At 39.9% G+C, this 59,153-nt stretch overlaps 2 protein-coding genes and 2 non-coding genes across 4 annotated transcripts; 1 reads left to right on the top strand and 3 right to left on the bottom strand.

Annotated features, from left to right (window-relative positions):
• Positions 1-26,557: 26,557 nt before the first annotated feature.
• Positions 26,558-27,678, bottom strand: LOC101299910. Its single transcript, XR_183890.1, has 2 exons — positions 26,776-27,678; positions 26,558-26,677 (listed from the first exon to the last, which is right to left on the bottom strand). It is a non-coding gene; the product is annotated as an uncharacterized LOC101299910 (transcript).
• Positions 27,679-28,655: 977 nt separating this feature from the next.
• On the bottom strand, positions 28,656-30,255 carry LOC101299718. The gene is made up of 5 exons (XR_183889.1): positions 29,612-30,255; positions 29,352-29,472; positions 29,219-29,265; positions 28,901-28,975; positions 28,656-28,730 (listed from the first exon to the last, which is right to left on the bottom strand). It is a non-coding gene; the product is annotated as an uncharacterized LOC101299718 (transcript).
• Positions 30,256-40,622: 10,367 nt separating this feature from the next.
• Positions 40,623-45,795, bottom strand: LOC101299248. Its single transcript, XM_004289704.1, has 13 exons — positions 45,722-45,795; positions 45,472-45,607; positions 45,310-45,396; positions 44,571-44,704; positions 43,565-43,623; positions 43,432-43,486; positions 43,298-43,327; positions 42,883-42,922; positions 42,392-42,432; positions 42,215-42,319; positions 41,735-41,782; positions 41,360-41,441; positions 40,623-40,884 (listed from the first exon to the last, which is right to left on the bottom strand). The coding sequence occupies exons 2-12, from the start codon at positions 45,518-45,520 to the stop codon at positions 41,364-41,366; spliced, it is 726 nt and encodes a 241-aa protein (XP_004289752.1). The 5' UTR covers positions 45,521-45,607; positions 45,722-45,795; the 3' UTR covers positions 40,623-40,884; positions 41,360-41,363.
• Positions 45,796-45,806: 11 nt separating this feature from the next.
• On the top strand, positions 45,807-49,954 carry LOC101298486. The gene is made up of 7 exons (XM_004292044.1): positions 45,807-45,928; positions 46,454-46,540; positions 46,901-46,998; positions 47,841-47,891; positions 48,051-48,128; positions 49,185-49,300; positions 49,429-49,954. The coding sequence occupies exons 4-7, from the start codon at positions 47,883-47,885 to the stop codon at positions 49,952-49,954; spliced, it is 729 nt and encodes a 242-aa protein (XP_004292092.1). The 5' UTR covers positions 45,807-45,928; positions 46,454-46,540; positions 46,901-46,998; positions 47,841-47,882.
• Positions 49,955-59,153: the final 9,199 nt, after the last annotated feature.

Below are 59,153 nucleotides of genomic sequence, written 5' to 3'. Positions count from 1 at the left end.
TTTAATCAAAATAGTCCTTAAAGTCACGATTTTTCATCCAAATAGTTCTTATGGTTTTATTTTAATCTGAATAGTCCTTAAAGTCATGATTTTTCATCCAAATAGTCCTTATGACCTTTAACTGAGAAAATTGTCGGAATAACTATTTGGATAAAAAATCATGACTTTAAAGACTATTTAGATTAAAATAAAACCATAAGGACTATTTAGATAAAAAAATTATGACTTTAAGGACTATTCAGATTAAAATTAAATAAAACCACAAGAACTAAACAGATGTTGACTTCAAACCACAAGGACTAAACGAATTTCAATTCTATAAATATAAATAATGATCAAATCATAAAGTATAAGTTTCATTTCGAAAAATGTCTGTCGGCCTAGAATACTCAAACCTGATGACCGATCACTATGCCAACTACACCCTTACCAAAACTGATGTCATAACGGGCAAGGAGTAGTGAGAGTGTCCATTTACGCCATACCGCCTAGGAGCGACGCCACACCACAAAGGAATGTTAGATGACTTCCGGTCCACATAGCCCCTCCGGAGGTTTAGGGGATCGAAACCCAAAGAAGCCGTTATGCCTCGCTCACTCTCAAGTCATCACAAAATATCGAAAACATTGAAAACAAGCATGGCAATAGAAATATCAAATCTTCATAATGAACCAATCACAGCCATGCGATCATTTTTCATATATAATATACAAAAAACCACTAGCCAAGAAAAGTTTAGAATCCCCTACCTGGTATTCTGGAGTTCGAATTTTTACTCCACAATGCTAGGCAAACACCACCACCACTTACCATCTCGGGTAGCTAAAAGTATGTCCGACAAATCCATGTTAATATTCATGTTGGCTACAAACATTATTCTCAATCATAATATCATAAGCCCTTTTTGTAATATCCCACATCGGCCAAACGGAGAGGGGTTATGTGCTGTATATGTACATGCCCACCTCCAATCTAACACGAGGCTTTTTGGTGGCTCAGCGGCTTCGGAGGGGATGGGTACTCCGAGGTTAAGCATGTTGATGCTAGAGCAATCCCAGGATGGGTGACCTACTGGGAAGCTGCTCTTGAGCTGCCGGAAACAAAACCGTGAGGGCCGGTGGGCCCAAAGCGGACAATATCGTGTTACGGCGGAATGGGTCCTGGGATGTGACACTTTTTGACTCCAAACGAGTGAGTGGATGTTTCTGCCTCCAAACGATTTGATAACATTATTATAATTTAAAGCCCTTTTTGTAACTTCACTTTTTCTTTCTCAAATCCATCTATCAACTCTATGTTGATTAGCAAGTGCATAAAAGCTCACTCTTACTTAAGCCGAATTCATTATCATTCCCTAAGCCATTTAAGGTTCACAACATAACCAACTCTGTTACTTAGATCAAATTGGAACTTAACCCAATTCATAACGTGATCACAAACTCACAATAGAAACCTTATAATCTAAATAGAGAAATTTTATTAACACATCCAAAATGTTAGTTACACATCGCTTTTTTATACAAATTAGATAAGACTTTGTAGGTACATAAAATTACCAAAAGAGACATTTATATCAAAAGTAAAGAAACCTAGTTAAAAAAATAATATCCCGCTTAATACTATTATTCTCGTCTACGAGAACAACGTATATGAAGATACCAAGCCCTAATCAGAAATAGCTAGCAAGGCGACAACCATAGTTTCAAGTAAAAACTAAGAATTAAATTCAGTTTACCCCCATGAAGTTTGGGAGTAACTTCATGTTAATCCCTATACTTTCAATTTCATCAGTTTACCCCTCAAACTTTTGAATTTTCCTCAAGCGTGACCAAATGTCCTATATCCTGTCCAAATCGGACGTTAACTGCTGATAATTTTAACCTTAACTGTGAGGCCAGTATCTAGAATTTGGGCAAATCGGACCTTATATGTCCAAATCAAACTTTATATGTCCAAATCGAACCTTAACTGCTGATAATTAAAGGTCAATTCAAACGGAATATGAGAATTTGGGCACGGCAGACAGAAATTGAAGAGTTCAAGGGGTAAACTGATGAAAATAAAAGTGTAGGGACTAACATGAAGTCACCCCCAAATCATAAGGGAGTAAACTGAATTTAATTCAAAAACTAAAGACAACGTAATAGATTTCAGTGATATTTCTCAACCCCTAAGCGAGGTATGACTTCTTTATTTTTGATTAAAATTGATCTACCAGAAAATTTAGATTATAGGGTCTATTGTTTGATTAGACAGTACAAATTGAAGTTGGAAAAATTTATTTTTTACTGTTCACATATGCTAGATCGTTCAAAAGCATTTACGTTTGAACACAAAACTAGAACTTGGGGTGCTATATATAATTATATATATACTCTTCTAGTTTGCTTGCCATTGATCTCAAGCAAAATCGGTGCCATGGTGACGCAAGAGATCTCACTAATGTGAATTTTCTTTTAATAAATTGAGTAGCAAATCTAGAAAATATGTGTATTTGGTGAATGAGTTGTGTGTTTAGTGAATAAGTTGTGTATTTTAAATGGAGAAATTTTTCTGTCCACCCGGAGGACCATGTCATTATGCCATTTGGTTCTCCTTACCAATGATATTTCGACACATAAGCTTCGATTTAGTTTAATTAACATTAGACTGTTTAATTATATTATCAAAAGACCTTTTTGGGTCTCTTAAATTTGCAGCAATCTTCCTCGTCCTCGATAATGCCTAGTATCTCATCTCCTTCTGCAACTTTATTTCAAGCAAGCATTCCCAAATCAAAATTATTGATACTTCTAATTGTTCTTTTGATTGGGTCGTGTCATTAGTAACTGGGCAATTCATAAAGGTTCCTAAACGTAGTTGGAGGTTTTGAGTTTTAAAAATTGTTCATAAATTCATAGAGATTGTTTACTGAGATTTCTGGGTTGAGACTTGAGAGGAAGAGAAAAGAGAAAAATCTATGAAATTCGAATCTCATAGAATTTAAGGTACTAGAGAGCTATTCATTGCAATTCATCAATAAAATTTTGACTAGATCTATACGTGTTTGTCGAACCTTGAAAATAAGAATCTTTATACCAACAAAATCTCTGCAGTTGATATGTTTTTCATTCTCCGATCCCATCCCCATCACTCCCACCCAAACCTATGGACATCAAGGTTCTTCTTCATAAAGAGGTCTTTATATATACTCTAGTCCTCCAATGAAATTGAACTCCACATCAATCTGGTTAGGGTTTATGATAGATAGAAAAAGAAGAGCAGAGATGAGGAGATTTTTGACCTTATGGAGATTAAGAAGATGGAGGACCAGTAAGGTCTTTTGATAACATAATTAAACAATTTAATTTTAATTAAACTAAATAAAAGCTTATGTTTCAAATTACCATTGGTAAGGAGGACCAAATTGGCATGGTGACATGGTTCTCCGGGTGGACAGAAAAATTTCTCTTTTAGATGAGGGTATTGTAAGAAATTTGGTATGTGTATCTAGTAAAATATTAAAATAATAAAGTTAATAGGTGGTGTATTAAGTATAATATGTGTATCTAGTAATTAGAGATGTGTTAATAAAATTTCTCATCTAAATATATCGCATATACATATGGCTGCTGGCCTCAACATTCATAATTCACATGCGTCCAAATGAAATTGTAAAACAATATTATAGGGAGTTTTGGTTAGAAAATTGAAGGATAAGAAAACTTGTATGCTAACGACTATAATAGGTGTTTATCGTCGGTATCGTTCCAATTTGATTCGGGAATGGGCATTTTGGTCAATGTGAATGAGTTTCAGCATCTGGGTTTATGTGGTTTATTGTGTTTTGGAATTCTGGGTTGTGTTTGTCGTTAATTTTTGGGTGATTTAATAGAGGGGTTTGTATTTGCCTTGTATAGTTGGTAATTTATATGGTAATTAACATATGTGCGCGCGCGTTTGATGTAATGGGATTTCAGATCCTTTGTTTGGACTGCAATTTCATACCTGTTCAAAGATACAGTAAAGTTGTCACCTTCGTCTTCCCAGATTGTGTTTTCGATAGCTTTCTTCCCGTGGAGCATTAAACCATTATATGGTAATGGATCTTCTTGTTAAACCTAGTGTGCAATTGTATTCTTAAGCATAGATCATGTTTTGGACAGTGAAGGTGATTATGAAGAAGCACCAAAGGCATTTACAGATGGCCACAGGTATGGTTTTTCTAGTGGACTTCTTTATTCGAATTTGAAGGATTGTGCAGAATTTCCCAATTTGGAGCAGGTATGTTTTTATTCACCCTGGATTCTCTAATAAGGTGCTGCATTCGTGCTCAGCCAAATTATCCTCCTAGATGTTTGTACTTTGATATTGTAAATACAGCCCTCCAAATATCATGAATATGGAGAACACTACATAGCTCTAGTTTGCCATTTTATGTGTCTGGACCATGTATCTGGACCATGTATCATAGTATCTGACTTATCGACTGTATATACAATAAAACAATACAGTAAATAGACACACAACTATTTATACAATCCAACAATACAGAAAATAGACACACACACATACGTATTTGTATATGTATGCTCACATAAAAGTAGATTATGGCCTTTGTGGTATGTTAACATGTTGAAAAGATGTTAACAGTAAAAGGGTATCATTTAAATTTAAATTAGTTGATGTCTGATGAAATCCCCTAGTAAGTTCATGTAAATTATCATGTAAATATAGTAATATAATGAAATAAAATAAAATAATTGTTTATTTAACAGAATTTGATGTCTTACAATTATCTTGTGTTTAAGCCCAGTGGATATTTTGGTCCAGACTCGAAATAAGTCTTGGATAACATTTGGGCCAGCACCTGTGACCCTTTTTAAATATGAAGCCCATGTAGGGTGGCGAGCTGTAGAGCTTGCGAGGTAGATTTTGACAAGGACTCCGATACCTCGCGAGATCCTCGTTTCAGTTCCCGTAGGAGTCTACAGTGCTTGGCGAGGCGGGGCAGTGTTAGAAGCCTAGGCGGAGTCTGCTATGGACACGTGTCATGTGGATAGCGCGGTTCGTGGGCAAGCCGTATCCTTGTGTAATGCTAATTGTTGAGTCCGAATGGGTTTGTGATTTATCTCTATCAGCTAGTCGCGGGATGCTATATAAAGGAGCTCGGGGATCATTCAACACACACAATCAAATCATACAAAACTTACAAACTCTCGAGCTTCTCGAAACCCTAGATTCTAAAGCACCCTTCGCTTTGGTCTACAGAGCCTGTTCGGACTCGCCCTTTCTTCCTGATTATTGCTCTGCTCGCTCTAACAGTGAGTATCGATTCATAGGTGAACAAGAGGTTTGCTCGTAATCCATTGTCCGCGAGGTGGCACTGAGAACCCTTTCGCTTGAATAGAAGTCCAGCACAGCACACTCATCCCGCGCCCATGCAGTGGCACACCCCGTAACCTTGTTTTTTTACTTTTGACGTCACCGGAGCTACGACTCTACCCCTGCTGAGACGCGTGGCCAAAACATTGGCACGCCCAGTGGGACCGGGAGTATAATATTCTTGTCACCATTGGGAAGTCAGGCGGATCCCCGTACGGGAAACCCTCGATTTCTTGTCTCAAACACAAGTCACCACGTTATCAACCTCAAAACAGCGCGGTCCGTCGCTTGCTCACCAAGGATCAAGTCCTAGCTCAGTTCGGAAATCCAGATTTCAGCGAACCAACGATGGTAGGACCGACACCCACCAACAATTCTAGCCCTAGCACGCTCAGTGAGGACCAAATCCGCCAGATGGATGCTCACCTAGTAGCTATGGTTGAGAGCCTGAAGGCTCATACCGACCAGGCAACCCGCCAACTGAAGGAGGAGTTCGACTCCCTCAACTTGAAAGTTGACACTACTCAGCAAGGCATCGCCGACCTCACCGAGCGAGTCAAGAAGGATAGAACCCTCTGGGAGACTAACCAAGAGAACCTCGCCATGCTCACCGAGGATTTTAGCCACCATGCAAGCCAATACACAGAGAACAAGGCCTTGGTCGGGAGATCCCTTCAACGGATCCAAAAGGAGCTGTTTGATAACACAGAGGCTCTGAAGCTTGCCCACGCAACCGTGGATGAGCAAACTCACCGCTTGGACGAACACGATACCAAGCTGCAGCAACAGCAGAATGCATCTTTCTTTGGAAGTAAGAATGGCCTGGAAAAGCTAGAAGACTTCAAACAACAACATGATAATCTAAGCTTGAGGGTCTTGCAAGTGGAAGATTGGATGCGGTCTCAAGCACCGAAGAATCTTGCCCTGAACTTAGCTAGTGCAACTGAGGGCTCAAGGTACATTCCACCTAATGAACGCCCTACGGGAAATCCGAAGGTCGGGGCCCAGAAAACTCCTCAGTTTTCATTGGAGGCCAGTTCGTCAAAAACGCCACCTCCTCTACCTCCTCCACACAGCCCTGGAGCCACGCTGAGGGGCGATGGTAGCTCTCCGTATCAGGGAACCGGGACACCAGATGACCCAGTTATAGCTTATTCCAGTCCAGCCCCTAAGAACATTGGGCAGGCTCCTAGTGACACGACCCGCCCCAAATTTCACCCTGAAACCCAAAGTAAGTCGTGCGGGGACCACCTCCAAGGAAAGTTTACCGAAAATTCGGCATAACCTCCCTTGAAAATGGATAACCCTTCCTAAAACCTGCAAACACTTCTGAAAATTTAAATCCAACCTTAAACTCCTGGAGCCTTTGTGCTCCCCAAATCACAACATCTCCCAATTATTTACTAACTTTAAAAGAATAATCTCACAACCAACCATCACAGTTCAGAGCAATTCTAATTGAGAGGAAATGAACTAGAAATTTAGAAATAAGCGGAAGCTAAACTATTGACTATGCCTCTTCTCCATGTACGCCCGACCTCAACTATGCTAACCTGCAAACTGGGCATTTTTAAAACGAAGAGCCCAGGGGAAAACATTTGAAAACCGATAGAGTGAGTGGAATTTTGTTTTAAATAAAATGCATGCTATAGTTCATGGATGAACAATAAATGTTGCGGATTATTTTGACGTCATTTTTATTTGACGATTTTTTTATTTCTCTTGGAGAGTTACCGAAAATGGAATTTTCGGTGGATATGAATATGTGTTTATGAGAGAGTATGTATATAAATGCTAGCTAGCCCTATGTGTCTGTCCACCTTAATGGCGTAGCATATAGCCGCATTATGGTGGTGGCTCAGCGGCTTCGGAGGGGATGGGTACTCTGAGGTTAAGCATGTTGATGCTAGAGCAATCCCATGATGGGTGACCTACTGGGAAGCTGCTCCTGAGCTGCCGGAAACAAAACCGTGAGGGCCGGTGGGCCCAAAGCGGACAATATCGTGTTACGGCAGAATGGGTCCTGGGATGTGACACCTAGCTTCTCTGCATGGCACAACCACGACTAGGGGGCAGATTCCACACCAGTAACGGCAGCCGATTGGCGCCAGCTCATCTCGAGCATAGTCAAGGAGCAAACCGGAAAGGGCGACGCTAACTTACACTATCGCGACCCCTACCCAGAAAGTGTGGCGCAATACCCTTTCCCCTAAAGGTTTAAGAATATCGTCTTTACAACTTTCTCTGGGGAGACAAGAGAGGATGCCGCAACGCATATGGCCCGCTTCAAGGTCCAATGCGGCTAATATGGGAATAATGACATTCTTTGGGACTTCTCTGTCCGGAGCCGCTTTCACTTGGTACTCCAGATTGAAGCCTGGGTCAATTACAGACTGGCCCACTATGGAAAGGCTTTTCCGGGAAACATACGGTACCATCCAGCTAGCAAAGCATGGAGTCTAGAGTCGCATTCCTTCAACGTTTCAAGATCCAGCAAGCCAAGTGTGATTACTTGCTCCTTGAGCAGGAAGCCATCAAATTGGCTATTAGAGGCCTAGAATACCGCCAGAGGTTGAAGCACCACGGAGAGCGCTTTAGTTCCATGGGTGACCTGATTAATAAGGTCGGAAGCTATGAGCTAATTTTGAACGAGATGGATGAAAGAGCAAACGCTTCCAAAGGAACCTACATGCCAGGGAAAAATAAGACAGTGGGGGCACTAAGCTTGCAGGCCCCTACTTATGATCCATATTATCAAAGATCTAAGGAAACTCATGCAGGTCAGGATCATGAGGATATTGGCGCTGTAGAATTGACTGGCAAGCCATTGGCTAATAAGTTGAAAAATCTGAAGATAACACGCGAGCCAATCACCATCCAGTCCTTCGTATGGACCAAACCAGAGTACGAGTCGTACACCTATGATGCTTAGAATGCCTATCTAGTCTTTAATGACTTGATCGAGGCGAAGTATGTGCGCTTGGATCACAAGATCCCGCCTAAGGAGGAGCTGAAGGACAAGAAATACTGTGCCTTCCATAATGTCTACAACCATGACACCAAAGATTGTGTCAAGCTTCGAGACCAGCTGCAGACATGGTTGAACTCTGGCGAGCTAAAACTCAAGACGCCAGGTAGCACAGCTTCGCTAGTGGATGTTGACCCTTTTTCGCCTGTAGTTGGCATGGTCGAGGTGAATAGGGCCGATCAGGCGAAAGATGAAGATCGACGTCCAACACCTAAAAGAGGCCGTGAGGAGGGTGATAACAACAGTCGCCGGCCGCATCGTCAATATACCTACAACGTTAACCTCGCTCACGAGGTCTTAGACGATCTCATCGACGACGGGTCAATCACGGTGGCCAGTTCCTTACCTTTGATACACGCATTTTATGTTTTATTCTTAATGTGTTTCCAACCTTATTTAGCTTCGTTAATTCCTTAATAATGCCATTTCTAGCTTGTTTCTGTTTTATAGGTCGAAAGAGGCAGTTTTACACAAAAGAAGGCTAAAGAGTAAGAATTGAGAGAAATCCTAATCGAAGGAGGATTCCTGGTGCAGCAAGGAGTCTCATTAAGTCGCAAAATCTGAGGATAAGTCATTTAGGAAACTTTCCTGTTTTGAAAAGGGAAACTTGCCTATTTCATTTTAAGAAACTTTCTTATTTTGATTTAGGAAACTTACTACTTTTGAATCTTTCCTATTCTGACTTTCCTAAAATATTTAGGAAACTTTCTTTTCTAATGAGACAGGGAAACCATTTGAAGTCAGGAAACCTAATCCAACTTGGAATAGGAATCTGTGAATGTATATAAAAGGAGGAGGACAAATTCTGCAGCAATCAAGGGATTTATAAATCAGAAATTAAGGGATTCTTTTCTTAATTTCTTCATTTAAGTTCTGTCCATCCTACCTTATTTATCTGATTTTATTTCCCTTGCAGGAACCCTAATTGCGCACAAATAAAGGAAGGGAATTTTCGTCAAAACCCTAATTGATAGCAGAAAAAGGAAACTTCTTAATTGCTGGGATTTCCTTTGGAATGTAAGAGACATACCTGGTCTTTATTCAAGCTCCATTCGAGATATTATTCTACAAGGAAGGTTCTGTGCAATATTCAAGGCCTTTGGATCAAGAATTAATCAAGGGCTGAAAGGGCAGCTAGGGTTCAGCCAGACCAGTATATAAAGGAGCAGAGGAGCAACGTTTTGATGATCACTTCCTACACTCCAGAAATTCAGAAAAGTTCTTTTAGTATCTCTCTCTGCCGTGAGTCCCTAGAAGAAGAAGAAGAGAAGCCCTTGCTGCCTCGGACGTTCCAGGGAGTACTGAAGCCCTAGCATAGCCTTGCACGACCTCAAGTTCTTGATCGGCCAATTAGTCCATTGAAAAGTGTAAATCTATGTCTAGTACTTTCTGACCATCTTATTCTGATTTTAGTTTTCGTTTTAGAACTATGTGTTTTATTTTCCGAATTAGATGGAATCTTTGTTAAGGACTAAGTGATTTTCAGTTAATAATAATTATGATTTCAATGTTCTGATGACGTTACGTGATTGAGTTGTTTGCCTTAGAAATTCGTTGAAAGCATGTTTGTGTTTGATATACCTATGTTAGAATGCATGCTAACTAATGCTATGATTTGTACTAAGCCTCGTAGGTAAGTATAGATCACCAGTAGTGGAGGCCATATCCTGTATGGTTGGGAACATGTTTTGCATGTGAATAGTTAAGCGTCGTACGTAAACTCTTTTGCATGTTAGGGTTCGTTCTTTTACTTAATGATTTGCATGTTTGTAGACAGATACTTATAGTATTGATAGCAGCAGCACATAAAATGTTCCAAGTTCAAACGTTCTAGATTGGAGGACTATTTAGAAGAACCGATTAAATGCATGACCTCGCAAGCTTGTATTTAGAACCCTTTTGCGTTTCTCTTTGGTGATAACTCGATTATGTGATTAAAGTTCATTGGATTATGATTATGTTTTCTGGAATCTGGTTTCGAGAGTGTGGAAGTCGATCACTTGTAAATATATTCTGTTTTTTGTTTTCATAGGAATGTTAGAACAAACTCTTATAATCCCCCTTTGAAATCATGTAAATGTAATTGCTGTTTATATTCTATGAATAACTCTTAAAGTACATTCTAATCTGTTTAGTTTTGTAAACGCAGGAGCACCTTAAAGTCCCTGGATTGATCGAACCTTATTTACCAATACTAAAATTGTCAAAACAGGGTTCATAATTGTCGCACGCCCGGAAATGAGCAAGTCAACCTTACATAGAATACAAGGAGGGTCGCATTCACTGCAAGTTTCACAACAGCTGGGCACATCGAACTCTCCAATGCCAATAGCTCAGGGACCAAGTCCAAGATTAGCTCGACCTTAGATACATTCGCTTTGAGAGTAGGGGCGACTTCATGATCGCAGCTGCTGACATCACCTGTCCTCGGGTTGGTCAACAGAAAATAACGTTGGACTTGTCCCCAAATGCAGGTCAATGGGAACCGCCAGGCCGAAACCACAAACGGCCGACGAACAACTACATTGTCCCGACTAACCAACGGGGAAATACAGACGACCCAGCCTGGCAGTTGGTCGCTAAACTTGAGCTAGATCGCCCTTCTCGAAAAGACAAGGGGAAAGCAATTATGAAGGACGATGGACCATCCCCCGCCGAAAAATACCAACCCATGAGTCCCCGGACCAAGATAGAGCTGGAGCAGAGGATAGAACGCCTCGAGGAGTTCATCTATATGCATTGGACAGAAAAAGCGCCCTCATCCCCGGCCACCAGCGAAATGGACGCCTCTGACTCTAGCAGCGATCGTCCAGAAAGAGAAGCCTCAAGCCCTCGGGGGTGTATCTTGACCGACCAATATATTCCCCTGATGTCCAAGTCAGCCATCAAGGACGGCGTATGGTACACGCAGCGAGGGGGCAGGGCAGTTACCATCAGCAAGTCCAGAAAGCGAAAACTCCAGAAGAGGTACAGTAGCATCATGCGAGCTTTACAAGCAGTCGACGAGGGCATTGTACGCCCTACATAGCTCGCACAGACGCCTGAACGGATGTGGAGAGAGGCGGAAGGTTTGCGCGCGTTCCTTTAGATGCCACAGGTCACGCCCCCTAGGGTATGCGAACAGTTCGTGGACGAGCCTGCACCTTGAGCCAACGTCTTCTGTCGACTTGAAGTTCCACCAAGGCAGGATCCACAACCTTCTAGGCACAGGCCGTCACCCACGCTAGAACCTAAGAGGAGAAGAGATCCACAACCTTCCAGGCGTAGGCCGTCACCAGCGCCAGAACCTGAAAGGAGAAGGGAACCACCTCCTGGGCCGAGGCGTCGTTTGTTTACGACCCCAGAACCAGAGCCAAGGCGAGAGCCACCTCAGCCACCACAGCGCCGGGACGCTCAACAACCAGACCCTGAACCCAAAAGGGAATCACCACAATCAAGTCAGCCTCGGACACAATCTACCCCGGAGCCAGCACATCAAATGGTCCCCCGTGTATCCGCACTACAACGGTTGACAAAGGAGAGCAACGACAAAGCCCCTTTAGCAACAGATAAACAACCAGCCGCGGCCCAGCAGCCTTCAACTAAGGCAGTATGGCACCCACGGCAGGCAGAGAATAGCGCACCACCGGTTGCCGAAAGTACGTCTTCCAACCCTAACCTCGCCCAGCAAATGGCCTAACGTTTCCGAGAAAACTCGCTAGAAGATGAGGCACATTCCGAGCCCCAAATTAACCTAGATGGAGACCACGACGACGACCAAGGTGAGTCATTCACCTGCAACATGATAGAGGTCTCAGGCTGGGACCATGACAACGGGATCAACCACGAAGCAGATGCCTTGGCGATACTCGAAGGGGAGCACGAGGTCATTGACACCCTACTGATCCCCGTTCGCGAACAATTGTCCTTTCAGGTTGGGATGGTGTTCTTCATATCAAAGAGATACGCCTTGCCGCCAAAGACAACTTGCAGTACTGAAGATATCTCGATCAGCAGCGAGAGCATCAGCGACATATCTTTGCCTTGCAGCAAAGAAATGGGTCCAACCCCGGTACAGGACGAGAGCGCTCCATAAGTGGAAATCACGAGCAGCATCAAGCATAAGCAGACTCTGACCTTTACAACTCCAACCTTAGACATGGCCACTCACATGCGGCCACTGTACATCACGGGCGAAATCGAGGGTAAGATGATCAACAAAGTCATGGTCGACACCGGGGCCGCGGTCAACGTTGTCACAACTCGTACCATGGGACTCTTAGACATCCCACGCTCGATGATCCAAACAACGTCCCTAACAGTCAAGAACTTCATTGGGCATGTGTCCAGGACCCTAGGCCTGTTATTTCTCCCAGTCAAGGTCGGGCAGGCATCGCGGGTTTACACTTTCTTTGTAGCCGAATGCTCTTCCTCGTACAGCATGATTCTCGGCTGGGATTGGATCCATCAAAGTTTTTGCGTCCCTTCCTCCATGCATCAAGAACTCATGATTTGGGACACTAAGAACCGTGAGGCAGTCATTATCAAGTAGACCTGTAAATGGACCGGATCTTAATCCGGACCCGCTCCGGATCCGTGGTTTTTAAACAGGTTTGGATCGAAAATTAGACTCGTTGATCCGTTAAGGACCCGGATCCGTTTACCCGTTTATTAAACGGATCGGATACGGATCGAGGTTGATCCGATCCGTTAAGGACTCGGATCCGTTTAAAAATAATTAAATAATATTTTTATAAATATAATATTATTGATAAATATTAAATAATATAATAATTATTTGGATAACCTAAACGTCTAAATTGCGTCTAAAGTATGATCATTTGGTGAAGTTGAAGGTTACGATGCCTATGTTTTTTTTTATGCTCTTTGCTAAATACATTGGAGGTTTAGTATTTTGAATATATTAGTTTATTGTTAAGAAGTATTTTGGCCATGTAATTCAACTTTTGATGTAAACATTTATTTTGTTATAATATTTCATTAGTGTTTTATGAAAATTTATGATAAAATTAAGAAATTATTATTTAAAATTTGAAAATATTTATAATCATAAACGGATCGAATTAACGGGTCGGGTATCCGTTAACCCGCCGGATCCGGATTTGGATCTAGCTATCAAAGATCCGGCGGGTAACGGGTCGGATCCGGATCCAAAATTTCTATTACGGATCCGGATCCGGATCTAGGTAGATCCGGTCCAGATCCGATCCATTTACAGGTCTATTATCAAGGCCGACCCGCGTCCATTTTCCATCTCCGCCGACATCAACGACGCCCGATATTATAACACTGACCTGGGCCCGTTGGACGTTCAAGGCATTGACTACAAAGGCCGCCCATACGGGGTAACGACCTTTAATTTAATGCAATGGGGGCTCACCCAAGCGAAGGACGATTTGCAACGTCCTCACACCATCGTGGATCCCTCAACACATCCTGAAATAGTGCCTTCTCAGCGAAGGCACGCGAGGCTGGCGTGTCCTTATGTGAAAGACTCCTTTCGTACTGGGTGGAACGCGTAGCCTACAACAAGGTCGCGACCATGGAATATGTCGACGAAGTAGTGGATTATACCGATACCAAGGAGGAAGTCATTCAGCTAGCTCCCTCCGCCTTAGCCGATACCCCACCTCAAGTCCGCGACCCCATTTCACAAGTTGATGTAGGGACTGCCGAAAAGCCCTTACTTATTTCCCTTAGTGTTAAGCTGGCGGAGAAAGAAAGGGAAGACCTTCTTGCCTTGTTACACGAGTACAGGGACTGCTTCGCCGAAAAGTACGAGGACATGTCGGGCTTGTCCCCGGATTTGGTCTGCCACCGGTTGCCAACTTACCCAGACCGCCGTCCAGTCCGCCAAGACGGCCGGTTCATGCGAACTGAAACCCAGATCATAGTCAAGGAAGAAATTGAAAACATATACCGATCGGGAATCATTCGCGTTGCAAAATATAACGAGTGGCTATCTAATGTTGTTCCCTTGCATAAGAAAAATGGTAAAATGTGCGTATGTGTTGATTACCACGACCTCAACAACGCAACACCTAAGGATATATACCCCATGCCCGTGGCTGACTTACTCATAGACGCAGCCACAGGGCATGAAGTGCTATCCTTCATGGACGGAACGGCCGGATACCACCATATTCCCGTCGCTGAGGAAGATCGCCATAAGACAGCCTTCCACTGCCCCGGTTTTGCTGGCGCGTTCGAATACGTCGTCATGCCTTTCGGACTTAAGAACGTGGGAGCAACATACCAGCGCGCTATGAACCTCATCTTTCATGACCTCTTAGGGAAGCTGATTGAAGTCTATATCGACGACGTGGTGGTCAAAACCAAGAAACGGGCAACCCATGTTGAAGACCTGCGACAGAAGATGAACCCCGTTAAGTGTGTGTTCTTTGCCGAAGCTGGCGACTTCCTCGGGTTTTTAGTACATCAAAGGGGCATTGAAATCACAAAAGACAAGGCTCAAGTGGCCATAACCGCCTCGCCCCCTACAACCAAAAAGGAACTTCAACAGTTGCTCGGGCGAATCAACTTTCTCCATCGCTTCATATCCAACGCGGCCCTACTCAAGCTCCAGGGGGCAACCGAGTTCGTCTGTGAACCACAACATCAACAGGCCTTTGATCGAATCAAGGACTACCTTACGAACCCACCAGTTTTGATCCCACCTCGCGAAGCACTCTACTTAAACCTTACATCGCCGCGGCCGAGTTGTCCATCGGCGGACTCTTGGCACAAGACGACGAAAACGGGGTGGAACACGCTGTCTATTATCTCAGCAGGGTGTTAACCGACTGCGAGACGTGATACTCCCCTATGGAAAAGTTGTGTCTCGCTCTGTTCTTTGCAGGTTGCAAGCTGCGCCATTACATGCTTGCCTTTACCACGGTGGTGATCGCTCAGTCCGATTTAGTCAAGTATATGCTCTCCCGCCCTATCCTAAGGGGCCGCATTAGCAAGTGGATATTAGCCTTGTCTGAATTCTCATTGCAATATGTTCCGTAAAAGGACAAGCTATAGCAGACTTCCTAGCTCATCACCCACCATCAGCACTCACGGCGTTTCGCGAGTTGGAATTCACTGCTGTCACGCTCGCTCTGTGGACCTTATACTTTGATGGATCACGGACTGATACCGCGGCCGGGGCCGGAATAGCCATTGAAAATCCTGCCGGGGACCGTTTCTCCTATTCGTTCCAGCTAGATTTTAAATGCACCAATAACCAAGTTGAATACGAAGCGCTTATAATAGAACTGGAAATTTTGTTGGACTTATTGGTTGTCAACCAGTTGGTGGAGAAGTTCAAGTGTTTAAGCATGTCCATTGAGCCATACTTACGCAAGGCATTCGAGGTATTGGACCAATTTGACGACGTCTACATCGAGCACATTCCACGCGAGTACAATTTCGCTGCCAATGAGCTCGCTCAAGTCGCGTCCGGCCTCAGCTTGTGAGATGGCATGCGCGAACGATTGCTCAAAGTCGAGCAACGTACTCTTCCCTCTTTCATCGCTAGGGGGCAATACTAGGCCGATACCCCCGAGTCGCGGCCTTAAACCCTATTGATGAGGATTGGCGGCTACTTTCATCACCTACCTCCAGAACCCCAATGACGCCACTCACTCCAGACAGATACGTTTCCTCGCTTTAAACTTTGTTCTACGCAACGGCGAGCTCCGTCGGTGTGGGGAAGACGAAAACGATTTTCGCTACGTGTATGGGAATGAAGCTAAGCGTCTCATGCACGAAGTACATTGTGGGGTTTGTGGCTCACATCAGGCAGGGCCAAAGATGCGCTGGTTGATTCGCTGCCATGGATACTATTGGTCCACCATTCTAAAAGATTGCATCGCTTTTTCCAAAGGTTGTCAAGATTGCCAAGCTCACGGACCAGTGCAACACATTCGATTCACAACATTCCATTACAGCCTATTATTAAGTCGTGGCCTGGTTGTGGTTGGGCAATCGATTTCGTTGGCATCATCCACCCGCATTCCTCTGAGCAGCATAAGTTCATTATAGTGGCCACCGATTTGTTTACCAAATGGGTCGAAGCGGAGCCGCTCAAGGTCGTCTTTGCAACCTCGGTTTGCAATTTTATTTTTCGCAACATCATTTCCCGCTTTGGTATTCCAGAGTGCATTGTTACGGATCGGGGGGCAGCTTTCATGGCAGATTCTGTGGTCAAATACCTCAACGACTATGACATCAAACTCCTGCATTCCACGCCAAACTATGCGCAATCTGAGGCAAGCAATAAGGTCATACTTGGCATTTTGCGGAAGATGTTAGAGTTAAACCCGTGCGTCTGGCATGAAGAACTTTACTACACACCCTGGGCTTACCGCACTTCGAAGCGCGGCCCGACGGATACTATCATGTATGCTCTTATGTATGGTCATGACGCCGTGCTTCCCCTCGAGATTAATATTGCGTCGCTCCGCGTCTAGGAACATCACCAACTTCTTGGTGAAGACTACGTACAGGCCATGTGGCAGGAGCTTGAGGATCTTGACGAACACCGCATCACTGCCTTCAATAATCTCGTCCTCGAGAAGCAGCGCATCACTCGGTCGTATGACAAAGTCACTAGAGGTCGGAGTTATGCCGAAGGCCAAAAGGTGTGGCGCACCGTGCTTCCACTCGGGGAAAAAACCGACTGCCGGGGCAAGTGGTCCGCTCGGTGGGAAGGGCCCTTTATCATTCATCACATATTTCCCAAAGGGGCATACCACCTGCGCGACCTCGACGGCGCCATTCATCGTAATCCTATCAATGGTCGTTTCCTCAAGCGCCATATCGCTAGAATTTAGGAACGGGAGGATCCTCCACCTCCTCCAGAGCCCGCCCACAGTCAATAGTGCTACGCGCCATCGCGTTAGCGCTCCACCACCTACCACTAAGGGGCAACTTGAGATGGAAGAATGAAGATTAATTCAAGACTAGTGTAACGTACTAGCCTAGAAAGGCCAGTGCTAGATTGGGGTCTACACCTGAGGCCTTAATTAGTTACAACTTTTTGATTAGTTTTTTATTTCTTATTAGCTCATTCCGTGTAAACATGCAAAGTCTAACCAAAGACAAGTACAAGATTGGGGCCTATTCCAGAGGCCCTAAAAATAAAATCATTCATTTTTTTTCCAATCATTCATTCTTTTTTGATATTCTGATACAGGTTTCATAAGAGTCGTCACATTGGTGAAACAGTGCATGAAACAAGATTCGATTACGCCTACACTCTAAACATAAATTCTGAGGACGTTAGAAACCCCAAACCTACATATATAGTAGGAATGAAGAAGAGGCCACCGCCGCATCCTTCCGTCAAAGCTCGTACAAGTCCTTCTTCTTCAAGTCAACACAAGCCTGGACATCGGCCCGGACCTAAGACAAGGTGTTAGAAAGCTGGATGTCCAATGGATCAGGGTCCCTCACGCTACCAGCCAAGCTTTGAAGGTGCTTCGAGAACACTGGTCGGGGCGTGGAGCATGAGCGGGCGAAGGGCCTTAGAAACCTCACGCGTGGATAGAACAACAGGCGCAAGGTAGAAGCTACCCAGACCATTTGTTCTACCAAACAGAGACTCGGCCTAAGAGCAGATTTTGACACTTCTCTTGGCCTAAGAGCAGATTTTAACACTCAGTAGGAACGCGCAAGGAGGATAGAGAGTGGAGTTTTTGCTTTGATCAAAGACAAAAGGATGAACAGAGAGGAAGAAAAATCCATGGCAAGAGGGCAAAGCGCTTGATTGATGCTTCAAGGCAGCCAAGAGGTTCTCTTTTATAGGCAACAGAGGCCGATTTCTCTTTGACAAATGTCTTGCATGGAGCGATTTGCTCCGAGATATGAGCCTTGGATATAAGGTCGGACGCGTTGTTCCATGATGACTGCCCGCGTTCCAAGCAGGCAGTTACATTGGAAACCTCCACCAAATCTCGGAAGAAGATTTTTTCCTGAAAAAGTAGTTTTTAAACAAGGAAGACTCGACAAGCGCGGGAAAGAATTGATTGCAGTAAATAGTATAATATTATTAGTGATTATAAAGGTTCATACAGGGGGGCAAAACATTAACTGGGTCTAAACCCGCCTAGGGGCTCTATACAATTCTAAGAGAAGGCCTTCTAAGGCCAACTCCTCAACATCCACCTGGGCTTGGGCTTCGTCCGCAGCAGTAGTGGCCAAAGCTTCTTGGGTCTCTTCCGCGGCCTGCACGCGGGCTTCTGCACCTTTAGCTTGCGTAAGGTTCTGGCGCGCTTAAGCAAGTTGAGAGCTTGCAGCTCCGCTATCTGAGCCTCCAAGGCCTCCACTTGCCGGGTATAGAAAGCGCATGGATTCTCTGAAGATGTCAGGAACATCAATGTCTTCAAGTTTAGCCAAAAGGGCTGCCATCTGGTTGTCTAAGGCCTGGCGAACTCTCTCCTGAGCAGTCGACTGAGCACCCACATCCTGAACTCAACGGGCTTGCACCTTGACAACATCAATAAGCTCCAGGGCATGATCTAAGGCAGGAGTGCTGCTGGCTAAGTGGCGAGCCAAGGCACCATGAGCTTCACGAGCGCATTGCACCAAGTCAAAAACGTTCATATGTGGGCCTTGGCTCATCAGCCCATGAAGGAAGCCCCGAGCTGAGCGAATAGGCTCTGGATCAACAGGCGGGGTGACCCGGGCCTGGAGACGAGCAGTCCGAGTAGCTAAAGAAGAAGCCGCCTCGCCAGGTGGCCTTACCGGGGCCGGAGTGGTTGGCTCGATTTCTTCAGCTGGTTCAATCTCTGGAACAAGCGGCGGGACCTCTGATCCTGTTGGAACTACCTGTTCATTGGCTACATGGGCTATCAGGTCCGATTGCGACGGGGGAGACATGATTATCTCCTCTGGCGGGGCCACCTGAGAAGCAGTAAGGTCACGAGGCGGGGCCTCTTGGCTTGATTCTCCATCCCGGACTGGAGCAGACACCGGAAGGAGGTTGGCGTCATCCGACGTGTTGTTTGGCCAAGGAGGCTGTGCTTCAATTTCCTCGAGGACCGTAGTTTGTTCCTCAGCCATGGCCAAGATGGGTTCCAGAATAAGGACTTCCACCGTGCTAGTATCTCCTTCGACATTGTCAAGTCAGGGATGGACATGGCGGTTTCGGACCTGATGGGCAAAGTTAGTAAACCTTTGCTAACTTAAGGAAAACAATTTTAAGGAGAAGATCGCTTACCAGGCCGTACTCTTCTTGGAAGCGTTGGTCTTCCATTTCCTCTTCTTCATCCTCGGCAGGACGTTTCCACAAGCTTTCGCCGCCTGTTGACTGAATGGTCAGGGGGACAACCTCGTTGTCTAAATCCATCGCGGGTTCCTCTTGAGCAGGTGCTTTCCCTTTGTCTCCTGCAGCCTCAGGCCTCTTGGAAGATCTTCGGCGAGGTGCAGCCTGTGAAAAGAAGATAAGTGAATTAAGAGGAAGTACTTAATTGAAGCAGTGAAGGCGGTATGGAAATCGCGTAGTTAGCGGCTTACCTCGGGTGCGGGATCGCGTTCTCGGATGACGATCCTGGTCGAGCGGCGAGTAGCAGGAACTGTTGGGAGCGTAGGCCCAGGCCCTGTCACGGCCCTCTGAGGGTTCTCTGCATGGTCGCACTGAGTATCGAGGATGGTGCGGTCCAACTCGCCCAAAGTGTCGTACAGAGGGGAAAAGATGGCGGCAAAGACAGCGTCATTCGGATACCTCTAATGGTTATCTGACAGGGATCACCACTAGGAGAGATAGGTAGGGTCGGCGCCCAGTGAAGGCTCAATCTCGAGTAAGTCGGGAGTGAGAGGGAAGATGTTTTGCAGCGGGGTGACTCGGTTTGTCTCGCCAATCTTGCACCAGGAGGTGTAATTGTTCGCCGAGTGAAAGAGTGGATAAGGACCCCTTGAAAGAAACCCAGCTGCCTGGCGAAATGATTAGGTGCGTACAACTCGAAACCTTGTTCATCCTCGGCAAGTTGAAGGTCGCTGCAGTTGGTTGCCCTCATAAAGGTTGTCTTGGTATCGGAGTCAGAATCAGAGCGAGGGAAGAAGCCGTCCAACAAGACGTCAGGGTGTCACCGGCGAATCATCATATCTATGGTGGGGGTGGTTCAAGCTGGTTGTACAGGATGGAGAGACTGGCGAAGAAGGTCAAGGGAGTCCGATTCGCGGAGTTCCTGCACACGGCAAGCCTGAGTAGTTGGTTCTCGGGTAGAAAGTCAAGCGGGGCGCGCCTAAGAGCGGGAAGTACAGCTGCATCCACAAATCCAAAATCCATAAGGGGCCAGCGGAAAGATTGAAGGGCCTTAGGGATAGTGTGTGGAAGGTCTGATAGAGTGCACCTAGTACAGGCTGCCTAAGCCCGACTTCGATCTCGTTGTAGAGCGCTTCGGTTAGTTTCGTCCATTTGCCTGTGGGCTTATGGGCGCTGCCACATAAAATGAATTTATCAAGCCAATACTCAAGGAAAGCGATACCTCCTTCGTGTTGTTATGCATGGCAGATGTAGTAATTCCTTCATACTGAATACGAGCCTTTCAAAGCGCGGCGAGCCCCCAGGTTGCAGGAATGTGTGAACTCAGTCGATGCGAAATCGCCCGGCGCATATGGCTTGGCGTGGATTGGCAGTCCTGTGATGGCAAGGATGTCTAGCAGGGAGACGTTCATTTGCCCGAAGGGGAAGTCGAAGGTGTTGGTGGCACTGTTCCATAGGCATGCTGCTGCAGCGATGGGTGCTCGGTCGGCATGAGGGGGTAGCGAGAAACTCAAGGCAATGGCTTCGCCAATGCCGGCTGCTTCCCAGATAGTTTGATCGGTCCTGGAGGCGAGCTGCATACAATGCCCGGTCCTCCGCGGTGGTGGTGGGCCATTCTCTGACCCGGATGTTTATATGGGAGCGAGCTTGCTGAAACCAGGAGGCGAAATTTCCCGGTTCACGACGTTGGGCAAGGATTGGCCGGCGCACAGAGTCAGCATAGTGGTTCAAATCGACGGCGGACAGAGGCTGTGAGGGAGTCGAGCCAAGCAGGGCTTCCCCTGTCTCCAGGAAGTAGATAGGCGTCCCTTGTGGAGGGTTAGTTGCGAAACGGCGAGCGAGGTCGGTAGACCAAGAGATCACCGCCGTAATGTTGAGGTTTGGGTCTCTAACGGCTGGTTTGGGAACCATTTTTCTGGGTTAAGTGAATACGGCGGTAAGGTTTGTTGGTGGCAGAAGGAAGGAAAAGGATTGGTTGGAAAGCGATGGTGAGATGTGGTGACCCGCGTTGGGGTTTATAAAAGAGATGGACCGTAACGTCTTTTCAATCAGTAGTTGTAATGAAGAGACGTGATGACAACCGAAGCATCAGCGCGTTTCGAAATTTCAAATGGTCATAATGATGAAGGGAGGCGACGACGCCGAAACGTCAGCACCTTTCGAATTTCAAATTCCCGTAACATACTACTCATTAAGGCCTTTTCGCTTATCCGTTGCGAAAGGGGCTAAGCTCAAGGCCTAGCCTAGGGGGCAATGTTTGAGCCCAGTGGATATTTTGGTCCGAGACTCGAAATAAATCTTGGATAACATTTGGGCCAGCACATGTGGCGGTTTTTAAATATGAAGCCCATGTAGGGTGGCGAGCTGTAGAGCTCACGAGGTAGATTTTGACAAGGACTCTGATACCTCGCGAGATCCTCGTTTCAGTTCGCGTAGAAGTCTACAGTGCTTGTGGAGGCGGGGCAGTGTTAGAAGCCTAGGTGGAGTCTACTATGGACGCGTGTCATGTGGATAGCACGGTTCACGGGCAAGCCGTATCCTTGTGTAATGCTAATTGTTGAGTCCGAATGGGTTTGTGATTTATCTCTATTAGCTAGTCGCAGGATGCTATATAAAGGAGCTCAGGGACCATTCAACACACACAATCAAATCATACAAAACTTACAAACTCTCGAGCTTCTCAAAACCCTAGATTCTAAAGCACCCTTCGCTTTGGTCTATAGAGCCCGTTCGGACTCGCCCTTTCTTCCTGATTATTGTTTTGCTCGCTCTAACAGTGAGTATCGATTCACAGGTGAACAAGAGGTTTGCTCGTAATCCCTGGTCCACGAGGTGGCACCGGGAGCCCTTTCACTTGAATAGAAGTCCAGCACAGCGCACTCATCCCGCGCCAGCGCGGTGGCACGCCCCGCAACCTTGTTTTTTACTTTTGACGTCACCAGAGTTATGACTCTACCCCTGCTGAGACGCGTGGCCAAAACATCTTGATCAGGGCTTCATTTGCCGGAGATCTCCAGTCAATATCATGGCTGGCAATGGCTTTCTGCGGCATATGTGGGAGTTTGACATGAAAATGTACATTATCCAACTTTCATATTCACAATTTTTCTTCTCTTTTCTCTTAAAAACCTTCTATGCTGTTAAAAATAACAGGATATTTCCTCTACGGAAGTTCCACTTTTATGGTGAGCCATAATGAGATGATCTATTAGCCCCAAAAAATAAAGTTGTGAATTATCTCATAGAAATATCAAATTGCCAAGTGGTCTAGGAATAGTCCTTAGATTGGCTGGTCCCAATGGACAACGATTTCATAGAATTATTTTGACTAATTTAACAGAGCTCCAAGCCAGTATAGTTTTGCCTGTACATAACTTAATATTTTTTGTTATGTAAATATGTAATCATTCTTAATCTTGGTCTCAATTTTGATTTTCCTTGTTTTGCAGACCAACAGCTTGGTTTTTCCTGACATACGTCTCCATTCTAAACCTCTCAACTGCGATGTTTTACTATTTCAAATCACATCGACATGTATCTAAATAAAATGTGATTCGGAAGAAGTATATTAGAATGCCAATTTGGTTCTCATCTAATTTGTCCTTGAATGTCTACATAAGTATCAGGTTTGAGCCTAGACTTTGAAGCAAAAAGGTACCAAAATTCCAAGGTGTGCAAAAACAATTGAAACAGGAATACATACATTTTTCTTAGTTGCACCCTATTTCAGATTTGTTACATCCCTTATCTAATCGGTCAACCTTAATTTAACTTTATTTTTAATTCCCCCATCGATTCGGATTTGTCATGCACCCTCTAGTGATTAGGCTCCGTTTAGGAGTGTTAAAGTTGACCGCTTTTGATGGGGCCAAACGTTACCAAAAGTTTCTGATTTTTCAAACCTATCTGTATTTCACTCTTCCTATCACATCCTATTTCACAATATTTTTCAAATATTTTGCTTTTGTTATATAGTTGGTTCATAAAGATGTACGCTTGTATATAATTTACTAAACAAGTTATACCGCTTTAGTAGGCACGTGGCGATCCGATGTCATAAATATGAGAAAATAAAAATTTCACTGTTTGATGTAATCATGGTAATGAAATTGGTCTGAAGAAAAAAAATCCGCCTTGTTTTGTTACGTCCCGCATCGAAGCGGTCAATCTTAAATTCAACCTAATGTTTAACACGAAACACGGTTGACCGGCATCATGTGAGACCCTGTATTTCCCTCTTTTTGTACTTGAAGCTCGCATATATGTGATTTAAGAGCCCATTAAAAAAATTTGTTAAATTGACCCGCATAATTAAGGTTGACTGCTTTTACCGAGGCTTAAACATTACCAGAAGTTTGTGATTTTTTAAACCTAGCTGTTTTTAACTATTCCTATCATATCCTATTTCACAATATTTTTGAAAATTTTGCTTAAAATTTTACTTCCTCTATATAGTTGGTTCATAATGATATACACTTGCATATAACCTACCTAATCATGTTATACCACTTTAGTATGCATGTGGCGATCTGAAGTCATAAATATGTGAAATTTAAAATTACATCGTCTGATGTAGTCATGATAATTAAATAAGTCTACTAAAAATAATCCACTGTGTTTCAGATTTGTTACATCCCTCATCGAATCAGTCAATCTTAATTCAATATCATTTTAACACGAAACGCAGTTGACCGGCATCGTGCGACACCCTATTATTTTCCCTTTTTGAACATGAAGCTCGTATATATGCTATTTAGGAACCCATGTAAAATGTCTTTTAAACCAACCCTCCGGTAGTTAGGCCCTCTTAAAGAGCGCTTAAACGTAATTAGGGTTGACCTTTTTTAACGAAGCTCAAACATTCCTGAAAGTTAATGATTTTTTTGAACCTAGCCATATTTAAATATTCCTACCATATCCTATTTCACAAAATTTTCAAAAATTTTGCTTCCACGATACAATTAGTGCACGTTTGGTACCCAGTACTGGGTTAGATCTCCTTAATTCTTAAGACTGTCCTGGACTAATGTGGACTCCCTTAAATTGTACTAATATTGGGCCACGTTTGGTGTTGCATGGGATTAGCAAAAAAAGTTCTAAATTAGAGATGTCTCATATTTGGTGATGCATTGGACTGGACTACTCTAAACATAACAATCTAAACAATCTTGGTCATCTAACAATAAAAATCTAACATCTAATAATCTTGTTCATTGAAATTTTGACATGACACATTCTCTAAATGCCACAGTTGCAACAGCAAGATCAACAACAGATTTCTTCCATCCATAACTAAAAGTAAAAAAATTGAATCAACCAACAATTCACCACAAACAAATAAGTGTATGAACAGACTTGCATGCCTTAGTTAACATTGATATCAGTAACATTTAGTCAGAATCAACATATTAAGAACCAAACAGTTAGTATTCCAATGTTTGTTTTGATAAACAAGCATAAGACAGGGAACAATTCATCACAATCAAATTGAACAATTCACCACAATAAAACTGAATCAACAATAAACTGATCAAACTGATTATCAAAGAGAGAAAGGAAGAAATAGATAGACATACCTGCTGACGAATCCGAGAAGAAGATGGCGGCCAGCTTGGCCTTAGAGGTGTCGACGGCTCGGGTCAGAGAGGAGGTTGTGGACGAAGCGGATGCGGATCTGGGAGATGAAGAAGAAGTTGTGGAGGAGGCGATAGAGAGGTTAGTGAGGTCTTAGCTAAGGTTCCCTTTTCGGAGTACCCATGCTAACACTGGCTAAGGAGGAGAAATCAGAAAACAAGTCCAAGTTAAACCCATTAATATTAATACTGAGAGAGACCAAACATGGGATTAGCCTTGTTTCACTCCTTATTTAACACTGGCTTAAGTAATACCGGGTACCAAACGTACCCTTAGTTCACAAAGATATACACTTACATATAAACCTACTAAACAAAAAAACTTTGTATCATGTTTATATTTCACTTTGGTGATTACATCCTACAGCTGTGTTCCATACACATATCCAACTCAGGAAGAAAAAGATAGTGTTTTTCCATAGCAGGCAGAAAAGCATGATCAATGATTATCACAAGGAAATGGTAACTGTCTATGCATGAGATAATTATAGAAGTATTAGACTCACATTCCAAGCAAATTATACATACACCTGATAAATTCGATATACATTCATATTATTGATAAAATCTTGCAAATAGTTCTAGCACATCAATTGTTAACTTTTCATCTATTTACAAAATGTGGAGAGATGTATAGCACCAAAAGTCTTGTGGTGTGAATCTGGACAAAGCCCCAGAACCAAAAAAAAAAAAAAAGAATCTGCACAAAGCCACCAAATAAGGCGTTGGCGAATGTGGATCATATCCTAATCCACATTCAATTTGTCATTCTTGTAGCGGATGCTAGAGTGTTAACCTGTTGAATCTGCATAAAGCCAACAAACAAATTCATCCATCATCAGCAAAACCCTTTCCATTTCTAATTTAAACATCCATCAATGAGTCTGACCAATAGCTAGCTACCAATAGTGTTATCAAACGTGTAGGCTCTGAGTAACACCTCCTCTGACATGGATCTTGTAATCCCTCATTCCAAAGAAAGAATGAAGCAAACCTCACCTCTAGTCAATTCTGCAAGCGTCTTGCTAACCATAGTTCTTAGCTCCGCATCAACCATATTACTCCGAGCATAACCAAAAATAGTTAAGTGCTGCAACAATCAAAGATCACATATTTATCATCAAACCAATTGATCCAAACCTCAAAATCAAAAACAAACAGGAGAAAGAAAAAACAATTTCACACACTTAGGGAGGCGACACAAACCCAGAAAAACATCCCTCTGTACTTGCAACAAGTATATGATGACAGATGACAGTTTACACGATTATTGAATGTAGTGAAGCAGCCACTAGGCTCCTGATTGTATTAGCAATGCACATAAGGATCAAACAGAAAAACAGTCTACAACCATGAGGTAACCTTAGCTCCAAAATCTAAACAGCATGCTGCTATTTTCTGTACAGAAAAAAAAATTAAGTAATTAGCCGATCATTTTGACTGGAAATGTATTAAAGAAAACATGTACATGCTTTAAGCTTGACTGCTGGACATACCAAGTTGATCCAGCTTGTCAGCAAGTTTTGCTCTTTCCCACAATCCTATGTCATCTAGAATCACAACAAAGTAGTAAAGCATATCATGGTAGGCTTGGTAGCATCGTTTCCACTAAAGTATGATGGCACACAGTACATACAAAACACTAGCAAACACAACCAAGAGCAAAGATTTATAGCTTATCACTGATTACATCTACAAATCTAGACATTCTACAAAAACCCAGGAGAACATAATGTTCTACCTCCCATGTGAACTTACTCATCATTCACATATTATGCCGAATAGAGGATTATAGAGCCCAAATAAAATCAATAGCTTCATAAAATGATCACCTAATTATAATATCACAATTCTCTAGTCTCTGATTATCAACACTTAAACCTCCACCAAATATTGCCTTAGCTTCACATTGTCAAAATGTCAAATTTGACACTAAGCTTAAGATCGATAAACCCAATTTCCAGTTACTCCCCACCACCCAATTCAACCACCTCTGAATCCTTCGTCAATTACCATCTAATCATTTTTACTATAAATTAACAAGTAAATAATCTGAGCAATCAAACTTGAAGAAGAAAGACTGTAAGCAACTGGATCATGGGCTTTCCGAGAATCGGAACCAGAGGTTTTACCGACCGTGGCTGCCACCCCAGCCGTTCCATGACCGACTCATACTCTCAGACCCAGATGACCCCCTTCATAGTTCAGCAGATACCACCGTCCTCCTGATATTATTTGATGTCCTCTGATCTGTCTTCGCCGATTCTACCTCTCTCTCCAAATCATTTATGTTTTTGCCTCAAAAAGATACACGATTTGGTCTTAATTTAGGATCCAGAACTGCCGATCTTCTTCAACACACCTCTCTACTGTTCACTAGGTAGCTTATCCGCACTCCGCGGCTGAGAGAGAGAGAGAGAGGCAGTAGCGTAAACTAGAAATTTGCCCGCGCTTTGCTGCGGGTATAGGAAGGTCAATGTACAAATCATGCACGAAGGTCCTTTGAACTTAAGGATACCTGCATAAAAGTGATACACCTTCTCTAAGATCAGCAACTTGAAGATGTGTAGACAAAATAATCATCTATTAATAAGTCACACTAAGAGTAGATTAGTCAGCAACAACACAATAGATGCAGGGGAAAAAAACACAGCACAAATGTTGATATAAAATCACCAATTTAATGGAAGAAATGATAACCCTTACCAAAATGCAAAAGACAGCAACCCAAATAACAAAAACCAAAACAGACCTACAAATTCATAAATTCAGGGCAGAAAACTATGAACAAATTCATTTCAAATGAATTAAAGAGAAGCCATGAAAGTAGCATTTTATCTAGGCTGGATACACGAATAACGCTAAGAGTGAAAAAGTTTTTACATCAACAACTCTAGGCAACTTCAAGATGACCTCCTCCTCCTTATTAGTCCTCCACTATATTCAGTGTAGTTTCCAAGCTCATTAGCAGAGCTAATATGTCCAACCTGATCAAAGAATATACTTTGAGTGTGGGCAATCAATGCCAAGAAAAATCAAAGGATCATAAGTATAGTAGCAGGTTCAAATCCAGTGAAATTTATGAATCTTAATTGAACACACCATGTTTGTTTATAACTCTTGCACCTCCTCCAGCAACCATAGTCCAGATTCTTCACTTAGGGTTCAGAACTGTAAATTTCAAAGATGCACATGTCTGTAAGCAATTGACAAATGAAGCTAATTAAAGTGGGATACTAAACAGATATTATCTAATTAATGAGTGGTATTTCCCTATGAACATGGGGTTATAACATTGAAAGAAACTAAAATTGCATACAACCCAAATCCTGCATGAAAACAATCATTGATGAGGTAAGGCATCTGTTTGTACTTTCTCATCTAGTCCATGAATAAGCTTCTGCATTGGACTCATAACTCTTTCGGCATTGGAAATTTAATATTATCCCACCTGAAACAATAATAGCATGTAAGGTGGTGTTGAAAACGGTACGCAAAACAGAAGAAACATTAGATAGTATCATATGGCTTTTGTCAACTAACTGAGCAGCGAGGGTAATAACAACATATATTATATGCACTTAGTGAAGTTCTTGAAAGCACCATTGTCATCCAGCTCACCTCTCATATCCAAAGGATATGGCTTTCCATCAACCAATGCAAAAGAATACATCTCCAGAATAGCGAAGTTGAGATCTGAAACATACGAATTGTTTATAAAGTTGTTCTTGCAAATGTATCATCAAATGAAACCAACAAATACTTTCAACACCCTTAAAATAGAGCCAAAAGAAAAGTACTTGACCTCAATCTCACTTTTAATCAGCAGCCAAGAATATAATCTGTTAGTGAAATTTGGAGAAAAATGAACATGAACTCATCCCACCAAGAATGAGTAACAAAATTACTTGATTGTTCACGGATACAACAATGCAATACCTTTTTTTTTGTGAGGAACAAAGATCGCAATCCAGGCAAAATAGAGTCTGGCCAAAAAACAAAACTGTTATCAGATCAACAACACACAACAAATTCATTAATTAGATCATGTTAGGAGTTACAAAGAACATACCCACAGCAGATGCTACCGACGGAACCGTCAACATGCAAACCAACACCGAAGCAATCCGACGAACACAAAACTTGTGATAATAGAATGAACCTAGAACACCTCGGATGAAAAACCCAGACTCCTGTTTAACAATTGATGAAAGCATTGGTATCAAAACAAAGACGATATGGGCGAACGAAATAGAAACCCAGAATCGATCATATACAGAACAAAGTCTGAAGCTACAATAAACAACAGACTAGGTATATGATTACTAATACCTTTAATCCTTTTGTTATGTTCAAAATCCTACCATCCAAAACTCAAAAGAAGACACCGGTACTCTTCCCCTCTTACCAGGTACATGCAGAAGTGAATCAAACCAAAAAATAAATGGATGAGAAAATTTGAAAAACAAAAACGAAAAGAAAAATCAAATACTCAAATTCACGTTATGCTTCATCAGATCAAAACGATTCCCAGCGATCCATTGTGGCATGCCTGATCGCCGGGAGCGAACCGATTCCATCAAGAACACCCAGAAATTCACATAACCCTAAGACTAACATGAATAAGAAATAGTTCAAAAGGAAAAGAAAAAGCCAGATATGTCTCCTACTTTCTTCTCATTGTCCATCTCCAATTAGTCTCGTGTTGAAGAGCAATATTGCTGAGATGATGAGATAAGAATTCCCTCGGACATCACTCCATCTATCAATCTTGATCTCTCACACAATAATAACCAATTTGAATTAATTTACCTTAGTATTTCCTGGTTTCGTCGTCTCCAGATCCTAGCCCAAATTCGTCGGCTACTTCCTCACATCAGAAGCCAAAATGGTGAGGCGGAAAAAGCGAGGAGAAAGGAAAAGAAGAACCGGAGTCGGAGATGATGAGGCGGTGCAGAAAGGTGACGAAGAAGTGGTTCAACTATCAAATTGATCTTGATCGAATATTGAAGTTCACGGCAGAGGTTTGTTTCTTTAAGAGGAACGAAGCGGATGCAGAAAAGTTTGCCACGTGCGTAGCTTTTATATTAACGTGGAATGATAGAACTGTAATCTCTATTAATAAAGCTAGAAGGATAGGATGGTTAAATTTTTTAAATTCCGAAAAAACCTAAAGTTTATGATGTTCCGGAAAATCGAATATAATGTACAAAGGGTATAACTGTAATTTAGAATCAAAACCCACAACTAAAACGACGGCAAAAGAATTATGTGCGGGAGAGTAGAGAAGAGAGATTTGCAGTTGCACGATCTCCCAGGAAGATGAAAACTGCCAGACGCATGAACGTGGAAGTTTCATCTACGAAAGTACATATGGCCACGTACATCAATACTCATCATTCTCACACTCGATCTACAACTCTTACGAAGAAAGTTGAAAAACAAACAAGACAGAATTGAACCCAAATTCAATTGGAGAAGGAGGAGATCATTATCAAATCGGCTGAAAAGGTATGTTTTATCATTGGTTAATTTTGGAATTTTGTTTCCATTGATTTCCATGAAGGTATGCAGACTGGAATTTTGGAAGGTTTGTGTAAACCAATGGTTTGGTTTCTGTAAATTTCGTGTTTACCTCACATCATTTCATGTTTACCTCACATCATTTGTGTTCTTTCATTGTATTTATAGGGAATGATGGTCTTTCTGAAATCAGGTTTGCTTAAGGCGCAAATAGCCGTCCTACTATTCTGCATTTTACAGGTATAAGTAGACAAATTATAGAGATCGAACATATGATCTTTATATATCAATTTGAAATTTGTTGGTTGAAGTATAGGCTACTGCCTTCTGAATTTAGGATTACATTCTTTCAAATCTACGTTTGTCGATTTGGGTGTGCATGTGTTGGAAACGTTGCTATTGCATTGATGGATTTCCCCCATTATCAATGAATTAGTGAAATCCTTGCATAAGTGATTATTTATTTTTTGGGTAAAATCTTGCAGAGTGGAGTTACAGAAATCATGGAGCACGATATTTTAATTGTACTGATGGAAAGAAGGGGTGGCCATATAAGAGTGAGTGTTTTGGTTCGTAAGATGATTTATATGTTATTATTTTTACTGGCTGAAATCACTATTGTAACAATCTCATTGAATGAGTAGTGGTTTTTTGAACAAGCTAAGGTGGGTGATTGATGATTTGTGTATTACTCTAACAATTTCCACTCTATTTCCCCTGATGTGTCTTTAATGTTTACTTTGACATTAACGAAAAACATAAGCATTAAGTCTTGATTCATGATTTGAAGAGATATCATAGATATGTAAGTGAAGTGTCCAATAAACAAATTCAACACAAGCGTGAGCAAAATCCATGGCGTATAACATCTCTGTAGCCCCAACTATGTACCCTAAACATTTTGCAATCTCAGCATCCCTCACGAGAAAGGCAGGAAATTTCAGCCATTTTATTCTCAATTTTCATATATTACTTTTCAAAATATTGTCATCCTTCGAATTTCGTTGTTTGATGATACATTACTGTTCTAAATATGTATGTCATCTACGACTAATTAATTCCTTTTTTCCTTACTACCCAATTTTTCAATGGCAGCCAACAGCATCCAGATCAGTATTGACAGAATAAGATTATCTAACATTTGAAACATTTGAGGAACTTATGTAAAGTCATTAGAACGAAAATAAAAAAAAGCAGCAGCGCGTGCGGGAAGAGAAGAGGTGATTGTTTTTCCAGTTCTATAAAAAAAAATTGGGGGGTTTTTGCTTACTTGGTATGAAATGGGTTCCTTTCTTTAATTAGTTGTGTAAAATTTTCAGGTTCAGTGTTGTTGCCTGTTTGCTGCAGGTCACGAGGCAAGACTGAAATTTAGTTCCATGTAGTACTTTCAAGCTATGCCTATCCAATTTCTTTATCTATATCAATTCACCGCTTCATTCATGACATTGATCATAGTTGAAAAAGTTATCTTTATTCATATGGTAGTAGATATAGCTGCTATTTTTTTTTTGTTGATCAGCAATCAGTCAACAATGTGAGGTATATTTTTGTTAATCCTCATTTTCTTTTTCTTTTTCATATTCTTTTGTTAATACTAGAGTTGTGTGTGGTTTCTTTGCTTATTAGATTTGCCTTTTTATGCTTGGGTGCAGGACTGTTGATAACATAATCTTGGTGGAAGCTATGAATTGAATTCCAAAACATTTTGTCACATAAATGGCAAGCTCTAGCATGCATGTTACTCCAACTATAGCATATGGAGGCTGATTCAAAATTATAGTGACATGAAGAACATGTTTTTTATAGTGTACGAAATCTGATTCAAAATTATAGATGTGTGTATAATAGTCTCTTTAAAGACAGTGTCTTTTTTTTTCGTGGTAATACCGATAATAATTAGTCTAATTAAACACGTCTAGCCTCCTGTTAGTTCATGCCATAAAAATTGAACATATTTTAGTAGGCCAATGGATGTTTCTGTTTATAATATATATATATATATATATATATATATATATATATATACTCAAGTAAAGAATATTGTTGTAGGCATATGCAAAATTTAATATATTTGCATGTTATAAACTTAGGGAATGTGTAACATTCTTACCTCATGTATGACACAGAAGAAGTAAAAAAGAATGACTGAATGTATATGCAAAATGTATTTCATGACGAAAAAATATATACGCACGGCGAGTGCGGCCTTTCCGCACGCGCAATGGCTAGTATTAATGAAAGAAAATTAATTTTTTTTATGTTGATCAATGTTAATTGCGTTTTATGGTATTGATGAGGCTGATGACACAGAGCTGATATTATGACTTCATTAATGTTGAACATGTAAATGTTCACAATAAATTCTTTTTTTGATCAAATTTCTGGATTCAACTTACATGTTTAAAAACAATGTCATGTTCTTATGTTTCTTAACTTTTATATTGTCTAATGTTAAACTTATGATATGTATTGACGAGTGCTCTTTATATATTTGTAATTCTACAAATCTTGGTTGTTGATTTTTGTTCAGCTTTCTTTCAAAATGACACGTAGATTTCAGGGAGCTGTTGTTTGTGAGTTTCAAACAACAAATAATCAAATTAAGAAAAATTGCACAATAATTATCAAACTGACAGAAATCGCAATCGCACTCCCGCACGCGCGCGAGCAAAGGCTAGTACAGTATATATAGAGCGAGAGAGAGAGACTTGCATTAACTTCAGTATGGTGATCTCGTTCACTTGCTAGTTTAAGTTTCTCTAAAGTATCCTTTACTAATTGGCCAATATGTAGTCTCCTCTTGTGCCTGAAAATCAGTAAAAGTCATAAACATAAGTAACAGATGATAGAACTTATCATGCAAGTAAACATTTCAAACTGGCACCAGACACTAATGTGGCCATTACTCATCACACAATTGCATATCAGGGTAGCATAGCTCTATTCTCTATCATACAAAGATACCTGACTAACCACAACACTGTTAGCAAAATGCAAAAACTAATTGGCCTTTGGTATCCTTGAACGAAGCTCTTTTCGGAACAATTAAGCTCTATTTCTCTCACAGTTGCTTCAATTTCAAAAATACAATGACGATCCTAAATTACACACAAACAGATACAACAACATCAAAGTCTATTAGCAGCAGACTACAGAATTTTCATTAAACTACTTGTGTCCTTACTGGTTCCCTTTTTTTCAATTTGCTTTCAGAGAACAATGCACAAATCATTTTGTTTTCATAGAACTCAGGGCAAGAAGAAGCAGTACCTTTCTTGGCCTTGATAGAACTCTCCTTACTAAGAAAAGCAATCAATCACAGAACCTGAAGGCATCAAAAGAAATCGATCAAAAAAAGAAAAGAACAAAACATAGAAGAACAATCAAAGTCAAGAATCCACGAAAATATGTAAACTAAATTAGCCTATATCTATAAATAACAATACATCCAATTCAAAAAAANAAAAAAAAAAAAGGGAAGGAATTTGGTGTTCTGGAGAACAAACTAAAAAGGCCAAGCACATGAAGAAAGATTGACGATACATACAGATCAAAACCCAGGGAAAAATAAATAAATCAAACCCAGATCGAATAGCATATCTTAAACCGAAATGATTACCCAGAAATACCTATTTGAAGAAAGGGTGTGGATGAAGAGAGTGAAACCAAAACGCAAGAAAGGATTGGAAGCGGCAATTTTCTATGAGACAGAGAGCAGAAGGATGAGGACAGGAAAAGAGAGGGTGTCTCTGGAGATGGGGCAAGCAAGAGAGGCAAAAGAAAATTCTGCAGATGGCTAGAAATTTTCAGAAGCTGCGAGATAAAGGAAGAGGATAGAACATCAACTACCCATAACAGCCCAAGGCCCAAAACTGCTCCGTAGGAGCAGTAACCCGTCCATGACGTCAGCACGCAAAATAGTATATGTTAAATACTAACTATACTAGGTACTAACCCGCGCATTGCTGCGGGCTAGAGTACATGAAATCATGAGGATGCAAAAGAAGGGATTTAACTTCGTACGATAAACAGCAAAACAACTTGATCATAGGTTCATATAAAAGATAAAGAACATCCATTTAATTCATAAGCTGCAAGTGCTGTATAAACATTTAATTCATAAGCTGAAACTGCTATATAACAATACAGTTGCAAAATAAAAATCAACTTGTTACGTCCTCCTTCAACGATCTTCGGCTCCTCTATGAGGAAATGTAGCAAGCAAAGTGCTAGCGGCGAGTCAATCATTCTTTGAAGTTTGAAATATGAAGACTGCTCACAAAGAATTAACAGCAAGCAGGAACAATTAAAATGCACATTATGACATGTGAACTTTCTCAAAAAACCAAACTAACCAAAGACCAGATTTATGCATTCAGCAAACATGTTTGTTTACTGCTATGTTTCCTCATTTTCACTTTTTTCCTCTACTTCATTACTATAATGTCTCTAACCTCCCGGACATAAAAACCTTGGAAGATGCAGATGTAAATTAAAACTGCATAGTGAAGAGGCAAATCCAATTCCATAAAATACACAATCCATATGAATATAAGTTGGTAATATTGTTTTTAGTTGTTTTACCTATAACATATCATAATCCAGGCAGATTCAGAGCTAGCTTTGTAGCTCCTTCCTCATTTGCTTGAAGCATGTGGCACACGCTGGGTATAGAAGCATCCGCCACCAACAATTTTGTTATCTGCAATAACATCATTTGGTCCTGATATAATTAGTAGGATATAATTAGTATTGTGATATCCTGCAACGCAAATACAATGTTTATTTGTTGATTTTTTTTTTTATGTATCTTCAATGATAGTAATTTTTCCAAATAAGTAGAAACTTCTTTACTTAACATAAACCCAGTTGATAGCAAGATTAGTAACTTTTAAATGAGTTTTTGGTGAATTGAGTAGTAAGTAATTAAGAGTCGTAGTGTGTCAATTTTATAGTATATACAATATATATAACTGATTAAGGACTAAATCGAAATCAACTGAGATCAATACAAAGGCCAAGGTGGTCTTTGTAAATCTATTGTCCTGGTGGCTTTTTTATTGAAGTGGTTTTTGTCATGGTGGCATGGTCTTTGTTAGGTAGCATGAAGCTCATTCAAAAAATTGTTGTTTCAGTTACTACTACAGTTGGTCTTTGTCATTCTTAATTGCTCCAAAAACCAGGTTACTCCATCTGTTTTTGTACAAAGTTTTATATATCACCCCAAAAAAAGAAGTAAACTCACTTCAAATCACTCTCAACTTTTACATCCCCACTTCTTTCTAGGACTATAGATTCATCCAACAACCTTCTTCCAACCTGAAACCACAACATAAACTCAACTAACATACCAATACAACAAATAAACTCTAAAAAAAAAAAAAAAAAAAAAAAAAACAACAACCTGATCAACAGAAGATGGAAAGACACAGCAACCTAAACCCTAACTCACTTTCATGATCAATAAAACTAATTGACATCCACACAGCACTTATCTATTTATAACAACAATCATTGTCCTAAACTACTTTCATTTGTTTGATGAGATCATGCATAATGATTTCTAATGGGATCATGCCTCTGTTCTGACACCTGATAGGATTTCTAGGTTCTTTCCACTATAAATTCAATTCAATTTGTTTTGATTCCAACTGTTGAATCAATATAATCAAACCCAAACTATTGCTACATACCATAAACAAACAAACAAACAAAAAAATTAAAACATCCTTCACTAAACCAATAAGGGGACCTAACCTGATCAACAAAAACCTGGACCACACCCTACAAAATCAGAAAAATATCCATAGCTTCAAACACAGAATCCAACCAACCATTCAGATACTTGATAGGGAACTATTCAAATACCCAAAAACAAAACCCATCAAAAGTACAGGTGTGTTTTGAATTGTATTCTTTTTTATACGGGAGCTTGTGTATAGTGTATACCTTGGTGAAATAATGTTCATTATTACCAAGGAAGGGACCACATGAGAGTTATATCAGATTTGCCGCATTATAAAGACCCAAAATCAGAACAGAAAACAAAACTTTAAAGAAACAGGAACCCAAATTTTCGGTGCATAAGATTGTAAATGAAAATAAGATATAGCAAATCGATCAAATATTTTTTTTTATATCTAGAAAACTGAGCATATATATCAGTGAAATGAAATTCACTTACAGCAGCATCCAATATTTTCTTGGAATGTTCCTTTCTATACCTCCCTCTAAATCCCTCCCTATTCAAAACCAAATTGAGAAGTTAGTGAAATTTTCACCCAGATCTTAAAAAAAGGACATGAAGAATCTGAATGTGCATTATGTCAATTTTGTGCCAAAGCTGAGAAACAACATCCTTTTCAAATCCTTTCCTTCTTTCAAAATAAGAGAGTTTAAATAATCTGTTCTAATTTGCCCCTATGTTAGCAGGTAAAATATTTTCGATCAATAATTCTTCTATCCTCGTGGTATCATTGAAGATGTATTAAACGTACTAACATGCAATAAGAACTAATCACGAACAAAATATATTCTTATAAATGTCAATGAAATTGATGCAAATATACATGTACGTAGCCAAACCAAATACAAAATATGGAAAAGGTATATACTGTATACGAAAGAAAACGGTTCAAAATTAAATTGGAAGAGGCTAACTGCTTTTCACCTGTCAAACCCTTTGAAGTATAAATATTCACAGTTCCTGTAATTCAACTAAGACCCATTTGGAGTTACCACACCTTGCCCATCAAATCAACCTGTAAGAAGAGTTTATTGGTAATATAAAAATAACTTTCCTATTCAAATTTCCAACACAAAGAATATAAGAGCATCTACAATGGAAACTCTAATTAATTAACAACCTTTAATAATCACCCCATATCTTGTGTATTTGCAGCTTAAAATGTTAAAGTTCTAGCATACATGAACACTTAATTTTACCTCTCTTTTTGATGTCAAATCCTCACTGACTTTCCCAAGCAAGTGAACTGCAGGTTTGTTATATGCCTGTATTTCATCAGTAAATGCAGATATATTAGATCTTTAGCCATGATACCCTACTGTTAAAGTAAATGTAGAGATGTTCAATGAGATACTCCAAATCAACATACTTCAGGAATGACATATTTGAAACTGATATTTTACTATTGCAACTATAAGAATACTTACAAAAAGACATTCTGATTTTTCTAGTATCATGTCTTCTCAAATAGGCATCAGCCAAAAAACTTCTGACTTGAGCTGCTTTTAGTTGCTTCGGTGCAGATGTTGCTTGAATTAATGACCATATTTCAGCTCATTCACTATTGAAAAATCAAACACAGCAATCAAATCATGTACATAACTCAAATTGAAAACCTATAAGCTATATTCAGCTCGAGCAGAAGGGACTGTACCTATGATTACCAAGAGGCTAACAGTTCTCCATTAGAATCCAAATAAAAGATGCTGATTTTCAATCTGCCAAAATATCAAACCTCAAACAATACCCACCACCCATCTTAATAAAACAAACAAACAAAAGATCTTAAAACCCATCATCCATCTTAATTTTCCTTAAATAGCATATTGACCTTTTTGCATATACACAAAAGATCTTGTGTTCTTATGTTATAAGAATAGCACATTCAAGTACAGCACAATAATAATAGTGGTAAGTGCTAGGAAAAGTTCCTACAACAGCTCTCCACATTATATTCTGCTGTTGTGATGTTTATGTGAGTTGGGTGTCAAAATAGCATTAACCTCAATTGTCTCAAAGAAAGTAGTCTTTAATATGCCAAGGACAGTCTTATTATGTAAATAACATCAAATATGTTATTTATAAATTCACAATTAATACCAAAAAGCAAAAGCAAAGTAGCAACACAAAGGAACAAATTTCAAGTTTACAATATTTGAAGATATTCTTAATTTAGATAAGTAACCTTCTCACTCCTAATGTCTTTCTATATGATAGAATGCTATTAGTTTTCGGTGTGTATAGAAGAAAAGAACTCTGTCAGCCTATATTATTTTGGTATAGTTATGTTACTCTTTTTCACCTGCAACATGTTTGTAATGCTATTTCAGTATAAATCTGATACTCTGTTCTTCTGGCATAGCTACAGGGGTTTGTTGCTCATTAGAGTAACTGAAACAAAATATTGATAGGAAGTCAGATACATTGGCTTTGACTCAATTAAAGCATGGTATTGCTATAAACCAAAAAAAGAACCTTTTTGATTCCAGACAATTTAGCCAAATTTGAATATTCAAGAAATTGTAGCCAACTCAAGGTACACGATGCAGTAACAAATATTACTAAAAGACGTATGCTACTATATTTTCTACTTGTCATTCATATCTATCAAAGAAACTAAGAACATACAATGCTCTATGAGTTTCTGTCTTGTAGGAATTGATACCAGAATATTTGATGCTTCATTACGACTATGCTACTTTACACAAACATTTTTTTAAGGGTCTTTTTCTGTAATTAAAGCTCTCAGAATAACCAAAATACACATAAGCTTTATAACCCTTATTCCCGGAACCTAATAAGCAAACTACACCTTCAAAATTTGATAGATGTTGAAATATGAAGACCAGCAATGGACAGAAACTTAAAAAAGATTCAAGTGTCAGAAAGATAACATCATTTGACATCACTTCTCTATGTTTCTCTCCTAATGAAAACCCCCAAAACACAGTTAAACCAAATAAACAACTACCAATAGAATCAAATCCCAGATGCAGAAATACACCAAAGCAGTGGAAAGATGCAACCCTGAATCAAATGAAAGCAGCAACGGAGCTTTACCTCAGGAAAAAAGATCTCTAAACTGATATTTGCAGATCCAAAGTTCATGTCCCAACCATCTTAGAACTTCCTGCAATGGAAACCAATGACAGTTACTAAAGGGTAGTAATCAGAATATATAATAGATTCTCAGATGAATCTGAAAGGACATATATGGTTAAAGAAATAATCAAATCAAATCAGTTTTCATAAGCAAACTAACTCTCCGCCATATTGACCACACCATACAAAATTTTGTGAGACAGAAGCATAATTCTAAAGGAAAACCAAACAAACTAATGAAAGAAAAAAATTGGGGCAAAAAAATTCAATTACCTATATGACATTTGTATGGTGGAAGTGAGAAAGAAGATTGATATAAGTATTATTGTTTCTCCAATAGAGCTGCCAAGAGTATGAATACAAAACTGCTTTTAGTTCCCATTAGCTGAATTAAATTTTATAAATTGCATGGCGGGGATCTCACCTTGACAACAACTGATTGAAATCGCACAAGGTTGATCTCATTGATTGATGTAGAATCGTTGAGCTAATGAAGCCCGTGACCTGCAAAATCGCCTTCCTTCTTGTTGTCGATGACAAACCCAATATCAGACTTAAAATCGCTGCATCAACAAAACCCAAAATCAAGTTTCATCTCTCACTCTATCAATAAGAGAGTTTGGTGGACTTCGGAGAACAAAAGCGATAAGAAGATTGGAGGAAGTTCGCCGAATAGAAAAAGACTCCTTCCATCACTCTGTTTGCGCTGTGTCGACGTGGCGGCTAAACGCAGTAACACGTACAACGATGACCATGGCTATGTAACACGTACCTGTTTTGGTCCAGTGGCTCGATCGTAAATGAAAGAAATTTCCTTAGGAACAGTAGGTCAGCGTCAGGCCGCATAATAGATAGTTAAAAGTTAAACTAGTTTTTGTGACCGCGCATTGCTGCGGGGAACAATCAAGTGTTGAATAATACTGAGCATTCTTAATAAAGTGTATTGTTATCGAATGACCGGATATGACTTATGACAGAAGTTATAGACATAATGTATTAATATCAATGAGCTTGGTTAAAACATAAATTGATTCAAAAATATCAAGAACAGTAATATTATAGTAAATAGGTAAATTAACTAGAAAGATGCCCGTGCGTTGCAGCGGACTTTGGCATATTTCTGCTTGTGATAGCTCCAATTCAAGCAACTACAAATATACTTGAGCTTGTTAATTGTTTAGTACGTGCCAAGGCTGCTGTTAAAGAAGCATTTAGCAATATCTGGTGTTGATATCTGCAAATTGAGAAAGTAACTATGAGATGTTTGTTTCAATAAAAAACAAACAAATATACAGACATAAAGAACATGATCAAAACATAGAGGGTAGCGGACATGTCAACTTCAGATAGAAAGTAATCTCATACGATATGAAAACAGGAGCAAGACATTAGGTATGATTATGATCATATGATCATATGAATAGAAGCTGCAAAAGAGGAAACTGACCAGAAAAATTTACTAAAAAGAACAAAGAGATACACCAACATCAAAATCTATTAGCAACAGACTACACAATTTTCATTAAACTACTTGTGTCCTTACTTACATAATGTAAATGGTAAATAAGTAAAGTCGAAATGTTAATGGTTGAAGGTGATTAAAATTTTATTAAGATTATATGAAAGCCTTATCATACAAAGCATTGATGTAAATGTAAATGAAAAACGAATTCACCTTTAAAACTTAACTAATCATTTATTGGGTTCACCTGCTTAAGGTGTTCTCCTTTTGAAGGAGATGAGCCATAGACCCTTTGATATTTTTGGAGTGCAGCTACTTGAGTTGGGATTCTGCAAACAGTAATGTAGTTTGTGAATAGAGGTATCAATGCCAGTATACAGTAATGGTTTGGAGTAAGTACAAAATCTGGAAAATCTTGCTGAAGCAGGGTGTGCAGAATGAACGAAAGAATCCTGAATTGAGATAGGCAATAAATCTGAGGATACGAGTAGGCCTTAAACACAAAAGTCTTACGATGCTAACCTAAGGTAGTAAGTTTAGCTTAGAATTTAGAAGTATGATTGTTTTTCTGACATCAGCAATGCATCTGATTAAATAACCCTGTATTGAGCAAACAACTGACCTTAAAATTACTTTCCCTGCAATTTTCTTGCTCAATAGCTTGCTTCATCTGAATTGGTATAAGAAACAACATGAGAATATTAATATTTTAGAAGACATTAGTCTCAATAATTTTATTTTGTCTGTTATGTTTGCTTTTTTGCTTTTAGAGTATGTGTGAAAAGTTACTGAAAACAATACCTCTGCAAGAGATAAGTAGGATACTTATAGCCAACTAAGGTCAGTAAATACTGTTTCAAGGGATAAGTTCAAATGAAAACCTGGAAAGAAGCGTTATAAATAATCACAGCTTGAGTTGTAAAACAGAAATCTCAGACAATGTGACACTTCAATTTATTTACTCGAAGAAAACAGTTTTTGTCCAGGATGTGTAAATTAGAAGTTTAGAACATACACCCTCACAAGGCAAATTATCAGCACAAAAGAAAGAAGCAGCATATATACTCTTAGAGGAAAATAAGAATCCAATACTAGATGCAACCTTGTAGTTCTCCATGACAAGTTCAGATTTCATTTGTAAAATCTTATCAAGCTTGACTTTAGCAGAGTCAACCATCTCCGTTGGATTCTTTCTTGCGTTATTGCCCTGTTATGTTCAAAATAAATCCAGGGATAACTACTCCATACATCTGAAGGATCAATGGAAGTAGGTTCTTACCTGATCAGTTATGCAGAGGTGGTCACCAATGCTACCCTTCCCTGCAAGGAATTTCAGTATAAAAAGAAAAGCAATACATTAACTAGTAACTACTACGCGTGAAAGACTTCATCTTGAATAAAAAATTAAAAAATTCCCCTTTTGCATCACATAGAGGATGTCTTTGTGTTTACTTGCTTCAACTTATGCAAGTTACCTTAAAAATACCTAACTTAGTTCAGCTGGTTTTATAAACCTGAATTTACATGCTACCCAAATATGGGATATCATGCAATTATTGCATTATCATTTTCTCCAGGAAGGCCTTGCTTCATTCCAATGATATTGGAATTACCAGCTTGCATTCATATGGACTTAGAATTACAAGGCATAATATAACCTTTAGCAAACAGATAACATTTTAATTTTGCTGATGACTTATATATATTACAGAATTTGATCATAGAGACCCCAAACTAAGAAAGTTGTAGCTATTAAATTAAGAGACACACCCTGAGTATCAACTCTTTGCTCATCAATTGTATCCTTAACCTGCATAGATTGTACAGAAAATGACACAAACAACTTCAGCATGACTTTAAACCTTTGAAGCCGAAGCAACGAAACCAAAAACTAAAGAACTCGCCGGAATTTACATGCTTTGTGGGTCTACACAAGAGCATTATATCTTCCAGAAAGACACACTGTATCCACAAAACAGGATTAAGGAGATTTACCTAGTCAAAGTCTAAGGATATATGCAAAGGGGGTAGACTCATGTAGATGCAAGATGTATATAGAAAAAACCTCCCCAGTGCTACCATTACCAGAAAATAGCTGATAAAGCAAATGAGGAAGACATCCAGCAGTACCAAAGAAGTGATATCACATATGTAAACAAAGAAGACAAAAAATACGATGTTTTACCATTCCAGGTTCTCCAAGATCTGTAGTAGTCTGGTGACGAAAGATCCAAATCCTGACCAAAATTTAGAAAGGAAACTACAAATATAATGAACGTAAAAGACAAATTTCCATGCAGTGAGCTCCAACAATCAAACCTTTTGTTGCTGCCATTTAGCAGTGATATCCTCTGAAACTTTCAAGTAGTAAGTGCTGTTACAAAAACCAAGGCAAGTGTTATATTTTTAAATTAGGTGCTTGTCAATCAATTCAGCATGAAGATTGAGTTACCTCTTCTCAATAAGCTTGGCGGCCAGGTTGATCCTTTCTTGTTCAATAAGCTCCAAGTTCTACTTGTTGAAGAAATTATTGGGGGAAAGAGGAAGAAAACAAGACAGGCATACAATGATTTCTATACTGAGAGACTAAGAATGTTACAAACTTGCTCATTTCCTTGTTAAATAGAATCTTAATCAGGCAAGTGAACTTATAAACAGTACATGCATGATGCAACCCATCTCTCTTCCCTTTACCCATAGACCCCTACACCTATTCCATTAAGAATTTGAAGGAAAAACATCTTATGAAGCAAGCTTTGTCTGTATACAAAGATAAATTGGGCCCCTGGATGCCATACCTGAAGAGGTGCAAACCAAATATAATACAAAAGTCATCAAAAAATAAAAACATTTGGAAAAGTGTTGAATCATAAGAGACTCGGCATTTCTACACCGTGATAGCCATGCATGCTTGAATAGTATATTAAATAAAGCTCATCAAATAGAGAAGGTACAAAAAGCACACTTGTATACACACTTGAAGCATAAGCAAGGCTACAGGGTGTTATAAATAAGAAAGGAATACTGATAGAAACTTAGATTGTCGATATAGTTAAAACAGATAATTATCAAAGTCCAAGTGTTGACTTGCAAATGGATCCCCGACCAGAGGATAAGTATCATTTGGTAAATTTTCTTGGAGATGAGAAAATGGTAAGACAATTCATGAAAAGAACCACAAAGATGGTCTGTGTTTCACTATTATGCTTTCAAGTACATTTGTAAGCCTCAAGTATAACATATGTAGTTAAGAATTCATTTCAAAGAAGTAATAGCTTATAAGATGACTATTAGCAGTGGACACAAGCAAGATGATACGACTGTCACATTGTTCTGAAATTGTACATTTCGTGTTTCTTTCCTACTTTGATTATTTTTATATCCCAACAGATTTGAACCCATGCAGCATTATACTTCTATTTCCCCTAAACCCTCCTCATCACAGACATACAGTGTACCTGGATAAGGGTGGATGAATCAGACTCCAGAGAAACTATCCTTCTCTGTCTTTCCTGAATCTGTGAGCATATTTGACCCTTAGCCTTATTCATCTGTTCAATGTCTTCCATGAATCGTTTTGTTTCGGATATTGCTGGAACAACAATTAGTACACGGTTCAAAAGTGTTTTGATAATCATAGAAAGGAAGCTTTATTAAGCAAAAATCAAATAAGTACATAGATTTGCATTTGAGTTGAAACTCAATACATTTGAAAAACTTACTAATTACCAATCAATCAACCAACTGAAATATAAAAGGGTAAATGTTAAGAATGGGACATCCAGACAATTTTGCAAAGATGAAAATTGAGAAACCGCAAAGGTTTATAGCTCAGTTATAGCTTGTCATTGTCTATGAAATGATACTAAAGTGAAATCAACCCATTGCAATGCAAGGCTTATGATAACTACAAGATTCAAACAAGTTGGACACAGATTCATCCAAGCGCAACGTAAACACATTTCATAATCTCAAACAACAACAACAAGTTGTGCACAACTCATGTAACTGAAATCCAAGTATAGCCTGATTTTAGTATGGAATCATCCACAGTCTCAAGTTATAATGACCATATGCATTTTCTTCATATCAATAGCTTTAAATGAAAGCATAAGTTGTGAAAACGCATAAACAGAAGAGAAAAGAAGCAGCGTTAGCTTGTTTAAGAAGACTGGGTAAGATAAAAAGGAGCGTTACCGGAATTAAGATCGTTCTCTAAGGTCTGAATAGTGGTCAATTGCATCTGCTCCTCCACTGAGACCTTCGTAGCTTGATCTTCCACATCTGCTCCGATGAGATTTGTGTAATTGAACCGAAATTAAGAGAAGCAAAATTAAGAGATGAGATCGGAAGGCTCACCGTTCATCTGAGAGCGCAGTATCTTCATGTACTGTAAGTACTTCTCCATTTTCACAGTGGCTTCAGATTTTTGGAGGGAAAGCGCCAAGGAGGGAGACGACGATGAAGATTCAGGTTTGGGTTTGCGCTCTCCGGCCTGTGAAACACTGAAGGGAGTGTGTGAGCTGATAAAAAGGCATAACTGACCTTTTAGTAATGAATATCAAACACGCAAGGCTAGGGATGTTTTCGTAATTAAACAAAGCGGGACCTGGACCGTCTTCGTCTCTGCTGGAATCGAAATGGCGATGACAAACGAGAGTGGGACCGAGGCAACAGCAGAGAAAGTCTGGGTTGGGCAACATCAGGTTTTCTTCAAAGAGGCTCTTCCATACCATTCTCATGACTCATCAGCCTCGCCTTGCTCGCTCTCGTCCCTCCCCTTTTCTTCATCTTCAAGCTCAAGACCTTTCGTCTCGTACTCTCTCTCTCTCTTCCTCTTTTCCATTTACGCTTTCTGTGTTTCTGTTATACTGATGATAAATGCGTGGTGAGCTCTTTTTTTTATTTTTTTTATTTATGGATCTGTGAGCTTGTAGTTCCAGTACAGCTGAGAAAATTAAATATAGATAGAAAAAAGTGTGCGTTATTTTGTATGTGAATTAGAAAAGTTTGCGTTATTTTGTATGTGAATTATTCGGCATTGTTACCTTATGCTCTTTTTTGATCTCATGAATCATCTTCTTTTCGCTAGGCCTCCAACTGTTCCATTTAGTTTGTTTGTAGTGAATTAGCTCGGCTAGCTAGTGACAGCAACTATCTGATTGTAAACTGGTTCATGCCAAATTTGATTATAACTATGCATATCTCATTGTGTATATTAGTGCCCGCTCATTGATTATAACTGTGTGAATTTCCTTGCAAGAGAAGAGAAATGCCGATATGTATTGTGGATATCATCGTTGTGTTCCCAAATAGTAACTTCAGTGGTTCTTTTCCACAGACTCAGTTGTGAAAGTGTGGTTGGCTAAATAGTCCTCCTCTTGTATGAACCCATGGCGGTGACTCAAGTTCGGCCTTTCCAAACACGGTAGGCATATCTTGTCTTCTTCTTCCCATCCCTGATTTTTTTTTTTCAGTCAATAGTTATTCTACTTACTAGTTTGGTTTTCCAGTCTAGCAACTCAAATAGAATCTCAATTCATGTTGTTGATTTATTTAGTCATAAACTGATAACATGCTTATCATGTAAAGGACCAAAATCTGCTGATTGTCATCTTGTTCCATTGAGTGCCAAATAAGTCACAACTAATGCTTGTTCCGCTGTCTTAAAATTGAACATTGAGAATTTAAATTAGTTCTAACTTTTTTGCCTGCAAGAAGGTATATTCCCGAGTCCTGATTGTCGAGTGCCCCGTCTTTCTTACAACTACTTTGTTGTTTTCCACAGATGGCTGCTTATCACTCTGTACTTAATTCTCAAGTAGACTGCATTGAGATTGATGTTTCTCGTTCTTCAGATGGAGTTCTACTTGCGCTCCATGACAGGTGCAGTGTTTTGAGAGTTTTATAGTTTTACCTCGTAGCTGTTGATTGTCATCTTACATCATTCGACTGCCTTAATAATTTACAGTTGCTTTAAACTTTCTTCTTCGAAGAACATGGAATCTACAATGGACTCCCCCTTATTGTCCTAATTGATAGTTCATGATTAAATATTGGATCAATTTCTTTAATCTCTCATCATATCATACCTTAGATAATTTCAAGGGGGAGTTTCAAAACGTGCATACTTATCACAGTTTATTTAAGGGCATCTAATAAAAATACTAAAAGTACCTTTTTTTGTTGTTTGGGTATTCCGGCTGATTCAGTATCTAAACTATCAATGTATGGTTTTAATAAGTAATTATCAGGAAAGTGGTTTGGGAGTTATGTTTCACCTTCGCAGAAAGAGAAAAAAACAAAAAAAAGTACAGAACCGGAACATGTAAAAGCCTTGTTTTGAGGTTCATCTATTTACAAACATAAAACAAGGATTTAGGTGAATAATATATGTTACTATTGATTTGTATGTGTGTGTGTGTATACAGTATTTACTAGTTTCAAATTAAATTATTTTTTGCAAATAGCACAAGACCTTTGATGTTCAATTATTTTTCACTTTTTTGCCACTGATAATATCCACATTAAAGTTTTATACGTAAACTACAAACTATTGCTAGCTTGGTATCAATGTTCATGACCAACCTTGTATTCAAAACATTCTATCAACTAGAATTTGATACTGGTAATTGTTCCTTTGGGCCAATATTAAATTGCATATTCAGAGTTTTATTCGAAATTGCTGGTAGATTTGATTTTCAACTAACACAGGCAGGGATTTGCAGCGCATATCTGGAAACAATACTTCTAAGGTGGGACACTCAAGCATGGAAGAGGTGAGCTTGCAGCCGTATCTCTTATAAATTATATTAAGCAGCTTCTACCAAAATTTTGTCACAGTACTAGCTTTATGTACATATTTTGGCTATAAAAGCTGCTCATTGAAGTATGTGTGATTGTGTTGATTGAGAATATACTTTTAGTTTGTGTTGTAGATAAAACATCGTGGTTCCAATTATCAATCTGCAAAGTTCCAGAATGCAAATATTCCTACAATTGAAGAGGCTCTTAAGGTACTTTGAATATCTGCTTTAGTTATCTCTATTTCCCCCTTTTCAATAAAAAATAAGGCATCCTTTCTGTGCAATTGTCTGTGTGTGTATGTGTGGCAGAAGAGCCTACTATCCATAGACTACCATCTGCAAGTTTATTTTCTTATATTTATTCATTCTTTCAGTGTTTTTTCTCTTAAGCCAAACTTTGAAAGAATGACGGGTTTTTTCTTATATAGCAATGCACTCTTTTCCCTTTTCTGGTCTCTAGCATCGATTTCTTGGGGGGCATGCTGGAGTTTAGCATGTGACGGGTTATGTTGGTTGTAGCATTTGATAGTTTGATAAGTGGGGTAAGATTGAAAGCGAGGTTTCTATATGTGCAATTTCGGTCAAACCTCCTTAGGGGTTGGTGCTTGTCATAGCCAAACAAATCATCACTTCTGTTGACAATATTTATGCCAAGATTTTGAGATGATAAAGATGGTATCAGTATAAAACAGTTTTTCATATCCATTTCGGTAATATATTTTGATTGGGGTTTCTAAGCTTTTGGACCTGTCCATACCTGTCATTTGAATTCAAACCGTTTTTTTACTTATCAGGTTTAATATGTTTTGTTCCTCAGTACAATGAATTTAGCAGATTGTTTTTAGGTTGGCTTTCTTATTGTTTCTTTCTTTTCTTGATTTTTCAAGTATGTTTTGTTTCACATGATATTCACCACATGAGGGGTAAAAGAACTTGCCTAAATCTTCAAACACATACATAGTTGGTGAATATCTATTATGGATGACGCTAGCTCATCCAAAACCTCTTTTGGCCGAGAGCAAAACCTTTGGTGGCATTTAGAGGCATCTTTAAGTTTTTTGTAGAATCTTTTGTTTCTTCCTGTACGTTGCTGCAGGGCTTGGTTACGGAACTGCAGGGATTCTCATTATATATGTTATTAGAGTTGAATTATTTGCAATATTTCGTTGTATCTGTTATTAACTCCAAGTGAAAGCATTCGACTGTAATGCTAGATGTTTCAGTACACAAGGGGGCTACCTGCTGAGTTTGTTGTTAATGTTGCAGGTGGGATTCATTGTCATGATCGATCAGTCAACAGGGGTAAGGACCAACTTACTGAGGATGAGAGATGCTCGTTTTGTTGGCATGTTTCATCCCTTGATTGATGAAAAGCTGCATAGGTATGTCTTTAACTTGACGCATTAGAATGTGTATGGTGCCTAGAATGCATGCATGTTATGAGAATTTAAGATTTAAGATGAGACTGATTTGTAATATTGTATTTCATTTGGGTCTTGGGGTGTGCTAGATCTTCCTACATTATTATTGATCTTTCAAGACGCGTCTGCTTGGGGATCATATGTGGAGCTTACTCATCAAAGAAATCAAACCAAAGCTTCTTTGCTCTGAGGATTACGCTGGTACAGTTCATCTATCTATTTACTATCAGCAGGGGAGTCCATGTTGTGGAAAGTATTTCTCTACTGTGCAAAGTTGGCGTCTTTGCTCTATGTATTAGTATTAATGGCTCAAATCCCATCAAAGCCATAACCAGAATGATTTCATCCAATAGTAGTGCAGCTGCGACTTACTGTCCTGGTAGGAGGCAGAGGCTGTTTGTAATAGCCGTGGATTGCGATGATCAGAATGGAAATGGTACTCAGACGTTTCAGGAAATTATATCGAGTGTCAAGAAAGCAACAAGCCTAGGATTCGGCCAAGGTCGGGTAGGCTTCGTATTGTTAACTGGTTCCAGCTTACAGGAGACTTTGAAGGCTTTTAAAGGGTGCCAAGTAAGCATAGAAGAATTTGATGCAAATAACTATTGTTTTTGATGCAACAAATGGAATTTGCGGGTCTAATGTATCATAATAACATTCACAAACCCACACTGACATAAAATTTCAGATATGTGAAAGGATTTCTTCACAAATGCTTTTGTTTTGTGGAATTACAAAACATAACCAAAATCAATAATAAATATCTAACAGCTAAGAATTAGAATAACAAATAAGTATTCACATGAACGTGCATAAGAGCTTGAAAGGTATAGATCATGGATTGCAAACGATTAAGCATTCATATTAAACACTAAGTATTTTTTTATAAAAAAAAACTCTCAGTTACAAAATATCTTCATGTACCACAGCTTGGAATGCCATCAAACCATGTATGAAACAATACATTTTGGTGTATTTGCAACCTTGTGCACACTGGAAGCTGTGCCTAATAAAAAAAAAAAAGGAAAACTAAAAGTTTGCATTCCAAAACTACAGCAATAAAAAAGAACCACAGCCAACCAGTCTTTTCCCAAGGTTTACTTATAGAGTATTATAAGAGAATAATCAAAATTTTCCCAATGAAAGGAGAGACCTTCTGCATTCAGTTAATTCAATGCTTTCATTTACTAATTTCGTAAAAGAATTAGAAACCTGCTCAAGCACAAAGTATGCACCCATTTCACAATTCAGAATCCCAATTACAACGATTAAAACTCACACAGATGAATGAAATCCCCAATTACAACGATTAAAACTAATCCCCAATCCCCAATTACAACGATTAAAACTCACACCGAATCCCCAATTTCTACACGTCATCTGATAACAAGAACCACTCATCGTGCATCGTCCGCGTCCAGAGAAGCGGCCAGAGCAGCAGCAGCAGCCGCCTGAGCCTCGGCCTTCTTGGCCTCCAACAGAGTAGTCAAATCCGCCTTAGCCATATCATCCACATAAGACTTCAGCTGTTTCAAATCTGTGATTTCCTTCTTACTCAGCTCGTTCTTCCCTTTCAGATCGCCGAACCTTTTCTCGCACTTCGCATCGCAGATAAGACCTAACCATACCAAGCCCCAGTACACAGCACCAGCGAGACTCAAGATTGCGATGACAATCAAAGCACACAGGACTTTATCGGCTGTCACCCATTTCTTACTCTTATCGCTTGTTGCTGTGGAGTTCGTGGAGTTCTTCTCCCCCAGATATCTCCTGATTTCCGGTAGTGTGGCCGCCGGAGATGGCGCGACGGGATCCAGACGAATCACAGAGGTCATGACGCCGGCGAGGCCGTGGACGGCGACACGGCGAGAGTAGAAAAGGCCGGGCAAGGCGACATCGACTCCGGCGACTTGGAGGGGGTCGGTGGTGAGGCGGAGGGCGGTGTAGGGGAGGAGAGTGGGGAGGATGGAGCCGGAGGAGATAGACCGCAGGTCTGAGAGTGAGAGGCGCAGAGGCACCACATGGACGAGAATGTCGATGTGGAGGGCGAGAAGGGAGGCGTCGCTGGCAGCGAAGATGGTGAAGGTGGCGTTGGGCGGAAGCGTGACGTCGGAGGCGGCGGCCATGGCGTCGTAGAACAAGTTGTAGCCGTGGCTGCGGAGCACGGGCTCCATGACTCGTAGTCCAGAGATGAGAGCGACGCCGCGCACCTCGGAAAACTGAGTAAGACGGCGACGGCAAAGAGGAGGAGTGAGAGCGGTTGGACCGCCATGGGAGCTGAGAGAGAGAGGAGAGAGAGAGTATGGAGAGGTTTCAGATTCTGTAACAAACCTGGGACTGGGGTCTGTATTTATACTCTCGCTTTGGGACGATAATACCCTTCCTTGCATTGGTTTCTATTCGAGCAGAAAGAGGATAGTAGTGTCTTTTCCTTGCTTGGGTTTGTTACGGGTGTGGCACTTTGCTCAACCGTTTTGGGATTTTGTGCCGTTTCTATTCGAGCAGACAGAGGATAGTAACGTCTTTTCCTTGCTTGGGTTTGTTACGCGGGTGTGGCACTTTGCTCAACCGTTTTGGGATTTTGTGCCATCACGCGCAACCCTTCATAAATTTACTTTGGTGATTTTACTTTTACTTATATCTTTTATTTGATTTTCCTGCTCGGCGCCCGCCGTCTTTGGAAGCTCATATTCGCCCTGACTACTCACACGCCTCCTCTCACCATTGACATTCATGGTGCCCAGGGGCGGAGCCAGGATTACAGGGTTACGGGGTCCAAATAAAAAAATTTGTTCGACAATAAGCTACCGTTATCTAATGAGAGAATATAAATGAGAAATGGAGGAGAAAATTTTATTACGCTCGTTAAGAAATAGATCGACAATGAAAAATAAACAAATAATCATTTCAAGTTTGATCTATTAAATACAATATAACACAAAATGAAAGAATTTGTTGATACTTTTCTAGTAAATATTGAAACAAATATGCAATTTTTTTAAGTCCGGGGGGGGGGGGGGTCCATTAAGGAATTTGAACAACAATTAAGCTAAAATGATGGTGACTAATGATGTTTGCTTGGATTATTTAGGAATGCAAGGGGGGTCCGGACCCTCCCAAGCCTTAACTAGGCTCCGCCCCTGATGGTGGCGGATACACTGGCGACGGCGAAGGCGTCGTCCTTGAGTCCTATATATATCTTTCTTCCACGACATCACATCTACAAAGTTACACGGATCTCGAGGTTAGTTTAGCTCTTCGCTTTCTCTAATTTTCCAATTGGAAATCCATTTTGCTATGTAACTTAGGGTTTCAATTTTTTGGTGTTTCAATTTAGAAGCGGTCCGCCAGAGGTTGGCTAGAGGTCAGCTCCAATTCTATGTCAATTATCTGGCCTCATATTTCTCCATGTATATTTAATAGTTTTCATTGGTAGCTTGGATAGTGTTTTGAGTCCTCAGTTTCTCTTTAGAAATTTTCATCGAAGTTTGTTTTTCAACATTTTCTCTTTCACAAGTCCGTCCTAACATTTTTACCCATAAAAGTCCACTTTGCAAGCTCATTTTTTTTATCATGATTATTTTACCCTTATGCTTCTTAATTAAGCTCTCTCTCTCTCTCTCATGTTGTTCTATACTCCTGACAATTGTGGTGCATGTATAAAGAAGGCCATGCAATAAGACATTGGAAAGAAATTAACACAACTTATGTTATTCCCTTGAAGTGGAAACACAACGTGTGGAATTATGCAGGAGACAATTATGTTCACCACCTAATTCTGTTAGTATATATTTATGTTGGCATTCCTATACAAAATGCTAGGATGCCTGCATGTACATGATTCATGTGTACCCTAGTTTGATATGATAATTTCTATCACTAATTCCGATTTAGTTGGATTAGAATTATCTTATCTAACTAGCCTGCTACATTAGAAATAAGTCTTAATTTGATTAGGACTTGTATGTGTGGGAAAATAAGGAAACCTATTGTGATTAGGTTTTATGTGCATGAATATCTGATTAAACTTCTCTATTAATTCTGATTTGATTAGTATTAATATTGGATTTAAATTCTCTATATTTTGTTATGCTAATGATGAGTAAGGAAAGAAGTCACTACCAAGACAAACACTTTAGCCGACGAAAAAGTTTCGTCGGCCAGTTAACTTAATTCGTCGGCTAATATCTTAGCCGACGAGCCTTCGTCGGCTATGGTTTCGTCGGGAAAGAGTCGTCGGCGATGACTTTAGCCGACGAAACTAGAAGAGGTCGTCGGCTATTGTCCCAGTATTTAGCCAACGAAACTAGAAGACGTCGTCGGCTATTGTCCTAGAATTTAGCCGACGAATATCTTAAGTGTTTCGTCGACCATAATCTGAGACTTTAGCCGACGAAATATTTAGGATATTCGTTGGCTAAAGTATGTAATAAAAAATTAAAAAAATAACTAAAGCCGATGAAATATAGTTTGTTTCGTCGGCTTTAGAAGGGTTTAGCCGACGAAACATGCCATAATTCGTCGGCTAAACCTCATAAAAAAAAATTAAAAATACTATAGTCGAGGCTGCCTTTCGTTGAAATCCTGGAGTGGTCTTCAGGACCCCCTTACCCTTCTTTCTTAGACCCCAGCAGTAGAAGTTGTTTCCTCGCGGTGGGAAGGTTGTGCCCATGATCCTCGCCCCAACCCTCGGATCCGAAGTGTCAATCCGGGACATGGCTTAGGACATCTCTTCCTCCTGCGTGTCCGGCCATGTCTCCCTCACTATAGCACTCATCACCTCGTCACTAGCCTCCCTCACCTTTGCCTAACTGGATAGGAAAAAATGATTAATTAACATTTTGACATATATAAGTAAAATTAAAAATTTAAAAACATAAGATGACTTACGATATCCTCTTGGGCGTCAGGATATGCCTTCTCGTACGTATAGACGTACCAGTTGACTTCTGGATGTTTCCTGGCCGCCTCGTCCATGAAGACAGCGAACGGTCTAGAACCGGCATGATGGTTCCTTGTGTTGCGTTGCCGGTTCTGAGCGTTCGCCCGGGAAACGGCCTTCAAAGAAAAAAATAAACTATTAGTAAAATATTTAAAAACGGACGTAATTAATGACAAATTAACTAATTAATTTTTTTAAATACCTGTTTATGAGGGTTGTTGAATTCTGATGTCAGAAGCCAACGCCACTCATACTCCCTGTACTGGAACTCAGTAGGGGTACCAGAACGTGTGTTCCCGTGCGTAGTCCAGTGGGTCCGCAATTCGTTCTTCCACTCCTTGTACCTATAGATATAACAAAAATATTAGAAATATTATTAATATCACATACAATTTTGTTTTTTCATTAACTTCCTAACGTACCTTCCCCATGCACAACGTCCGCCAGCTATTCTTCAAGTGCTCGGGAACGTCAAACCACACATGTATTTAACGGTTTATTAGTTTAGTTTTTCGAGAAATCAACAATGTAATACATAATATTATTGAGGCATTTTGTAAACTCACCGACATCGCGTTGTGGACCATGTCCTTAACCTCTTGCGGGACCTCACCCCAGTTTGACCACAACATAGGGACTCTATCCCTAATTAGCGCTCCCAAGCGGCCGGAGTACGTCCTCGACTTCCCGCCCGATATTATGTGGCCATCCCCGTCAGTATCGATGACGATACTCCCTGAGGTATTAATGGTCTTCTTGAGAGCCTTCCTTGTGACGGGGCCTCTCTTCTTCTTTGTCGGCTTCGCTCCGATGGTGCCTATCACATGATAAACCAAATTGATTATTAAAATCGGAGACCCTTTATTATTAATTATAAGAAAACAAATCATTCATCTTTCATTACCTGAGGGCGATGCGGCGGACACGACGGATTCCGTCTCTATCGCCGATGATGATACCCTCGTGGAAATAAGAGGCGTATCAAAAGGCACGAATTGGTACGCCGCTAATGGAGCCACTGGCGGGGGCAGTGGATAAATCGGTATCCTTGAGCCATCAACTACAGGTAAGGCTGGTATCATCCGCGGAAGGAACAGATGAGGCGACGATATCTGTACCCTAGATGACCCACCATCCGAAGCAGTAGGACCCGGAGTGGGCACCCGGTGTATCTCAGGCATACGGGGTGCAAACACCTCCGTCTGGGTCTGAGGCCACAGCTGCCTCGAGAAATGAGGGACGCCCGACTGCCTCGATGAAGGGGGCACCTTCGTCTCCAGAAGGGTCGCACGTCTGGCTGTCATGGGGCCTCGTTAAGGGTTGCTAGAGGTTCCCTCAGACGATTCGGACCTTTGGCCTTTCGAACCCTTCGTCAATCTAAAATTACCGCTCATCTTGTTTAAAATATTAATTTGAATCAATATTTTAAAAGGCTAAGGCGTAGCCGAGGCAATGGCGCGAGAGCCTCACCAAGGCGCTTGAGGCGTAAGGCGTAAGCCTTTTGAAAAAAAAAACTTGTTTTCATGTCATTATTCATCCTATATATAGAACATATATTGCAATCAACATAACATTATATATTGTCATCCATTCCTAGTAAATACTCAAACAATACAATTCAAACAAATCACCAAACATAAAATATATCCAAAGACTTAAGTTGAAATTCTAATGTGATTAGAAATTCTTTCATTTACTATCAGATTGTGATATCAAGATTTATATTTATCTTGTGTATTCTTTTGACATGATATCGCATTGAAAAGAGCAAAATCAAAGTGATAAAGAATTTGCCAAGGATTGAAAGAAGATTGAAGATTCACGGATCTGATTTCAATCAAGATAAATCACTATACATAGCATTCATGATTTTCTAATTATGTTCTATGTGATTACATGCTGCATTAAATGAGTTTCTCAAATAAAAGATATCTTTGTCTATAATTGATTTGTTTTAAACTTTGATGCATTTGTTTTGGAAAATATCTTATCTGCTTAAAATGACTTTCGTTTAAATTGAAAAATTGTGTTTTCTCAAATTATAGCAGATTAGTTGATTGATATATTTTCTATATCAAAACAAAGTGATAGTTGACATATTGTTGTGATTCTCTTAAACAAATCATTATGTGTTGATGTGCATTAACTGAGGTAGAGAAGTCTCTTCTCTATAAATAGGTTTTTGAGAAACTGAAAAGACAGATTTGGAGAATAGAAAAAGCTTTGATACATTGCTTCTGAGTTGATATTGTGTTCATGCTATTTCTCTCATCTCTCATATGTTTGATATGATCTTTATTATTCATTTACATAAGTGATCAAGATCAGTGAAGTTGAAAAGAAAAGAAGGCGTGTTTAGTTCCTTCATATGTGTATAAGATTCAAGGAGAGTTAGAATAAGATTATCGATTGTAAGGTCAAGTTAGTTTGGAATACTAGTAAGTGATTATGTTGAATATCATTACTTGATAGATCTGTAATCATTCTTACTCTATATTGGATTTGATTTAGTGTGGACTACTTTAAAAGTCTCGCAATGACATTTCCTCGAGGGAGGTTTACATTGTTGTTAACAAACCTTGTGTTCTTGTGTCTGTTGCTTTTGATTTGATAAAGGATTGAATCTACATATTCAATCCTTCCATATTTTGTTCCATTCTAAACTTTCAAATTCAATCAAAAACTGATGGAAAATTGGTTGAATTGAATTCACACTGTCGGAATGCAAATGATCTCAATGGAAGTTACGAGTGTGTAGATTCTGGATTCAATGAGGCTCTTTTTAACAGTAAAGCAGAAGCTGTAAAGATTTAATACTTCATGTCAACTAATACCTACATAGTCTTTGGTTTTAATGAGTACATTTCTCACATCTTTTTATCTCAATACATGCAGATTGTTAATGAGTACAACCAATTGCTTACCACTCAACCTTATGTACCAAAAAATGGTAATCACTGTTACTGGTTTTCTCTTTAAATCTATCTTGTATTAGTTAGTGCTGTGGTTTAATTTTAAATTCATGTGATACTATAACGATATTCCGTGTCCTGATTTCAGTATTTTGAATCGTTACTTCAAGAATTTAAAGAAGGAACTGAGAGAGATATTTCTAAAGCTGTTGAAAAGGCCGCACCGTGCCAGTACGGAAATTCTGGTATACACCAAAGTTGAAGAAACCAATAGATAATATACAATCTCAGCCATTCATGTAATCTGATGTCCACGTCATACTAACTTTCGTATTAACGCCGTTAATATGAATGAAAACGTTGAAAGCTAGTGTTTCCAAGTTCCAACACGGGGGTAAATACATACTACAATTTATCTTTATTAATTCGATCAACTCAAGCAGCTCCAATCGCCACCATTCCCTTTACCTTCTCCGCCGACGCCGTTGCTTCCATTGCTACTGGAAACGTAGGTTTGAAACCTGGGTTTGGTGCCGAAGGATAGAGCGCGTATGGATTCTTCTTTTGAAAGTCATCAAAATCTTTGCTTGTCTCTTATCGCTTCAAATGGCAATTTGGCATTCTGAAAACGCATTGCCTCATCATCAGACATGACCAACAAGAACCTGAGAAATTGAGGGAAGTTGGGTAGATTAATTCAAGCTTTTCTTGTTTTTTCAATTTTGGCTTCGGGTGTTGAAATGATTGCTCAATACAAGAACTGTAATTGAATCTGAATTCATCAGCCTTGGGGTGTTGCACTGGTCATATATGGCTTTGATTGTCTTTCAATGTTGACTACACTGCCCCTGGGGTTGAGGCTATCTTCCTCTCTAAACTCTATTTGGATCAAGTTCAAGAAGGTAAAGCCAAGAATTGAACCAGATGCTTATGATGTTGAAGACCCTTCTAGCTTCCCCGATGGTTCTTCACAGTTCACACGTACCCATGCCACGCGTGATGAAAGAGAGGTAAGAGAACAGCTAAACGACGTTATACAACAGCTAAGGCACGTGATTTGCACACCCATGGTTCAAGTGCACCGTGATGCCTTGAATCCGCTCCGGTGCCGGTAAAGAAAATGCTAGATGTGTAAATGAGAAGATATTTCTCGATGATGTGAGTGTTAACTCATGTGCTTCTGATTGGATTATTAATGTTGCATGTATCACATAACACGTATCCAGCTTCCACTGTACCAAAAAACACACATCCAGTAACTGTTTTTGGCCATGTAGCTTAATGATAATCTCTTGAAAAATCGAAACGTTTGGAAAGTAAAGATACTTGAAGTTGAAGAGAGGTATTGGCTTTTCCCTGTCGTGTTCCTAATTCTCTCTTTACATGTGGTAACAAAAAAATTTAGTCAGTTAATGCATCAGGTAAGCAATTTGGCTTTGAAATGTCTTCTTGTTGTTATTGTCTAATTGGACATATCCTTGTGTTTACAGGGAGGGAAAGGCTTTAAAACTGAAGGACGATAAAATAAGCAACTTAGAAGAGCAGGTAATGTACGATTTTTGTCAAAACTTTTCTTATTTGTTCATTGATTAAAACATGAGGAAAATCCAAAGTGGACAAGTCTGTCTCTAAGGTTAAGCTTTGGTCTCTAGTAAGCATTACTCAGGCATCTGGCTAAGTTCTATTCTAACATGACTTTCATTGTCAAATTTTCACCATTTTGCAGCTTAGGAATTTGATGTTGTACCTCGAGACAGGGAATACTGTAGGCTGTGTTTGTTTGTCAGGATATAGTTGCTGGATAGGCAAATATAAATCCTGTCAGAGAACATGAGTCGTTTGGAGACTCAGATTTGTACGGGTTGGAAATCAAAAATCCTGTTAGAGGTGGATAACAAATCTTGTTAAAATGGTGTTATTAATTATATCCGGCTTCAGATTTAACTCTTCATTGAAGAAC

This window comes from Fragaria vesca, linkage group LG2, assembly GCF_000184155.1.
Source record: "Fragaria vesca subsp. vesca linkage group LG2, FraVesHawaii_1.0, whole genome shotgun sequence".
Lineage (NCBI taxonomy): Eukaryota > Viridiplantae > Streptophyta > Magnoliopsida > Rosales > Rosaceae > Fragaria > Fragaria vesca.
This window is presented reverse-complemented; position numbering and strand designations above follow the sequence as displayed.

Excerpts from the sequence above, each read along its gene's own strand:
- LOC101299248 (XM_004289704.1), bottom strand. The coding sequence starts at position 45,520 with ATGGAGAAGTACTTACAGTACATGAAGATACTGCGCTCTCAGATGAAC. Across the intron at positions 44,705-45,309 it reads AGAGAACGATCTTAATTCCG|CAATATCCGAAACAAAACGA; the intron begins GTAACGCTCCTT and ends TTGTTGTTCCAG. Across the intron at positions 41,442-41,734 it reads GCAGGGAAAGTAATTTTAAG|AATCCCAACTCAAGTAGCTG; the intron begins GTCAGTTGTTTG and ends TACTGTTTGCAG.
- LOC101298486 (XM_004292044.1), top strand. Across the intron at positions 48,129-49,184 it reads CAATTGAAGAGGCTCTTAAG|GTGGGATTCATTGTCATGAT; the intron begins GTACTTTGAATA and ends TTAATGTTGCAG. Across the intron at positions 49,301-49,428 it reads ATTGATGAAAAGCTGCATAG|ATCTTCCTACATTATTATTG; the intron begins GTATGTCTTTAA and ends GGGGTGTGCTAG.